The sequence below is a fragment of the Lacerta agilis genome, chromosome 6, assembly GCF_009819535.1.
Source record: "Lacerta agilis isolate rLacAgi1 chromosome 6, rLacAgi1.pri, whole genome shotgun sequence".
Classification (NCBI taxonomy): domain Eukaryota; kingdom Metazoa; phylum Chordata; class Lepidosauria; order Squamata; family Lacertidae; genus Lacerta; species Lacerta agilis.
In genome coordinates, this window is record NC_046317.1 from 14,671,662 (window position 1) to 14,724,259 (window position 52,598).

General features: G+C 44.1%; 2 protein-coding genes across 2 annotated transcripts; both read left to right on the top strand.

Annotated features, from left to right (window-relative positions):
- Positions 1-8,234: 8,234 nt before the first annotated feature.
- LOC117047860 (complement factor H-related protein 2-like) lies at positions 8,235-15,769 on the top strand. Its single transcript, XM_033151087.1, has 4 exons — positions 8,235-8,331; positions 9,217-9,399; positions 11,191-11,390; positions 15,632-15,769. Exons 1-4 carry the CDS (start codon positions 8,268-8,270, stop codon positions 15,767-15,769), a joined length of 585 nt encoding a protein of 194 aa, XP_033006978.1. The 5' UTR covers positions 8,235-8,267.
- An 8,329-nt stretch (positions 15,770-24,098) lies between these two features.
- LOC117047861 (complement factor H-like) lies at positions 24,099-37,755 on the top strand. The gene is given in 9 exon segments (XM_033151088.1): positions 24,099-24,194; positions 26,469-26,660; positions 28,562-28,667; positions 29,471-29,492; positions 29,494-29,548; positions 31,048-31,242; positions 32,770-32,943; positions 34,681-34,854; positions 37,646-37,755. Coding segments are annotated over 9 exon segments (1,092 nt in total). The 5' UTR covers positions 24,099-24,130.
- The last annotated feature ends 14,843 nt before the right edge of the window (positions 37,756-52,598 follow it).

Consider the following 52,598-nt stretch of genomic DNA (forward strand, 5'->3'; position numbering starts at 1 on the left):
TTTTTTCAAAAAAGGTTTTTCCCGCAGGCCAACCTGGGAAGGCCTGATTTCCTTTCCTTTGATGAAAATCCCTTAAGTTTTCACCACCAAATCTTCCGGGGGAGTCTTGGCAATATTTTGGCACCATTTTTGAGGAAATTGGAGAACGTCAGATTTTTGGTGAAATTCTGACCGCGCGGGTTAGGGATTTTTTCAAAAAAAGTTTTTTTCCGCAGGTCAACTTGTCGAGGCCTGATTTCCTTTCCTTTGATGAAAAACCCTTCTGTTTTCAATGCCAAATCTTCCGGGGGGTCTTGGCAAAATTTTGGCACCATTTTTGAGGAAATTGGAGAACGTCAGATTTTTTGTGAAATTTGACCGCACGGGTTAGGGATTTTTTGAAAAAAGTTTTTCCCGCAGGTCAACTTGGGTAGGCCTGATTTCCTTTCCTTTGGTGAAAACCCCTTCTGTTTTCACCGCCAAATCTTCCGGGGGAGTCTTGGCAAAATTTTGGCACCATTTTTGAGGAAATTGGAGAACGTCAGATTTTTGGTGAAATTCTGACCGCGCGGGTTAGGGATTTTTTCAAAAAAACGTTTTTCCCGCAGGTCAACTTGGGGAGGCCTGATTTCCTTTCCTTTGATGAAAAACCCTTCTGTTTTCACCACCAAATATTCCGGAGTAGTCTTGGCGAAATTTTGGCACCATTTTTGAGGAAATTGGAGAACGTGAGATTTTTGGTGAAATTCTGACCGCGCGGGTTAGGGATTTTTTCAAAAAAAGTTTTTCCCGCAGGTCAACTTGGGAAGGCCTGATTTCCTTTCCTTTGATGAAAAACCCTTCTGTTTTCACCACCAAATCTTCCGGGGAAGTCTTGGCAAAATTTTGGCACCATTTTTGAGGAAATTGGAGAACGTCAGATTTTTGGTGAAATTCTGACCGCGCGGGTTAGGGATTTTTTCAAAAAACGTTTTTCCCGCAGGTCAACTTGGGGAGGCCTGATTTCCTTTCCTTTGATGAAAAACCCTTCTGTTTTCCATGCCAAATCTTCCGGGGGGTCTTGGCAAAATTTTGGCACCATTTTTGAGGAAATTGGAGAACGTCAGATTTTTTGTGAAATTTGACCGCACGGGTTAGGGATTTTTTCAAAAAAAGTTTTTCCCGCAGGTCAACTTGGGTAGGCCTGATTTCCTTTCCTTTGATGAAAAACCCTTCTGTTTTCAATGCCAAATCTTCCGGGGGGTCTTGGCAAAATTTTGGCACCATTTTTGAGGAAATTGGAGAACGTCAGATTTTTGGTGAAATTCTGACCGCGCGGGTTAGGGATTTTTTCAAAAAAAGGTTTCCCCGCAGGTCAACTTGGGGAGGCCTGATTTCCTTTCCTTTGATGAAAAACCCTTCTGTTTTCACCTCCAAATCTTCCGGGGGAGTCTTGGCAAAATTTGGGCACCATTTTTGAGGAAATTGGAGAACGTCAGAGTTTTGGTGAAATTCTGACCACGCGGGTTAGGGATTTTTTCAAAAAAACTTTTTCCCGCAGGCCAACCTGGGAAGGCCTGATTTCCTTTCCTTTGATGAAAATCCCTTACGTTTTCACCACCAAATCTTCCGGGGAAGTCTTGGCAATATTTTGGCACCATTTTTGAGGAAATTGGAGAACGTCAGATTTTTGGTGAAATTCTGACCGCGCGGGTTAGGGATTTTTTCAAAAAAAGTTTTTTCCGCAGGTCAACTTGGGTAGGCCTGATTTCCTTTCCTTTGATGAAAAACCCTTCTGTTTTCCATGCCAAATCTTCCGGGGGGTCTTGGCAAAATTTTGGCACCATTTTTGAGGAAATTGGAGAACGTCAGATTTTTTGTGAAATTTGACCGCACGGGTTAGGGATTTTTTCAAAAAAAGTTTTTCCCGCAGGTCAACTTGGGTAGGCCTGATTTCCTTTCCTTTGATGAAAAACCCTTCTGTTTTCACCGCGAAATCTTCCATGGGAGTCTTGGCAAAATTTTGGCACCATTTTTGAGGAAATTGGAGAACGTCAGATTTTTGGTGAAATTCTGACCGCGCGGGTTAGGGATTTTTTCAAAAAAAGGTTTCCCCGCAGGTCAACTTGGGGAGGCCTGATTTCCTTTCCTTTGATGAAAAACCCTTCTGTTTTCACCGCCAAATCTTCCGGAGTAGTCTTGGCGAAATTTTGGCACCATTTTTGAGGAAATGGGAGAACGTCAGATTTTTTGTGAAATTCTGACCGCGCGGGTTAGGGATTTTTTCAAAAAAAGTTTTTCCCGCAGGTCAACTTGGGAAGGCCTGATTTCCTTTCCTTTGATGAAAAACCATTCTGTTTTCACCACCAAATCTTCCGGGGGAGTCTTGGCAAAATTTTGGCACCATTTTTGAGGAAATTGGAGAACGTCAGATTTTTGGTGAAATTCTGACCGCGCGGGTTAGGGATTTTTTCAAAAAAAGTTTTTCCTTGAGGTCAACTTGGGGAGGCCAGATTTCCTTTCCTTTGATGAAAAACCCTTCTGTTTTCACCGCCAAATCTTCCGGGGGAGTCTTGGCAAAATTTGGGCACCATTTTTGAGGAAATTGGAGAACGTCAGAGTTTTGGTGAAATTCTGACCACGCGGGTTAGGGATTTTTTCAAAAAAACTTTTTCCCGCAGGCCAACCTGGGAAGGCCTGATTTCCTTTCCTTTGATGAAAATCCCTTACGTTTTCACCACCAAATCTTCCGGGGGAGTCTTGGCAATATTTTGGCACCATTTTTGAGGAAATTGGAGAACGTCAGATTTTTGGTGAAATTCTGACCGCGCGGGTTAGGGATTTTTTCAAAAAAAGTTTTTCCCGCAGGTCAACTTGGGTAGGCCTGATTTCCTTTCCTTTGGTGAAAACCCCTTCTCTTTTCACCGCCAAATCTTCCGGGGGAGTCTTGGCAAAATTTTGGCACCATTTTTGAGGAAATTGGAGAACGTCAGATTTTTGGTGAAATTCTGACCGCGCGGGTTAGGGATTTTTTCAAAAAACGTTTTTCCCGCAGGTCAACTTGGGGAGGCCTGATTTCCTTTCCTTTGATGAAAAACCCTTCTGTTTTCACCACCAAATATTCCGGAGTAGTCTTGGCGAAATTTTGGCACCATTTTTGAGGAAATTGGAGAACGTCAGATTTTTGGTGAAATTCTGACCGCGCGGGTTAGGGATTTTTTCAAAAAAAGTTTTTTCCGCAGGTCAACTTGTCGAGGCCTGATTTCCTTTCCTTTGATGAAAAACCCTTCTGTTTTCAATGCCAAATCTTCCGGGGGGTCTTGGCAAAATTTTGGCACCATTTTTGAGGAAATTGGAGAACGTCAGATTTTTGGTGAAATTTGACCGCACGGGTTAGGGATTTTTTCAAAAAAAGTTTTTCCCGCAGGTCAACTTGGGTAGGCCTGATTTCCTTTCCTTTGGTGAAAACCCCTTCTGTTTTCACCGCCAAATCTTCCGGGGGAGTCTTGGCAAAATTTTGGCACCATTTTTGAGGAAATTGGAGAACGTCAGATTTTTGGTGAAATTCTGACCGCGCGGGTTAGGGATTTTTTCAAAAAACGTTTTTCCCGCAGGTCAACTTGGGGAGGCCTGATTTCCTTTCCTTTGATGAAAAACCCTTCTGTTTTCACCACCAAATATTCCGGAGTAGTCTTGGCGAAATTTTGGCACCATTTTTGAGGAAATTGGAGAACGTCAGATTTTTGGTGAAATTCTGACCGCGCGGGTTAGGGATTTTTTCAAAAAAAGTTTTTTCCGCAGGTCAACTTGTCGAGGCCTGATTTCCTTTCCTTTGATGAAAAACCCTTCTGTTTTCAATGCCAAATCTTCCGGGGGGTCTTGGCAAAATTTTGGCACCATTTTTGAGGAAATTGGAGAACGTCAGATTCTTTGTGAAATTTGACCGCACGGGTTAGGGATTTTTTCAAAAAAAGTTTTTCCCGCAGGTCAACTTGGGTAGGCCTGATTTCCTTTCCTTTGGTGAAAACCCCTTCTCTTTTCACCGCCAAATCTTCCGGGGGAGTCTTGGCAAAATTTTGGCACCATTTTTGAGGAAATTGGAGAACGTCAGATTTTTGGTGAAATTTTGACCGCGCGGGTTAGGGATTTTTTCAAAAAAAGTTTTTCCCGCAGGCCAACTTGGGAAGGCCTGATTTCCTTTCCTTTGATGAAAAACCCTTCTGTTTTCACCACCAAATATTCCGGAGTAGTCTTGGCGAAATTTTGGCACCATTTTTGAGGAAATTGGAGAACGTGAGATTTTTGGTGAAATTCTGACCGCGCGGGTTAGGGATTTTTTCAAAAAAAAGTTTTTTCCGCAGGTCAACTTGTCGAGGCCTGATTTCCTTTCCTTTGATTTAAAACCCTTCTGTTTTCACCGCGAAATCTTCCGGGGAAGTCTTGGCAAAATTTTGGCACCATTTTTGAGGAACTTGGAGAACGTCAGATTTTTTGTGAAATTCTGACTGCGCGGGTTAGGGATTTTTTCAAAAAAAGTTTTTCCGCAGGTCATCTTGGGGAGGCCTGATTTCCTTTCCTTTGATGAAAAACCCTTCTGTTTTCACCGCCAAATCTTCCGGGGGAGTCTTGGCAAAATTTTGGCACCATTTTTGAGGAAATTGGAGAACGTCAGATTTTTGGTGAAATTCTGACCGCGCGGGTTAGAGATTTTTTCAAAAAAAGTTTGTTCCGCAGGTCAACTTGGGGAGGCCTGATTTCCTTTCCTTTGATGAAAAACCCTTCTGTTTTCACCGCCAAATCTTCCGGGGGAGTCTTGGCAAAATTTTGGCACCATTTTTGAGGAAATTGGAGAACGTCAGATTTTTGGTGAAATTCTGACCGCGCGGGTTAGGGATTTTTTCAAAAAAAGTTTTTTCCGCAGGTCAACTTGTCGAGGCCTGATTTCCTTTCCTTTGATTTAAAACCCTTCTGTTTTCACCGCGAAATCTTCCGGGGGAGTGTTGGCAAAATTTTGGCACCATTCTTGAGGAAATTGGAGAACGTCAGATTTTTGGTGAAATTCTGACCGCGCGGGTTAGGGATTTTTTCAAAAAAAGTTTTTCCCGCAGGTCAACTTGGGAAGGCCTGATTTCCTTTCCTTTGATGAAAAACCCTTCTGTTTTCACCAACAAATCTTCCGGGGGAGTCTTGGCAAAATTTTGGCACCATTTTTGAGGAAATTGCAGAACATCAGATTTTTGGTGAAATTCTGACCGCGCGGGTTAGGGATTTTTTCAAAAAAAGTTTTTTCCGCAGGTCAACTTGGGTAGGCCTGATTTCCTTTCCTTTGATGAAAAACCCTTCTGTTTTCCATGCCATATCTTCCGGGGGAGTCTTGGCAAAATTTTGGCACCATTTTTGAGGAAATTGGAGAACGTCAGATTTTTTGTGAAATTTGACCGCACGGGTTAGGGATTTTTTCAAAAAAAGTTTTTCCCGCAGGTCAACTTGGGTAGGCCTGATTTCCTTTCCTTTGGTGAAAACCCCTTCTGTTTTCACCGCCAAATCTTCCGGGGGAGTCTTGGCAAAATTTTGGCACCATTTTTGAGGAAATTGGAGAACGTCAGATTTCCGGTGAAATTCTGACCGCGCGGGTTAGGGATTTTTTCAAAAAAGGTTTTTTCCGCAGGTCATCTTGGGAAGGCCTGATTTCCTTTCCTTTGATGAAAAACCCTTCTGTTTTCACCGCGAAATCTTCCGGGGGAGTCTTGGCAAAATTTTGGCACCATTTTTGAGGAAATTGGAGAACATCAGATTTTTGGTGAAATTCTGACTGCGCGGGTTAGGGATTTTTTCAAAAAAAGGTTTCCCCGCAGGTCAACTTGGGGAGGCCTGATTTCCTTTCCTTTGATGAAAAACCCTTCTGTTTTCACCGCCAAATCTTCCGGGGGAGTCTTGGCAAAATTATGGCACCATTTTTGAGGAAATTGGAGAACGTCAGATTTTTGGTGAAATTCTGACCGCGCGGGTTAGGGATTTTTTCAAAAAACATTTTTCCCGCAGGTCAACTTGGGGAGGCCTGATTTCCTTTCCTTTGATGAAAAACCCTTCTGTTTTCACCACCAAATATTCCGGAGTAGTCTTGGCGAAATTTTGGCACCATTTTTGAGGAAATGGGAGAACGTCAGATTTTTTGTGAAATTCTGACTGCGCGGGTTAGGGATTTTTTCAAAAAAAGTTTTTCCCGCAGGTCAACTTGGGAAGGCCTGATTTCCTTTCCTTTGATGAAAAACCCTTCTGTTTTCACCACCAAATCTTCCGGGCGAGTCTTGGCAAATTTTGGCACCATTTTTGAGGAAGTTGGAGAACGTCAGATTTTTGGTGAAATTCTGACCGCGCGGGTTAGGGATTTTTTCAAAAAAAGTTTTTCCTTCAGGTCAACTTGGGGAGGCCTGATTTCCTTTCCTTTGATGAAAAACCCTTCTGTTTTCACCGCCAAATCTTCCGGGGGAGTCTTGGCAAAATTTTGGCAGCATTTTTGAGGAAATTGGAGAACGTCAAATTTTTGGTGAAATTCTGACCGCGCGGGTTAGGGATTTTTTCAAAAAAAGGTTTCCCCGCAGGTCAACTTGGGGAGGCCTGATTTCCTTTCCTTTGATGAAAAACCCTTCTGTTTTCACCGCCAAATCTTCCGGGGGAGTCTTGGCAAAATTTTGGCAGCATTTTTGAGGAAATTGGAGAACGTCAAATTTTTGGTGAAATTCTGACCGCGCGGGTTAGGGATTTTTTCAAAAAAAGGTTTCCCCGCAGGTCAACTTGGGGAGGCCTGATTTCCTTTCCTTTGATGAAAAACCCTTCTGTTTTCACCGCCAAATCTTCTGGGGGAGTCTTGGCAAAATCTTGGCACCATTTTTGAGGAAATTGGAGAACGTCAGATTTTTGGTGAAATTCTGACCGCGCGGGTTAGGGATTTTTTCAAAAAATGTTTTTCCCGCAGGTCAACTTGGGGAGGCCTGATTTCCTTTCCTTTGATGAAAAACCCTTCTGTTTTCACCACCAAATATTCCGGGGGAGTCTTGGCGAAATTTTGGCACCATTTTTGAGGAAATTGGAGAACGTCAGATTTTTTGCGAAATTCTGACCGCGCGGGTTAGGGATTTTTTCAAAAAAAGTTTTTCCCGCAGGTCAACTTGGGAAGGCCTGATTTCCTTTCCTTTGATGAAAAACCCTTCTGTTTTCACCACCAAATCTTCCGGGGGAGTCTTGGCAAAATTATGGCACCATTTTTGAGGAAATTGGAGAACGTCAGATTTTTGGTGAAATTCTGACCACGCGGGTTAGGGATTTTTTCAAAAAAAGTTTTTCCCGCAGGTCAACTTGGGGAGGCCTGATTTCCCTTCCTTTCATGAAAAACCCTTCTGTTTTCACCGCCAAATCTTCCGGGGGAGTCTTGGCAAAATTTTGGCACCATTTTTGAGGAAATTGGGGAACGTCAGATTTTTGGTGGAATTCTGACCGCGCGGGTTAGGGATTTTTTCAAAAAAAGTTTTTCCCGCAGGCCAACTTGGGAAGGCCTGATTTCCTTTCCTTTGATGAAAATCCCTTAAGTTTTCACCACCAAACCTTCCGGGGGAGTCTTGGCAATATTTTGGCACCATTTTTGAGGAAATTGGAGAACGTCAGATTTTTGGTGAAAATGTGACCGCGCGGGTTAGGGATTTTTTCAAAAAAGGTTTTTTCCGCAGGTCAACCTGTCAAGGCCTGATTTCCTTTCCTTTGATGAAAAACCCTTCTGTTTTCACCGCCAAATCTTCCGGGGGAGTCTTGGCAAAATTTTGGCACCATTTTTGAGGAAATTGGAGAACGTCAGATTTTTGGTGAAATTCTGACCGCGCGGGTTAGGGATTTTTTCAAAAAATGTTTTTCCCGCAGGTCAACTTGGGAAGGCCTGATTTCCTTTCCTTTGATGAAAGTCCCATTGCAGAAGTGGAAGTTGCTCTGCTCATGAACTTATTCCGCCAAATACTGCCTGTAATCCTGATCTGAAAGGTTGTCCAGAACAGGCCAGGAAGTCTTGTTGACTTTTTCCAGACCAATTGGCAGCAAGATTCTGCTGCCAAAATAGCTCCTCCCTCAGGTTCTCGCAATTGCTGTTCACAGAACGTTTGCAATCCCTTCTCATTGGATGTGATTCTGGTCATTCCTCCTTTACCACATAAAAATAAAAGGAACTATACCATAGGGGCCATTGCTTAAACTACAAAAGCAGAAAGATCCTTGCAGTGTGACGTACTTCTGTGGTACCAGCAGCTATACTTCCCCAAAGTGCCATGAGAATCTGGCTCATCTGTTTTGCTCCATTCCTCCTTTTGACCTTCTGTACTTCCCAAAATGGTAAGTTATTTGTCAAGAGACAAGGGGGGGGGAAGTACTAGGGGAAATGGATATTGAGTTATTTGTTGTGGAAGGAATTCAACATAATGCTTTTCCAAATTTTCTATCAGTGCAAGCATGTCTGCTCAACTAATGAAATAATCTCGCCTCTCATCTTCCCCATGTGCTGTTCTGAGGGATTTCCCTGACTCCCTCCAGAGCCAATGGCACTGGGGTAGGAGATGGGTGAAAGTCCTGCTGCACTGGCAGAAGTCATTGTATGGGCTTCCAGAAGCAGGACCCAGAACCAGTGTTGGATTACCAAATAGGCAGAGTAGGCATCATGCCTTTTAAGGGCCCCACAACAATGGATCATAATTGGTTTATTAAAATTGTTGATTGGTAAAATAAAAAAAAACGTATTAAGAGATAATTTGTGAGCCCCCCCCCCGATTTCGATTGCCTAGGGGCCTCTGCAGGGTTTTATCCAGCACTGCCCCAAACAGCTGCTTTTGTATGGTAGCCAATGCCATTTGCAGTTCTTTCTAAGTGCTCAATCCTTTGGATTCCTGTGGAGGGAAGGGTATGTCCTCACAAATCCTTCACTCAGGCAGTGTGTTGGTAGGCATATGGATCTGCCACTAGGCACTAGTGTGCTGGGATTTAAGTGCACACAGCAATTTTTCCAGTTACAGGTGGGTAGCCGTGTTGGTCTGCCATAGTCAAAACAAAATAAAATAAAAAATTCTTTCCAGTAGCACCTCAGAGACCAACTAAGTTTGTTCTTGGTATGAGCTTTCGTGTGCATGCTGAAGAATCTGAAGAAGTGTGCATGCACACGAAAGCTCATACCAAGAACAGCAATTTTTGTAATCAATGTATGCATAATCTAACGCATCATTGCAGGTCCTGGAGAAGGCTGTAGTCGGCTTCCCCCTATTGAAAATGGAGATATTATCAACATGCCCCTGAAACAATATGCATCGGGTGCAACAGTGGAATACAGATGCCAAAGCCTTTATGTAATGAAAGGCTCTTCAGTGGTGAATTGCAACAACGGCGATTGGACAGAAGCACCAGTATGCCTAGGTATGAGGAAAGGCCATAACCTTTTATATTCATGTTCTGTTGAACAATACGCCTAGAAAAGTGTAAATGTTAAGTTTGTAACAGCATCCTGATGTTGGGTTGATCCTAAAGCAGGCTCCCTCCACCTGGTGCATTCTAGATTTTGTTTGACTTCCACTCTAATTATCCCCAGCCAGCATGGCCAGTGGTCAAGGGATGATGGTAGTTGTCACCCAACAAAATCTGGAGGGCACCAGGATGTTTTAGAGTGCACTTTATTGCTACAAACTGGTATCACAGCCACCTCATTGGTGGTTCTCCTATTTGGCAGGGTGAACTTTCTGCTCCTGCTTCAGCAGCTCAACCAATTATAAATATTTCAAGAATGTCCCACATACAGTACCTTTCAGCAAAGCAGCTATAATGTTTTTGAACATTCTAGACCATCAGCTATTTAACCAATGGCATTGTGGAAGAGGGAGACTCATCAAGCCTTCTGATTCATATATATGTGGTTACACTTTCTAATAAATGTGGAAAATCAGTATTTTAGGAACAATCCTATTAACTATCACCAGTGTTGGAGGCCATGTTGAACTTAGTGCTTAGAGCATAGATACAAAGTCACCTTCCTTCTATAGGCAAGAAAATCCACATGTTGGTCTAGACTGGGGCCATAATTCTTGCTTTCAGTGTAAGAAATCCCCAGCTCAAGTCCCATGGAAGTATATGATCGATCTGATAAATGAGGACTATAACTCTGGGAAAGGACTAGAGTTTTCATGCAGAAGGACCAAAATCCAGCCCCTAGCATCTCCAAGTAAAAAGATTCCAGGTAGCAGATTTGGGAAACCTCTCTGCCTCAGACTTCATAGAGACACTACCAGTTGCCATAGGCAGTATCAGGCAGCTTCATTTCTTTCTTTGCATGTTGAGGTCCCCAAGTCACACACCCCCCAAAAAAAAATTCACACTGGAGACATAATTTTTGTTTGGGTTTTTGGCAATAATTTAGGCCACAACTTTATTAAAATACAAATTATGTGAGTGGTTGCGTAGGCATTGGTTTGGACTAGCTGTCCACCGGGACAGAGCTGACTTTCGGTCAGCGTCGGAAGAATGCCACCTGGCCGGGAGCAGAGCCCCTTCTCCCCAGAGGTCCCAGGGGCTCTTGCGTGGCCCTGTCCCCTTACTGGGGGTTCAGACAAAAGCATGTCGAGCCCCTGGATTCCTTTAATGGAATTCCCTGCACACCATCATCATTCTGGTGGTGGGCACCACCCTTCCAGTAACCAACACAATAACCAATGCCTAACTGCCAACCTTACAAGTTGTGACTAGTTGCTACTGCAGTAGGCAAAAACCAAATGGCAACAGCTAATCAGCCAAATGGACAAAATTCCTACTGGGCCCCTGCCCCAAAAGCAGACGACCCCATGACAGGCAGTTGCAAGGTCAAATGCAGAGGCCGAAAATAAAGGGAGGGTGGGTGGGTGATCTGAAGCACCCTGCGTGCAGAGCAATATAAAGGATGCTGGGCTGTCCATCACAACATTGATACATTCAATTCTCCTCAGCAACTCACAGGGACCTATAAGAGCTGTGGCCAGCTAACTAAACCCGCCCAGCTACCAGGGAGGTGTCTTGCTAGCCCCCACCGCAACACGTGCTCCCCCAAGTGAGAACCTGGTTTCTTTTGTATTAGATATTTATTTCAAATTGGTTTCATAGAAAGCTTGCAGTTTAAGAATGGCCGTTGTATCACTCTCAAGTTAATCTTTAAAAGGTGAAATGACCTGTGCCTTTCTGCAGAACCATGTATAATAACTACAGAAGATATGGATCGTTATAATATCCAGCTAAAGTGGATAAGAAATCAAAAAATATATTCAGCATCTGGTGACAGAACGGAATTTTCCTGTAGATCGGGTTATATACCACAGCCGTCCTCCCCGCCCTTCCGAGCGCTTTGCACAGAAGGCAAATTGGAGTATCCTCTCTGTGTGATAAATGTACATATATTGAAACTCAATCACAAGAGTAGAGAATTTGCCATACAAATGGTTGTCGTCGTCCCGTTTCCCCCCCCCCTAATTGTGGTTTTTACTACCCTTAGGAAAGGAAGCATATTCAAAATAGATGATTTTGCAATTACCAGTCACCTTCAACCTTGTCAGATTTAGCACCTGCTTTCAAATACGACCAAATTTTAATTTGGTCATTGCCAGGAATCAGAAAAGAGCATCCAATTTCTCCATTTACCAAAAGCATTCAGTTGGTGTTCAGGTGTCCCTGTGAGGTTTGTGCTGGACATATAGCAACTTACTTTCAATGTTGATGTTCTTTCTTACCTTTGTCGCAACGCAGAGATACTTATGAAAAGTAAATATAAAAAATACAAGTAAAAATCAGAACTTGGTGATTAGACAATCAACTAGAGATGCTCAGATGTAGAAAGTACGTATCCTTTTATAAGTCTATTGATAATAATTTTTATTAGTTTTCAATTACAATAATCCAAGAATAGCCTCATTATATCAATGCCAAATTATAATACAATTCCTAATACCAATCATCCAAATACCAAATTATATAATTTAGGTGGCCCCCTGCATGAAAGAATGATGGTTTGATTATTTACTTTATTTCTGCGTTCCAAAATCTTATTGATTTCAGTTACATTCCAGTCATAATAGTAATCCCTTATACAACAGCTGTAATGTTTATAACTTCTATTCGTGTTGACACATTAAATGATTTGTGTCTACAGGTGAAGATCTCATACTGTATCCTTGTTCTTCCTGTGTGTGACAATTATTCTGTTCACTTTGTTTCTTCCTGTCCTTGTAAAATATCATGTCCAACTTTTACCAGTTCCGTCATGCCTTTCGCAGAGCTGATGTGATGCCCAAAAAATTCTCCCTCCCTCAGCCATGTGCTTCTTTTTTTTGCAACTTTTAACAATAGCTGCAAAAGTCACATTGTGTTGCCTTTTTATAAGGCTTGTTCACGTGTGCTAAATATGGGCACGTGCTGTCTCTACACATGTGCCAGGCGTTTGTGTGAAAGGGTATGTGCTTGTGGATTTGTACAGCTCAGCTATTGCGTATATAGGTGCACAGACTGGACCACCATTTAATGTAATGTGTGAACAGGCTCATACTAGTTCAGGGTTTAGGACTCTGTGGCCCTCCAGAGCATTGGTTATGCTGTCTGAGGCTGATGGAGTGTAGCAATTTCTGGAGAGCCACAGATTATCCATGTTTCTGTTGGTGTTTGCATATGGAACCAACCTAATACTTACTTACTTATCAAACCTTTATTAGGCATTTACAAGTAAAATCGCAAGAGAAAGAATCACATACAGGAACTTTAAAATATATATACACAAAGAAACAACAATTAAACTCATAGGCTGATTGTATGTGTGTATAGGTTGGTGAATACCAACCAACCTAATACCATAAATGTTTAGCAAAACTGTATTTTGTTGCAGACCATGAGGTATCTGCAGATAACATGCGTACAACTTTCTCTTCTCACTGTTTACTTTGTATTTAACAGGGGTGTTAAGAAGAAGCACTTTGTAGCTACGAATTTGATCAAGAAGTCATGGATCTATTTCTAACCTGATAGTATCAATACGCTTTAGCAAATATGCGTATCTTATTATTATGTTCATCAACCTCTGCTAGGCCCAAGAAACCAATGAATGCAGAAAGTCTCAAATCAGACACGGTAAACCAAAAATGGATGATGTCAACAGAAAAGTCCTTCTTTGTGCAACGGGAACGTAACAATGGAGGAAACATTGATAAGAGACTGGGGGTGGGGCTTATGCAGGCAGCACAGCAGATGGTGAAACTAGAATATGCTGATGTAGAATAGGCCCTCATAGCTTGAGTCTCTTGTGTGACAGTGGAAGCAAAACCAACTGTTGGGAACATCAGTTACATCTCCTCCCGGAAAGGTTCTGGTGCTGACCTGTGGGCCCAGTTCCAACATGTCATAAAGGTCTCATCTCATGTCTTGAGTGCTGTAAGCAGAAGTTCACTCAGTATAGTTGGGCTTCGACACTGTTGTAAGCCAATTTTGGACAAAAAAGGCAAAAAGGGGCCCGGTTTTCCCAAGGAGGAGTTCCGGAAATTTAGCCCTGAGAAGCCCACACCTTTTCTGAGCTCCCCACTTACGCTGGAAAAACAGAGGCGACACCGGAGCTGGTAGAAGGGAAAGCAAGGCACAGCCCTCCCGTTTATTTGGATCTGTTGCAACAGAGGTTCCCCTACGTCGTGTAGAATCACGAAGAGAGAGAACCATGAGTATAGTCACAGGGAGGGTTTTATACATTTTTGTTCCCATACAGGTGAATGGAAGGAAAAGAGCAGGAAGGAGGGATTTACATAAGGTAAGTACAAGGAGATGGCTTATACAATAGTGACGAAGTGGTCTTCCTGCCGGTTCTTTGGACTTGCTAATACTCCTGTTGTCTTCTGTCCTGCAGGGTGGAGTTGGTGATCGGAACTTCCTGGAGGGTGAACGTCCGTGTTGTTTTGTATATGAATAAAGGTGATTCTCTTTGAATGGCAGATGTTTCCATTGTCTTTTATCCTGCTGCTTTGGTGGTAGACCCAGTAGATGGCGCTGTGGTATAGGGGAAGCAATTTGACAGTTCATAGAATGTTGAGGACGGGAATCTGACAGCTCCCGGATGAGTGGCAGTTGGTCTTTATGAAGGGCGGCAGCTAGAGGAAGCCCTTTGCAACGTAATTTTGATACAGTCAGAGTGCAGATAACCTTATAACCTTATAGTTGTTACAGAGAAAAATACATGGAGTGCAGGGATACATTTAAGGTACATAGCTGGAGAATCAAGAGTTACATTTTGGATACAATGTCAGAGACCCACACACAACGTAACGATACATGACATTTTGGAGGTGAAAAGGGCACATTAAAATCAGCGATTACAGAGGGGAGACATCTGCTTAGCAATTAGGGAAAAAGGCACGCCTTTACGGTGTTTTTGCAGGTTCGGGTGGGGTGCGCTGAGGAAGGGCAGCCCCAGCGATAAGGATGTTTATTTCGGTCAGGACCTGAGGCAATGTTTGTCTATTGTTTTCACTCACTGGGTTTTGGCTGATGCATTTAGATATGCAAACGGTGGAGGGGCTGGGTGGGGAAGCTAATCTGGCTGCAGGTGATGGGTGGGTGCGGAGATGTGGGTGATTGGATGATAATGAGCGGTCAGATTTGCATCTGAACATCCGAATTGTTATCGCCCGCCTCCCCCTCCCCTCTCTGGCCAACTTGTCCTTCTGCTTCTGGAAAGAAGTGGATCTAAAATGGCGTTGCAGTGGATTTCAGGTCCCCTCTCTGTGCGTAGGGGTGGTGGTGGGGCGAAGATGTAGGTGACATGGGTATACTCCTATTACATTTCCCCTCTCTGCGGCTTAATTTTGGCACAAAATTATGGCCGCACATCCTTAGTGGAGTAGACGCCGCCCCCTAAGTGGTACATAGGAATTGGTACCGGGTTTCCATGGAGCTGCACCAAGGGGGCTTGGACAGGAAGGGGGGGAGGGTCAAGCTGAACGCAGTGCAATGGGGAAACATTGGAAACAGCAGCAGAAGAAGGCAGCTATTGCAATCACAGAGGCAGTTATAAAAAGTATTCCTTTCACTGTTTCACGTATCCACGATGTATTAGGGAGCCATGACCATGGGTCCCAGTCGGATATACCCTCATGTTGGATGCCTTTAAGGTTACCGGTGAGGGAGGCAATGGCGTTTAGGTGGGCTGAGATGTTGAAGGTTTGGTCCGTGACATAAGAACAGCACTCTGCCCCGATGAGCTTACACGCCCTGCCCTTGGATGGAAGAGGCGGAGGCGGAGTCACTGCAGTAAAACCCATAGGTCCAATGTTCGGTGTAAAAAGAATCTGTGTGGCCCTCCCAAAGTCCATGTCCTTGGTCCTGGGGGAAGTATGGGTGCGTGAATTCCCCCCCAACGACCTTGCAAGGTAGTCCCATTGTGGCAAGTCAAACGGTTCCACTGCTGGTCGAGGGTGAAGAAAGCTCTACCAAAGATTTCAAAGGAGCTTGACCTGACGAGAAGTTCCCAGACCTGTAAGCCTTGGAGACAGGGTCGGAACGCGTGATGGAGCCATGTCCTGGTTCCCGGCAGGCAGAATGGGAAGTCACCGAAGGAGTTGTAGTTGGGCTGGCCTGGGGTTCCAAGGGCGGTCTGGTCTAGGAAGAAGTGTTCCGACGGGTTTCTTCCACAGTTGTAGGGCTGGGTGGTGCTCTCGAGGGTATAGCCTGGCAGGACGGCGGCTACGATGATCCTGGTGAGCTTCCGGCTTCTTACATCCATGGCGAGGTCTACCTGTGAGGAAAGAGAGCAGATTGACAGACAAGGGGGAATGAGACAGAAGGGAAGGAGGGGGGTGGTGTTTTAAAGGGAAGAGGGGAGGGTAAGGCTCGTCACGGGCGAGCCTCTTTCCGAAACTGCATTCTGATGGGAGGATGGTCTGGATCTTCTGGGCTAGGATCGATAAGTATCCTCGAGAGCCACTTTTCTTCAGGGTTCTTCCAGGACCCCTCTCCAGCTGCTAGGGGACTACGATTACCCCCGCTGTCATCTGGGAACGTTGGTGGGAGGTGTGGTGAAGGATCCGGGGATGACTCTACGGTGTCTGGCACAGGCGTGGCGGTGTGATGCAAAGGAGCTGGAGCCGCGGAGGTGTCATCTGGGTCGGTGGCTGGTTGTTCCTGGTTGTCTCTTGTTGCCACGTCGTCGTCGGGAGGCGAGGCGTGTTTGCACCGGGTATAATGTATCCAAGCTGAACGTTCAGCCACCTTGAGGGCGGTTGGAGTTGTAAGGAGAACCTGGAAGGGACCCTCCCACTGTGGTTCGAAGGTGGATTTCTTGTGGGTCTTCACCCTGACCCAGTCCCCTGATTTGAACTGGTGAGCGTCAATGTCAAGGGGGATATTTTGACAATTTGCGGCATAGTGATGCAGTTTCTTAAGGTGCCGCTGCAATTCTGACACATAAGTGGCTAGTTCAGCTTCCCCAGCCTTGAGCTCAAAGACGGGGAGTTGGGAAGTGTGGGTAGGGGAAGGTCTCCCAAATAAAAGTTCATACGGGGAGAGCTTTGTGGGTCCCCTAGGTTGACTTCTGATGTTATGTAGAACTATGGGTAAAGCGTTAATCCATTTGAGGTTGGTGGCCTTACACAGTTTCCCCAACTGAGTTTTTATGAGTCCATTCATGCGCTCAGTCTGGCCGGAAGACTGAGGATGATACGGGTTATGTAATTCCCATTTTATCCCAAAAGCTTTGGTAACTGCTTGGACGACTTCTGCAGAGAAGTGGGTTCCGCGGTCGCTGTCAAGTCGTCGTGGAACCCCATATCTAGGAATGATCTCTTGCATAAGGATTCTGGCCCCAGTTTGCGCATTAGCTTGTCTTACAGGAAAAGCTTCAGGCCAGCCTGATAACTTATCCGTGATAATGAGAATGTACCGATAGTTTTGACATTTGGGGAGCTCGGCAAAATCTAATTGAAGACTCTTGAAGGGGATATATGCCCAAGGTCGGGAACCGGGGGGACCTCGGGGTTCTCTCTTGGGATTGAAGTCTGCGCATATGGGGCAGTTCTTTGACACGGATTTGGCAAATTGATGTGCACCAGGGGCATACCAATTCCTAAGAAGGCTGTCTGCTAGGCGATTGGCTCCCCAATGGGTGAAATTATGTAACACGCGCAAATGTCTAGGGACCCAGGCTCGGGGCATAATCATGCGACCATCAATCTTAAGTGTACAGATGGGATCTTGCGAGGACAACAGGAAAGTCGGGCAAACTAGGGCTGGCTCTTCGGGATTCCCTGCTAATTGTCAATAATTATAGGGTTGTGGCGGCTGTGAGGCTTGGGTGCGTTGTTGCGTAAACTGGTTATGAAAGGGATTTCCTCCAGTTGGGCCAGCGTTCGGTGTGGGGTTCTGGGGTGGTGGTAGGGTCTGGGTTACCATCCCTTGCGGATTCGCCGACACCATATCTTTATAGAAAATCAGACAATTTCGGCGGAAATGGCCCTCCTGATTGCAGTAATAGCATAGGTAGGGGCCGGGCTGGCGGCTGAACCCTGGTTTCCCGTAGGGGGCTGGGCCTCGGTTAAAGCCGTTTCCCCTGCCTTGGGGTTGCCCTCGTAGGTTTCCAGCGGACGGTTGGAAGCTGGGGTTCCCGGGCGGACCTCTGTGGAAGGGAACATTATTCCCTGTCGGGGCAATCTGTGGAACGCCTAGGGCTAGGGCCAACACACGGGCATCTTCCTCCTTTTCCTTCCTAGCCTCCTTTTTCCTTCGTTCATCTCTTCCGTCAAACACAGTCTTTGCTATGGCCAGGATTTCACTGATAGGTTTCCCCTCATAGCCAAGCTGTAGGGAGAGGACCTTCCTAATATCTGCATTACATTGGTCCTTGAAAAAGCTTTTCACAATTATTTGGTTCTCCGCTAGATCGGGGTCGATGCCTCCCCACGTCCTGAATGCATTTATGAGACGTGTGTAAAAGGAGGATGGGGTCTCATCAGCTCCCTGTGTTATGGCTTGTATTTTTGTCCAATTTATCCCTTTCTTCTTGGCTGCTCTTATTCCTTCAATAACCGCTTTCCTGAAAACCCTGAGGTGCCACTGGTCTTTTGCTGAGTTATAATCCCAGTCAGGTTCATTCCTGAGTTGGTGCGCGGTAACTAAAGCGGCATCGGCAGGTTTATTTTGTCCATCCTGAAATTGTGGCAAGATGAGCGCTTCTCCTGCCTTAGATAATATTTCCTCCCTGTCGGGGTCATCAAAGAGGGCTTCTAGCAGCATGTGGACATCTGCCCAAGATGGATTATGCGTCTTGAAGATAGAGTTAATAAATCGGACGCATTGTCCGGGCTCATCTTTAAGGGTGGCCATCTTATCAGCCCAATTCATTAGATCCGATGATGTAAAAGGGACGTGAGAGTACACGAAGGTGGCAGCTCCCTGATCTGAGGCGGGCGCTATGGGTACATGCCTGAGGGGATACTGTCCCTCAGGGGTGTCCATTTCCGCTGTCTTAGTCGGAGTGGAGTTGGTACCCTCCCCGTCGCTGCGGCTCTGGTCCGCTGTCACTTCCTTCAGTGCCACTATGAGCTGCCTTATGAGGGAGTTACTGCGGGTCCTGCTGGAAACGGGGCTCAGGGTTGGAGGGGTAGTACGTTCGCTCCGGGGTCTATTAGGAGATGGTGACACAGGGCTGAGGACGGGCGGTGCGGTCTCAGGTTCATCATCTGGGTTGTTGGGGACGGATGGGGCTCCTCTTACTTCCCCGAGTCTACAGGTTCGGAGGGGATAGCTGTCCTGGATCTCATCTTCTGTAACTTCCCGGTAGGGAGGCGGTTTAACTTCCTTCTTCCCTAGCACTGACATCTGGTGGAAAGCTTTAGGGGATTTGTTGCTCTGTAAGACGTCTCTTGCTGTTACAAAGAGGTCGAGGTATTGGACCTGTAGCGGGTATTGATCTTCCAGGACGGTCCGTAGCAAGGCGAGACGTTTGATATTAAAGGAACCGCCGGATAGCCAGATTTGATCTACGGGGTGGTGGGCAGTAGCCCTCACCCAACAGGTCCTGCATAATTTCTTTAGCTTCCTTTTGTCAAGATCATGTGTCCCTGGCAGCTTTGCCCAGTTCAGAAGGACGAACTGGAGTGGGCTGTCAGACTCAGAGTCCCGTCCCGGGCCAAGTCGCAGTTGCGCTTTGCCCTGCTCGGGAGTCTGGTATTGGAATTCCTTGGACTGAGGTGCACCCATCTTAACTATAGGGTCGGCCTTTTATACTGCAGTTCGGGCTGGGGAAACCCTGAATTATCGGACACTCACTAACACTAACCCTGGGACTGCACAGTCCCTTCTTCCTGCCTACCGTTCGTCTGCGCTAACTACTAGGCGGCCAGCCGTTGGCTCCTTCGCTACTAGGCTGTGGTGCGATCAAGTACCTTCGAGACCCCCCTTACTAGTGTCAATTCAATTGCTGAGGGTCCGACAGCAACGTTCCTGCCTCTTACACGCTAAGGAAGGGGCTACCTGCCTTCGAACGCTTGCGTGTGCAATGCCGAAGCGGTAAGCCCAGGATAGATTTTTGAAAGGAAAAGGTAACCTTGCGTTCTGACAGCAGTCCGTCACGTCTTTTCAGATCAGAACTGCGCAGGGGCGGCTTTACCTTCAAAGATTAAAAGAGGAAAGGAGTAAGATTTCGACAAGAGAGTCAGGGTAGATTTTGGGTCAGCTGTCGCGTTTAGGACGGAAGCGCTGTACCCAGGACTTTGGTTCTGCTTTATCACTTTGCCCTGCAGCTGTGCTGCTAACCAAAGTCCGAGCCAAGAGAAAGAAAAGGGATAGAACAGAGTTTTTCGTTGCTGCGGTCACTTATCCACCCGTTATCCCGTGTCCCCTATACTCACTTAGCGCTCTTTCGATGGCTTTCCCGGGTTCCTTTAGCCTTCAACCAATGAACGAAATGACAAAAAAAACAAATTTCCTTCCCGGTTGCGTTGCTTTCCTCCGGTGCGTCCCGCTGGAACTCCAAATTACTGCCGGAGATCCTGGTCCCCGGGGCGGGGGAATGCTCTCCCTGCAAAAGGCTGGGTGCGCGCTGAGCTCCCTCGTCCCCAGACCCCTCAGATCACCGGGAAACTTGGGTCCCTGGAGTGGTTGCCAAATGTTGTAAGCCAATTTTGGACAAAAAAGGCAAAAAGGGGCCCGGTTTTCCCAAGGAGGAGTTCCGGAAATTTAGCCCTGAGAAGCCCACACCTTTTCTGAGCTCCCCACTTACGCTGGAAAAACAGAGGCGACACCGGAGCTGGTAGAAGGGAAAGCAAGGCACAGCCCTCCCGTTTATTTGGATCTGTTGCAACAGAGGTTCCCCTACGTCGTGTAGAATCACGAAGAGAGAGAACCATGAGTATAGTCACAGGGAGGGTTTTATACATTTTTGTTCCCATACAGGTGAATGGAAGGAAAAGAGCAGGAAGGAGGGATTTACATAAGGTAAGTACAAGGAGATGGCTTATACAATAGTGACGAAGTGGTCTTCCTGCCGGTTCTTTGGACTTGCTAATACTCCTGTTGTCTTCTGTCCTGCAGGGTGGAGTTGGTGATCGGAACTTCCTGGAGGGTGAACGTCCGTGTTGTTTTGTATATGAATAAAGGTGATTCTCTTTGAATGGCAGATGTTTCCATTGTCTTTTATCCTGCTGCTTTGGTGGTAGACCCAGTAGATGGCGCTGTGGTATAGGGGAAGCAATTTGACAGTTCATAGAATGTTGAGGACGGGAATCTGACAGCTCCCGGATGAGTGGCAGTTGGTCTTTATGAAGGGCGGCAGCTAGAGGAAGCCCTTTGCAACGTAATTTTGATACAGTCAGAGTGCAGATAACCTTATAACCTTATAGTTGTTACAGAGAAAAATACATGGAGTGCAGGGATACATTTAAGGTACATAGCTGGAGAATCAAGAGTTACATTTTGGATACAATGTCAGAGACCCACACACAACGTAACGATACATGACATTTTGGAGGTGAAAAGGGCACATTAAAATCAGCGATTACAGAGGGGAGACATCTGCTTAGCAATTAGGGAAAAAGGCACGCCTTTACGGTGTTTTTGCAGGTTCGGGTGGGGTGCGCTGAGGAAGGGCAGCCCCAGCGATAAGGATGTTTATTTCGGTCAGGACCTGAGGCAATGTTTGTCTATTGTTTTCACTCACTGGGTTTTGGCTGATGCATTTAGATATGCAAACGGTGGAGGGGCTGGGTGGGGAAGCTAATCTGGCTGCAGGTGATGGGTGGGTGCGGAGATGTGGGTGATTGGATGATAATGAGTGGTCAGATTTGCATCTGAACATCCGAATTGTTATCGCCCGCCTCCCCCTCCCCTCTCTGGCCAACTTGTCCTTCTGCTTCTGGAAAGAAGTGGATCTAAAATGGCGTTGCAGTGGATTTCAGGTCCCCTCTCTGTGCGTAGGGGTGGTGGTGGGGCGAAGATGTAGGTGACATGGGTATACTCCTATTACAGACACCATAATCTCCACACACACACACACACACACACACACAGGTTTTGCTGAGGCTTAGCCTTGATTGATTTTTTCCTTTTTTTCTTCCCCCCCCCTTTCCTTTCTCTTCCCGTCTTCTGTTTCTGCAATGTTGGAGATGGGAGGATTCCACTATACCAGACTGATAACAATTGCATCGTGCTGAATGTAATGCTAAGATACTATGCAGTCTGAATAGCTAGGAAGCAGAGGGTGCTTTCAAACGAGTTAAGATGGGGGAGTATTAGAAGGATGAAGTATAGAGCTTGCATATATATGCTTATATATCTACATACCTAAATGGATATATAGATATACAGAGAGAAAGCAAAGTGGGGTGTGTGCATACTCTCCGATTGTGATTTTGTCAATTTTTGGTTGCACTCAGAGTAGACACATTAAAATTAATGGACCTATGTTAGCCATATCCATTGATTTCAGTGGATCTACTTGGAACAGAATTAATTGGCTATATCTCATATTATTCACATTGCATTGCCTTCTTTTTTTTACACCGTACAGAGAGATTCACATTTATGTTCCCATTTATGTAGCCATTGCTCACATTATCATTTCTGTATTCTCTGGTGTGTATCAATAAACCATTTATTTCATTTCAGTTACAATCTTCCATCTCTGGTGACGCTTCACACACTTGGGCGGAAATGTGAACCCAGATTAATAGTAATTATTCATAAAATACCACACTGAGCCTAAACTGGGGACTTGTTTCATAGCTATTGACGTATGGTATATACTTGATTTGAATGGATTATTATTATTACCCTATTTACACAAATCTAATATTCCGTTGAATCTAAAGCACACCTCAATTTTCAAAACTTTGAAACCAAAGAAGTATTTGCTGGCGAATGTAAATGCGCCATCAGATCTAATGCACAGCCTAACTTTCGCAATGCAATTTGGCAAAAAAAAGGTGCACATTGCATTCGAGTAAATATGGTATTATTAGCTGGCAGTGATTGTGTGTCATTTGCAGAAAAGCAAAAAGCAAGAACAAAAGCCCCTCATGCGATGAGTATTGTTCATTGTTGGTTTATACTAAAAACAGCCTGCAATATGTTTTAAAGTTTACAAAATTGTCCTACCAGAAAGATTTTCCTGTTATGTTCATATTACGCTTTGAGCTCTTTGCCATTTACCACATACTTTTGAACACAGGGATGATTATTACCTCTGTCTGTCTGTCAGTGGCCATCAAAGTTTGAGAGGGAACATCAGTGCCATATGTTATTTAATGTGTGTCATGGTTATTTTTAAAAAAAATTAGTATCTTGTGAATAATAACAATAGCAATAACAATAACATTTTTTATTATTACCCTGCCCATCTGGCTGTGTTTCCCCAGCTACTTTGGCCAGCTCACAACAGAATGTAAAAAACACCAAACACTAAAAACTTCCCTAAACAGAGCTGCCTTCAGGTGTCTTCTAAAAATCAAATAGTTGTTTATTTCTTTGACATCTGGGGGGGGGGGGGTTTCCACAGGGCAGGGACCACTACTGAGAAGGCCCTCTGTCTGGTTCCCTGTAGCTTTGCTTCTCACATTGAGGGAACTGCCAGAAGGCCCTCGGAGGCCAAGGCCATTTAGGGCTTTAAAGGTCAGCACCAACACTTTGAATTGTGCTCAGAAATGTACTGGAAGCCAATGCTGATCTTTCAGGACCAGTGTTATATGGTCTGGGTGGCCACTCCCAGTCACCAGTATAGCTGCCGCAGAACATGACTTCAGGCTTGTGCCAGACTGAAAGGAGACAGATACCCTCCCAAACCAACTCCAGCTCATGCAAACACAATTCCACACCCTCCCTTTTTGAGATGAAAGTGGACATCCTTTGAGAAATCATATGAAACTCTGCAAGCAGCCACAATCCAATGCAGACAAGGTGCACTGAAGATGGCCAGAAGTGAAGAGATAAAGCATACCTTGTTCAGTCTGGGTGAGTCATGAACCTAAGAGAGTCTAAAGGATTTTGCTTTCTACCCAGCTTTTCAACCAACCACTGTAATTGTTTCTTAATAGGGGAATGCATCATAGACATTAGCTGGTAAGCATAGTTATTTCCACCCAGTGAAACACGGTTATTTCCATACAGGGATATCCTAGCTCCTCTGATCATCTGTTATTTCAGTCCTCTCTCTCTCTCTCTCTCTCTCTCTCACACACACACACACACACACACACAGAGAGAGAGAGAGAGAGAGAGAGAGAGAACTGTTTAAGGCACAAGGACAGAACAGAGCTGGCAAAGTTGTGCCAGTCAGTTGCCAATCCCGCAAGGAAAGTTTGCTTTTATCATTACTGCCAGAATTGCAACACAAAGTGCACAAATTTTGTGCAAACAGTCTATTTTAAAAGTTCATGTCCCATTTTCCACTAATCCTTCCTCTTTCTATCTTGTAATAATAAACAGCAGCAGCAGCAAAAAGACAAGTCATCGTCTCTTACAAAACAAAAAACAAAAAAACCAAGAAACCCTTTACGGAGAACAACTAGCGTCAACAATTGGTGAAACCAAACAAGGAGAAAGATCTCAGTAGTGTCAATCCTTGGAGTTATTAGTAGCTGAATGTGAAGAATCTGTGTAGATTGACCAAAGAGCTATGAAGAGCTGGCTGGTCGACATTGTACAAATTCTTCTGCAGATCTGCTACACTTCCCAAAGTGGTAAGCTATGGCATCAAAAGGCAATTTTTATTTACCAGGGAAATAGTTGCTGTAGTATTCATAATAAAGATCATTTCTATGAAAAAAAAGACAGGATTTGGTTTAACATTGCATTGTATCGTAGCTTTCCACCTAATGCAGTGGCAAATTCTTTAATGATGGCCACACAGCAGAGATCAAATGCTAAATTGTTTGATAGGCAATTGTTAATATTTAAACTGCTAATGACAGAACATATTTTAAAACTGCATGCACAGATACATCTCAGTATCTCCCTCCCTTGTGTTTATTTGAAGAATCAGCTGTAGTACCACATCAATAGGGTTTCTTATGACAATCATATTGCCATACATGACTTTGCTATTTAAAAAGAAAAATTCTGAAACTTGCCCAGGTTTTCACAAAATGTAAGTATTTTAAATTCTTTTTTCATACTTCCCTCTGACAATCTATTTTCCCTCAAAACTGAATTTTTAAAATTTCTCACTTAAAAAGTGTCGGGCAGAATTCAAGGTGGCGCTATTATGATAGTTCTGTCAGTACAAGTATTTCTGCTTGTCTGATGAAATGGTCTCCCCTCCCCTCCCCTCCCTCCCTTGTGCTGTTCTTGTTAGGAAAATATTCTTTAAGAAACAGATAAAAGTTCCTGGAAGCTTTAAAGAGGGTTCCAGAATTTTCTTTAGTGTGTAGGAGTGGCACTCTAGGCTTGATTGGTGTCAGGTGGAGGTGCAAAGAAAGGGAGGAAGTTGCAGGCTGCAATTTCCGCACGACAAAGGCACGCATACACGCTGTCAGCACGCAGGCTGACAACAAGGTTGGAAGTAAGGCAATGTGTGCTGCAGAATGTGGCGGAATAATGCCTGCTGATGATTCAGGTTCATTATGGGTTAACCTATCACTCCCATGTTAGGTAGGTGTTCCCTGGGAGGCGGAGCTAGTTGGCATTCAAAAAGGAGGGGGAACAACCTTGAAAGGCAGTTGGGGGTTTGGCAGTTGGGGTTGGAGGATTAGAGAGAGAAAATGAGAGGTTAGGCTTTGGGGAATGGGAGGAAAGGTCATTACCATTGCTAAAGGGATGCAGGAAATATTATAACAAAGCTGAATTACATGAGTAGAAGATTTGTACCAGTAATAACCCGAGACATCCATGTTTTCAAGTTACCTAATAAAGTTAAATGTGCTTAAACGTTCGCTGACTGTGGCAGTGTATCAGTACCTTAAGAGGTGTGACTAAGAGGAGAGAACAAAGCTTTCCTGTGGAAGAGGAAACGGTTTGCTTATTCTCCTGTCATACAGAGGGCTGGACAGTGAAGCCAAGTGTGCCACTTATTTGCCTAAAGGGAAGGCAAACTGCAGTAGTTGGGAACCCTGGTAGGGAGATTCCATATGTGGCAAGAGGTTTTCAACCGTAGAGCCCTGAGGTACCCCAGAGACAACTCCCATATGAAGCATTCATCCTAGTTGTCAGTGAAACCTAGGGAGAGTCACTGCTGGGGAAGTATTGAAGGGGAGGGAATAGGATCCCTCACACAGATACTGTGAGTTTTGCTGTGTCAGGATTGTTAATTACTGTACTGAGATTATACCATGCTGGAAAGATAAAGAAGGAATGTAAATATCTTGCATATAATAGTAACAGAAATGCTTGTGCTACCAGTCAAGCAATAAAGAAGCTCTTGACTGCGAATTTGAGTATGACTCCTGTTCTTGTACTCTGCCTCCGGGGGGAAATCTGCTACAATCAGTAAGAAGTGGTTTTACCGAGGTGCCACTGCACAAGCAGGAAGCGCAGCGGAAGTGTGAAGGCAGTAACCTCTAATAGTTCTGAGGGTGCTCCCCCAGTTGATTTGGGGGTGTTTGGGGGAGAGGAGAGTCGTGCTGGTTCCCCCCCTAGTGCAACTATTTAGTTGAATCAGGACCATTCTTTTAAAATGAAACATCCATTTAACATGCACTGAATTAAGTTAGGTATTTCACACACATAAACTGATCGTATGCTCGTGTGAAAGATACAGTATATTAGTATAAGGTTACCAGATTCCCCCCCCCAACTTCCTACTAAATAGATGGATTTTGTCAGGGGACTGATTTGTAACTCCGGGGACGTCTGGTAACCTTAAGTTAGTATCACTATTTACCATACATGTCGTAACCTTTTGTAATTTCCAATAGGTATTTCAGGTGGGCAGTGGGCGGGGCTGCAGGTGACAGTGGACCAAGTCCCTTGTTTGGGGTGGGGGACTTTTTAATCCTGTTATTCTCACTTTTCTCCAGTTAGGAATGGCTGCGGACAACCACCGAGAAGAAACAATGAAGAACTGGCATTCCCATCCAGGAAACATTCCTACTCGCATGGGGATGAAGTCGTTTACAACTGCCAACCCGGATATATAAAACTTGGGCAAATTCGATTTCAGTGTAACCAGGGAGAATGGGAACAAACCATGCCACATGTGGAGTGCAGAAGTAAGTAAAACATGTGGCAATTATGCTGTAGCACGGACGTTGCCCCAGGTTGTTTGACCCCTTTTAAGTAGTTCTCTTTTTCTCTCCTAGAAAAGACTGCACAATATTCGTCGTTTGAGGTTTGAAAATAGCACATTACTCTCTATTTGGCATGCTGAAGAATATTTACATGAATTTCTAGATGAGACTGAGTAATATTTACAGACTTATTCAGAGGCACATAGCAACAGAAAACTGCCCCACTCACAGTTAAAAACTCACTCCCTACAGTTGATAACAGACCTAACTGGGGGGAAACTGCCTACTGTGGGGGCATCATAGGATGATATGCTACAGCATTAACCCTTTTGCATAGTATTTTGGATGCACCATTCCCACAAAACACCGCCCCCCCAAAATCAGAAGACATAGTTATTGAAGAATTCGTTTTATTAAGGCATTTCCACCCTTCTTTTCTAAAGAGTCATGGAACTTAGCCAAGCCAATATAAATTCAATGGCAATACAAAAAAGAAAATAGTTCAAAAAGTCACATTTAAGGACGTTAACATAAAGTACACAGCATGAAGGATACGAGAGCCAGTGTGGTGTAGTGGTTAAGAGCGGTAGACTCGTAATCTGGGGAACCGGGTTCGTGTCTCCACTCCTCCACATGCAGCTGCTGGGTGACCTTGGGCTCGTCACACTTCTCTGAAGTCTCTCAGCCCCACTCACCTCACAGAGTGTTTGTTGTGGGGGAGGAAGGGAAAGGAGAATGTTAGCCGCTTTGAGACTCCTTCGGGTAGTGAAAAGCGGGGTATCAAATCCAAACTCTTCTTCCTAAACCAACAAGTTTTAGTAGTTGTAGTAATTAGTAACTACAAAACACAACAAAAACAATTTTAAAACTCCAGACTAGCATCAGTAATTGAAATGAGAGTGAAATAAAAAGATATTAAAATCCATGTATAAGTCACTCATTTGTTTATTTTTCTTCATGTGATCACCATTAGGAAGTTTAAACTTCATAGTTTAAACTGTTTTTGAAAAACACAAACACAACAACACTATATTAGGTTTTCACTCTTACTAGTTCACTTGGTACCCTTTAAACAGGCAACCCTGTTCATTTCTACTCACTTCTATGCTCAATGGAAATGCCTCCTAAGTGTGTAGAGAATTAAAGCCTCATTCATTCTTTTCTACTCAACAGTTGGATTTCATAAATCAGGGGTTCTTAACCTGGGGTTCATGGATGTGCCTCATGGGGGTGGGGGTGGAGTTCCATGAAGCAAGTGCAAAAAGAAAAGGAAATATTCCCTCCCCAATGCAGTAGAATAATTTGCATACAAAATTTTGTGTGCATGTGTTTATGTGCATTTTTCAAGGGAGGGGGTCTGTAGCTTTCATCACATTCTCAATGGGTGACCCCATTCAGAACCACTGCCCTAAATTGATTCCACTCAAAGAAGTGGGGACAGATTATAGCCTTTATTAATGGAAAAGCTCAATTCTGCCATTAGCTGTATGTGCAGTATGTATATACTGTATGTACATTAAATGTATCTACAATAGTCCTTGCTGAGGCCCAGCAATGCCTTATGATGAATGTATGGCTGCATCTCTCTAGCAACATATTCTAAAGTATGATGACTGACATAGCAATATCACGTTCAGATATTTCCAACCTACCTCTTCATAGACATCAACCGATGATGAGCTGTAGTGGTGGGAAATGTCCGAGCACAATAATGTCACACATCTCCTTTAAGTCATGTTACTGAAGAGATAGGAACAGGATTTCTTTCTTTCTTTCGCAAACCCATACATTCCACATGTCATCTAGTTTGCACCTATCCAATCACATTTCACTAGACGTAATTGTTGCATTGTTACATTACATTTTACTTTTTAAATTTCCAGATAAGCCTTGTGGACAGCCAGGAGATACCCCGTTTGGCTCTTTTGAGCTTTTCAGTGGAGATGAATTTGTCTTTGGGGCCCGTGTTGTCTATCGGTGTGATGAAGGGTAAATCTTTCCTTTCCCCAGATTGTTCATCCTGGTAGCATGTTTCAGACAACTGGGATAGAGATACAACATCTTGCTTTGGAAGCTCCTTTGGGGAAAAATATTATCATAATTAATTTTACACACCCTTTCATTAATAAGATTTGTCTTTTGGGGAGTTGCACCAGAGTTCTGTCTGCTCCTGGCCCCATTCCACTTTGCTCTCCTGTTTCCTGGGTGTAACTTATTGGAAAACTGCAGTATGACTCCCCTCACCCCCACCCCCACCCCTGTATTGACAGCTGGGGGTATGGTGGTTAACACAAGTCATCTCCTACTCTTCTTTTGTGGTTTCCCCAAATTTGACACAGGCTATCAAAGAGCATTTGCAGCCATTCTTGGTGACATCACCTCTCTCCTGTCAAAATTCCAAGCTTATGTGGAGCTTTGATCCAATGTGCATGTGATCATAGGAGTCCCGTGTTTAGCCTCGAGTTCCTGTGTCCCTGCACTTTCCATCAAGATGTTCTGCAAACTTGGAGAGACTTGGACTGCAGAAGTCAGAAAAGGAAACACTTTGATACATACACAGAAGTGATCAGCTTAAGGAAGTCTAACTTTCAAGTCATGCAACGATGAAGAAATAGTTTAGAGAAATTGAGGAAACAACTGGCTACAGGGGGAAATGTTGCTTTCTTTTCCAGAAATGTTATTTTGAATTACGACGTATTTCAAAATATTACATAATACGTTCTCACATTTAATTCTACTGTTGTTTGTTTGTGTGTGTGTGTTGCTGTTTTATTTTTTGTAAAAACTTCCAGATATGAGATGATTGGAAAAACCAAATTACCGTGAATGTCAGGTAGATGGATGGAGCAATGATGTCCCTCGGTGTGAAAGTAAGTGGGCTTTCAAACGTAGCGGGCCTTTCCTGGATGTAGCATGCTTCCTCTTTTCCTCCCCTCCCCTGGTGAATCTGCACTGCAGAAATTGGAAACTAACCAGAGTTCCCTATTGCGCTCAAACTTAGTGAAACTCTAGTTAGTTGAAACTCACGTTTGTTCAAACGTGTCAGAATCAAACACTGATTTATTATCTTGGAATATTCATTAATGATTGTTTAAATTAACCAATGTTCCTTTCATCTTGTCATAATGTAATGCTAAACCATCTTTCCAAAATGTGCCATTGACTTTGATGCAAAGTGGCACAAAATTCCTGATGCCTGTGGATTTTTCTGAAATATCCATGTTAGCTATTTGTTTTGTTACTGACTGTCAGGGTAATCCCCACCCTCACCCCCAAGGTATATTGATGTATTCTGAATACTAATTTACTTCTAATCCCCTCTTTTAAAAACAGGGGGGGGGGGAGTTAATTACTTCTTAAGGTAACTAGTTGTTGTTGTTTAGTCATTTAGTCATGTCCGACTCTTCGTGACCCCAAGGACAAGAGCTTGCAGGTACTCCTGTCTTCCACTGCCTCCCACAGTTCGGTCAGACTCATGTTAGTAGCTTCGAGAACACTGTCCAACCATCTCTTCCTCTGTTGTCCCCTTCTCCTTGTGCCCTCCATCTTTCCCAACATCAGGGTCTTTTCCAGGGAGTCCTTCTCTTCTCATGGAGTGGCCAAAGTATTGGAGCCTCAGCTTCAGGAATCTGTCCTTCCAGTGAGCACTCGGAGCTGATTTCCTTCAGAATGGATAGGTTTGATCTTCTTGCGTCCATGGGACTCTCAAGAGTCTCCTCCAGCACCATAATTCAAAAGCATCAATTCTTTGGCGATCAGCCTTCTTTATGGTCCCAGGTCTCACTTCCATACATCAATACTGGGAGAACCAGTAGCTTTAACTATACTACAGTGACCTTATCTGGCCCGAGTAACATTAGCAACATTTCATGCTGAATTTATTTCCTATTTGTTGTAGATGTACTGTAAAGACTGAAGATTATCTCATTTTAAATAAATGAGTAGTTAACCGTTTGTGCTGTACCAGAGGCACCCAGCTTGCAAGGCTGATAAGGGGGCCACATTGTGTGCATGACGTCATGACATCCCAATGTCACAACGTGTGATGTCAGGATGTTGGGAGGTAGCTGCATCTGACCCTCCTTCCCCACCGTGGCAGGAGGAGGAGGAGGAGGAGGAGGAGAAGGAGACAACCCCTGTAGCCACACCGTGGTTGGCTCCATGCTTTCACCTCTGTGCTTTCTGGAACATTGGGGGCGCTGGCAACCAACCCCTAAAATATATGCTGGGGGGGAAACTGACATAATTGAATTTACTTCCTTCTGTTGTAGAAATGTCAATTATATGACTCATTTCTCTATATATTCCTTGCTGGCCTTTACAAAATATCTTGTGAAATCTTACACCACATTGTTAACTTGTATTCCAGTAAGGAGATGTCCCCCAGTAAAAGCACCAGAACATGGAAGGCTCATTATGGCTGGAAAACAAAAGGAAGACCCTGAGTTTGTATATGGTCAGGTGGTGCTATTTGAATGCCTTGGGAGCTTCAAAATCCTGGGATCTGAACATATCACTTGCACAGCCGAAGGAGAATGGAGTGCATCTGTACCAACATGCTCAGGTGTGCACTGTTAGGTAAAGGTAAAGGACCCCATGAGAGTTAAGACCAGTCAAAGGCGACTGGGGTTGCGGCACTTATCTTGTTTTCAGGCTGAGGGAGCCAGCGTTTGTTCACAGACAGCTTTCTATGGCCAGCATGGCTAAACTGCTTCTGGCGCAATGGAACACAGTGATGGAAACCAAATTGCACAGAAATGCTGTTTATCTTCCCGCCGCAGCGGTACCTATTTATCTACTTGCACTGGTGTGCTTTCAAACTGCTAGGTTGGCAGGAGCTAGGACACAGCAATGAGAGTTCACCTCATCACAGGGATGCAAACCTCCAACCTTCTGATCAGCAAGCTTAGACCACAGTGCCACCAGGATATATCCATAAGAATGGGAGAATAAGTCAATTTTGTTTTCTCCCAGCGTTTCATTTCCCCCCAAACTAAGTTCAGTTCTCCTCATTTCCATGTCAGCTTGTGAATGCATATTTAAGTCCTCATGAAAATCCATCAGCATGTTAGTGCAAACTCCTCCCACTATGCATATTTTTCCATAGTATGCAAATATCTCCATATATAGTTCATTTTGTATGTTATTTTCATACAATATGCATTTTTATGCATACTCAGTGCAGAGGTGGGGAACCTTTTTATTTATTTTTTTAACTCCTCTCACCCCACAGGTCAACTTTGATAGGTGAGCTGCTTTGCCCAGCTATCAATCATTTGATGTAATGAAATCAGGTGGTTGTCAGAGGGGTCTCAACCGCCTGTCAAAGTTCACCCATTGGGATGGAGGAGACAGTGATGATTTAACTCCTGACACTTCAACTTCTGCAGGTTTCAGGCACACACCAGCAAATTCTCGGCAGAGAAAGAGCTTATGCATCTGAACCAAGAGTGATTGAACTCCCCATGCATCAACCAATGGCCTCAAGGGCCAAATTAGAAGGTCTGGCAGGCCAAATTTGGCCTGCAGACCAGAGGTCCACCACCCCTGCCTAGAATATGCATTTTTGCACAAATGGTTTGCCTGGCAAACGACATTGCAAAAGTAAAAGAAGTGCAAATTTTGAAAGTTGGCTTGCATAATGGTTTGCACATTATTGTGAAAAGTGAGAATTAGGTAAAATCATATTTACATGCAAACTGAATTGTTTCTCCTCCATCCTTTCTCTCTGACACCCCATTGAATATGTTTGAATATGCTTGATTGCCTGGAGGAGATGAAATAATGGGAGGTATGAATCTTTCTCATCAACCTTACTCATCATCATCAAACTTTCCCCGATAAGGGTCTTTAGGGATGAATTAGTGAGAGAGCTGATCACTGGCAGAATAATATACTCTGCAGTGCCTCCGGATGGATCCCAACAACCAATGAATAGGTGAAGATGCAACAAAAACGCTAATGACTAAAATATATAACTTTCCATATATTTAGAGGATCTCATAATATATTGCAAACTGGGATCCTCACATAATAAACTTTTTCATTAAATAATTTATATTAATCTTTTTTTCTCCATTATTCCTTTAAGCAATGTATTGTGAAGCTCCCATTCTGGAGAACGGGCATCTTCAACCAAGAAAGGACCAATATCTGAATGCAGAAAGAGTGGATTTTTTATGTCGCCCTGGTTTTGGAATAGTTGGGCCTCCTTTTGCCCTATGCTTCCATGCTGCATGGTCTTCCCCACCTCCGATGTGTAAAGGTATGCATGTCTTCATGGGCTCTGAAGTTGTTTCCGATGCCCTTTTCTTAAAACTACCTGCTTGCTTTTTCATTTGTCATCTAGGTCGGCCATGTGACACCACCTGTTTGGCATATTCCATAACTTTAACTTGCTATTCTTCTTCATTGGTATCTTGTCAATCTTTCCATTTTTGGGCTAGTAAACCCTAGCCGCTGTTGTAGCATCATGAATACTTCTTAAGCCTTTTTATTCCTGCCCTATAATGCCTAACAAGAAAGCTTCTGTTTTTTTAACAAAAGTTATCTTGAACACCTTTCTTCAATTAATTATAGATCATTTCCCATAATTTTTGATTACGTTACAACTCCACCACATATGATAAAGTACATTCTAGCTCTTTACACTTCCAGCACTTATTAGAATTTGTTCTGTACATTTTCTTTAGTAATAGAATGTAGCATGCCCATTCTGGAACATGGGACTGTTTGGCCAAGAAAAAACGATATCTGCACAAAGAGAAGGTGCGATATTCATGTAGCAGAGGATACACAAAAGTTGGACCTAACTTTTCTAAGTGTCAGGACCTGGGATGGTCTCCGATGCCCCCAACATGTAGATGTATGTATGAAGGAAAGCTATTAAGGAAAATTGTTTTCAGTGTACTTTGTCAGTCAACTTTGTTTGTTGTTTTTTACCATTCTCTCCAAAGGAATATGAATATTTCTATTCTAAAGCAGTGATGAGCATCAACAACGTCATCAATTCTCCTCCAACAATTTCAGAAGAATTTTATCCTCACGCCAAACTTTGCTCATGTTGGAGTGTCTGGTTGAATGATATTTCATTTCTGATCCTAGACTGTGGCCAAAACGTAGCTTCAGTTGGCTCCTTTAATTTCACATAATGATGGAGCGTACGTCACTTTTGTACGGAGGTTAGGGTGCAAAGAAGTCAAAGATCGTAAACCCCGGACCCTAATGCTCCCATCTTGCCAAACCAAAACCCAATGCACCTCATAAGGACAGCAGGCAAACATGTTTCAGGTAGACAGAGATGCAGGGCTATGAAAGGGACATTATGGTGAGGTTCAAGACTCATGTAGTATGTATAAAGTAATGGGAAAAAACCACATAGGACCCCAAATGTGAAGAAATCTGAGTAGGTCTCCAAAGTTCATCATTCCCCCACTCTGTTTGTGGGGCCTAATTTGCTCCCCCACCAATATGGTGATCAGCAAATATTATTTTGGAGGGCATTCAAAGAGGAATTTCAAGGAAGGCTGATGCCAAACCAACATCTTCTCCTTCTTAACTTCCCTGCTGTTACTAAGTGGATATCAGGTAGATGGGGGAAGTCAAACTTATTTTGGGTTGCAGGGGAATTAAAACTGATTAAGTCTACCCAATGATCTCTCTTAAAGGTAGTTTTGTTTTTATCTGTTTTCCTGGTTGCATAGAGCTTTTTTTTTAAAAAAAAAAAACATGTTTTATTGTAAGTCTGAGTATTTAAATTGGTGCCTTTCCAATGTCACTGGACTACAACTCTCATGATCCCTATCTGCTAGGACTGGTGGGGTTAGAGCCCAACAACATCTATAGGGGGCCCATTACAAGAAAGAAAGAAAGAAAGAAAGAAAGAAAGAAAGAAAATTACCAACTGATATATATTGCAAACTTTGGAGTCCTGGGATCCTCACATAATAAACTTTTTCATTAAATAAATTTATATTAATCTTTTTTCTTCATTATTCTTTAGCAATGCATTGTGGAGCTCCCATTTTGGAGAATGGACATATTCGACCAAGAAAGGACAAATATCGGAATGCAGAAAGTGTGCATTTTGTATGTCACCCTGGTTTCATAAAAGTTGGGCCTCATTTTGCCCGGTGCTACAACTCTGCATGGTCTTCACCACCTCCAATCTGTAAAGGTATGCATGTCTTCATGATGTTTAAAATGCCCTTTTCATACAATTATCTGCTTACTTTTGATTTGTCATCTAAGTCAGCCATGTGACACCACCTGTTTGGAATCCATATGTCTTGGGAGACAATGGAAGTGTGCTCCTTCAGGTAGGGAAGTAGCATGGGCTCTTGGCGCCTGGGGTGCCAACGTGCTAGGGGGCAGGGCACGGAATGTGTCCATGCTGGCCCAAGCCCTCATCATCCACAATTTGCAGCAGCGAGGGGTTGGGACGGGTCACAATGGTGTCCCTTCACGCGACCATGAGGCACCACTACTGCCCAGCCCTGAAGACCTGGCCAGGGCCCAGGTTGGTGAGTGAGGCTGTCATGGGGGCACCTGGTATGTAGCTTGGAGACTAACTTTAATTCTAAACTGTTGTTTGTTGTTAGAAGCAGCCTTAAAGGCAAGGAGTACTTCTGCCCAGCTCCAGCTAGTTTGTAAACTATGGACATTCCGGCGCCAAGAGCATTTCAGTGATCCTAGCTGCCATTACTACTACTACTACTACTACTACTACTACTACTATTTGGTCACTCCCCCCCCCACACACACACTTAAACTTTTCTTTAGCAACACATTGTGAAAGTCCATTTCTGGACCACGGAGACATACAGCCAAGGAAGAACCATTATATGCAAGGGGATGTGGTGCAGTTTTCATGTCACAGTGAATTCACAAGAGTTGGGCCTGCATCTTCCCAATGTTCCCATATTGGATGGACTCCTTCACCTCCCACCTGCAAAGGTACATCATTCGTCAAGAGTCCTTAAAGTATGCTTTCAATGGTCTGTCTCTGTTTCTTTTTCACAGCGCATGCAAAATGCATGGACTTGTTTTGCATGTATGCAAGGGGCATGTCTATCTCTATGCTGAGACACACAAACACATATATGCCTGGTGTACACCAGCCTAACCCATGGCTCAGAAGGAGCACAGCACAGCAAAAGGGCAGTGGTGGGGATGGGGGGAACCAGGCAGAGCAGATCCACCTTCCCAATGTTTTGTCCAAGCTGGCACCACTGCCAATCCCTCAAGCAATCCTGCAACTACTGGAATTTTTCTGCTACTATGTAGACCCTAACACCTTTCACTGACTTTGTCACAGTGTTATTACCTTGAGGTAAAGGTAATGCAGGTGGTGCTGTGGTCTAAACCACTGAGCCTGTTGGGCTTCCCAATCAGAAGGTTGGCGGTTCGAATCCCCATGATGGAGTGAGCTCCCGTTGCTCTGCCCCAGCTCCTCCAACCTAGCAGTTCAAAAGCACCTCAGTGCGTAGATAAATAGGTACCACTGCAGCAGGAAGGTAAATAGTGTTTCCATGCACTCTGGTTTCCGTCACGGTGTTCCATTATGCCAGAAGCGGTTTAGTCATGCTGGTCACATGACCTGGAAAGCTGTCTGTGGACAAATGTGGCTCCCTTGGCCTGAAAGCGAGATGAGAGCCGCAACCCCATAGTCGCATTTGATTGGACTTAACCGTCCAGGGATCATTTACCTTTTTTACCTAATACCTTGAACAAATATGGATGGGGTTTCAACAAAGAAATCTTCACTACCGGTATTATAGCAAAATTTAAATATTAGAAGTTCTTACATGGTTTATTTTAAATAAAAGTGTTTGAATATTTTGCATTTCGTGAGATGTGTTTATAACTCTATTTCTTATCCTTACCCTATCCTGGCTACTAACCCTTACTCCTCAGAAACCACACCAGTCACTTTTCCCTTTCTCCTGCCAAACACCTCCCACTATGAATTTTTCCATAGTATGCAAATATCTCCATATATAGTGCATTTTGTATGTTATTTTCATATAATATGCATTTTTATGCTACCTCAGTGCAGAGGTGGGGAACCTTTTTATTTATTTTTTTAACTCCTCTCACCCCACAGGTCAACTTTGATAGGTGAGCTGCTTTGCCCAGCTATCAATCATTTGATGTAATATGAAATCAGGTGGTTGTCAGAGGGCGGTCTCAACCGCCTGTCAAAGTTCACCCATTGGGATGGAGGAGGAGACAGTGATGATTTAACTCCTGACACTTCAACTTCTGCAGGTTTCAGGCACACACCAGCAAATTCTTGGCAGAGAAAGAGCTTATGCATCTGAACCAAGAGTGATTGAACTCCCCATGCATCAACCAATGGCCTCAAGGGCCAAATTAGAAGGTCTGGCAGGCGAAATTTGGCCTGCAGACCAGAGGTCCACCACCCCTGCCTAGAATATGCATTTTTGCACAAATGGTTTGCCTGGCAAACGACATTTCCAAAGTAAAAGAAGTGCAAATTTTGAAAGTTGGCTTGCATAATGGTTTGCACATTGTTGTGAAAAGTGAGAATTAGGTAAAATCATCTTTACATGCAAACTGAATTACGTTTCTCTCCTCCATCCTTATCCCTCTGACACCCCTTGAATATGTTTGAATAGCTTGATTGCCTGGGAGATAATGGGAGGTATGAATCTTTCTCATCAACCTTACTCATCATCATCAAACTTTCCCCGATAAGGGTCTTTAGGGATGAATTAGTGAGAGAGCTGATCACTGGCAGAATAATATACTCTGCAGTGCCTCCGGATGGATCCCAACAACCAATGAATAGGTGAAGATGCACAATAAACGCTAATGACTAAAATATATAACTTTCTATATATTTAGAGGGATCTCATAATATATTGCAAACTGGGATCCTCACATAATAAACTTTTTCATTAAATAAATTTATATTAATCTTTTTTCTCCATTATTCCTTTAAGCAATGTATTGTGAAGCTCCCATTCTGGAGAACGGGCATCTTCAACCAAGAAAGGACCAATATCAGAATGCAGAAAGAGTGAATTTTTATGTCGCCCTGGTTTCGGAATAGTTGGGCCTCCTTTTGCCCTATGCTTCCATGCTGCATGGTCTTCCCCACCTCCGATGTGTAAAGGTATGCATGTCTTCATGGGCTGTGAAGTTGTTTCCGATGCCCTTTTCTTAAAACTACCTGCTTGCTTTTTCATTTGTCATCTAGGTCGGCCATGTGACACCACCTGTTTGGCATATTCCATAACTTTAACTTGCTATTCTTCTTTCATTGGTATCTTGTCATCTTTCCATTTTTGGGCTAGTAAAACCCTAGCCACTGTTGTAGCATACATGAATAACGTCTTCCGCTCTTTTGGTAATTCCTGGTTTTTTAACAAAAGTTATCTTGAACATCTGCTTACTTTTGAGTTGTCATCTAAGTCAGCCATGTGACACCACCTGTTTGGCATCCATATGTCTTGGGAGACAATGGAAGTGTGCTCCTTCAGGTAGGGAGTAGCATGGGCTCTTGGCGCCTGGGGTGCCCAACGTGCTGGGGGGCAGGGCACGGAATGTGTCCATGCTGGCCCAAGCCCTCATCATCCACCAATTTGCAGCAGCGAGGGGTTGGGACGGGGTCACAATGGTGTCCCTTCACCCGACCATGAGGCACCACTACTGCCCAGCCCTGAAGACCTGGCCAGGGCCCAGGTTGGTGAGTGAGTGAGTGAGGCTGTCATGGGGGCACCTGGTATGTAGCTTGGAGACTACACTTTAATTCTAAACTGTTGTTTGTTGTTAGAAGCAGCCTTAAAGGCAAGGAGTACTTCTGCCCAGCTCCAGCTAGTTTGTAAACTATGGACATTCCGGCGCCAAGAGCATTTGATTTCAGTGATCCTAGCTGCCATTACTACTACTATTACTACTACTACTACTACTACTATTTGGTCACCCCCCCCACACACACACACACTGAAACTTTTCTTTAGCAACACATTGTGAAAGTCCATTTCTGGACCACGGAGACATACAGCCAAGGAAGAACCATTATATGCAAGGGGATGTGGTGCAGTTTTCATGTCACAGTGAATTCACAAGAGTTGGGCCTGCATCTTCCCAATGTTCCCATATTGGATGGTCTCCTTCACCTCCCACCTGCAAAGGTACATCATTCGTCAAGAGTCCTTAAAGTATGCTTTCAATGGTCTGTCTCTGTTTCTTTGTCACAGCGCATGCAAATGCATGGACTTGTTTTGCATGTATGCAAGGGGCATGTCTATCTCTATGCTGAGACACACAAACACATATATGCCTGGTGTACACCAGCCTAACCCATGGCTCAGAAGGAGCACAGCACAGCAAAAGGGCAGTGGTGGGGATGGGGGAAACCAGGCAGGGCAGATCCACCTTCCCAATGTTTTGTCCAAGCTGGCCCACTGCCAATCCCTCAAGCAATCCTGCACTACTGGAATTTTTCTGCTACTATGTAGACCCTAACACCTTTCACTGACTTTGTCACAGTGTTATTACCTTGAGGTAAAGGTAATGCAGGTGGTGCTGTGGTCTAAACCACTGAGCCTGTTGGGCTTCCCAATCAGAAGGTTGGCGGTTCGAATCCCCATGATGGAGTGAGCTCCCATTGCTCTGCCCCAGCTCCTACCAACCTAGCAGTTCAAAAGCACCTCAGTGCTAGTAGATAAATAGGTACCACTAGCAGGAAGGTAAATAGTGTTTCCATGCACTCTGGTTTCTGTCACGGTGTTCCATTGCCAGAAGCGGTTTAGTCATGCTGGTCACATGACCTGGAAAGCTGTCTGTGGACAAATGCTGGCTCCCTTGGCCTGAAAGCGAGATGAGAGCCGCAACCCCATAGTCGCATTTGATTGGACTTGAACCGTCCAGGGATCATTTACCTTTTTTACCTAATACCTTGAACAAATATGAGATGGGGTTTCAACAAAGAAATCTTCACTACCTGTTATAGCAAAATTTAAATAGAAGTTCTTACATGGTTTATTTTAAATAAAAGTGTTTGAATATTTGCATTTCGTGAGATGTGTTTATAACTCTATTTCTTATCCTTACCCTATCCTGGCTACTATAACCCTTACTCCTCAGAAACCACACCAGTCACTTTTCCCTTTCTCCCGCCAAACTCTCCCACTATGCATATTTTTCCATAGTATGCAAATATCTCCATATAGTGCATTTTGTATGTTATTTCATACAATATGCATTTTTCTGCATACCTCAGTGCAGAGGTGGGGAACCTTTTTATTTATTTTTTTAACTCCTCTTACCCCACAGGTCAACTTTGATAGGTGAGCTGCTTTGCCCAGCTATCAATCATTTGATGTCATAATGAAATCAGGTGGTTGTCAGAGGGCGGTCTCAACTGCCTGTCAAAGTTCACCCATTGGGATGGAGGAGGAGACAGTGATGATTTAACTCCTGACACTTCAACTTCTGCAGGTTTCAGGCACACACCAGCAAATTCTTGGCAGAGAAAGAGCTTATGCATCTGAACCAAGAGTGATTGAACTCCCCATGCATCAACCAATGGCCTCAAGGGCCAAATTAGAAGGTCTGGCAGGCCAAATTTGGCCTGCAGACCAGAGGTCCACCACCCCTGCCTAGAATATGCATTTTTGCACAAATGGTTTGCCTGGCAAACGACATTGCAAAGTAAAAGAAGTGCAAATTTTGAAAGTTGGCTTGCATAATGGTTTGCACATTGTTGTGAAAAGTGAGAATTAGGTAAAATCATCTTTACATGCAAACTGAATTACGTTTCTCCTCCATCCTTTCCCTCTGACACCCCTTGAATATGTTTGAATATGCTGATTGCCTGGAGGAGATGAAATAATGGGAGGTATGAATCTTTCTCATCAACCTTACTCATCATCATCAAACTTCCCCGATAAGGGTCTTTAGGGATGAATTAGTGAGAGAGCTGATCACTGGCAGAATAATATACTCTGCAGTGCCTCCGGATGGATCCCAACAACCAATGAATAGGTGAAGATGCAACAAAAAACGCTAATGACTAAAATATAAACTTTCTATATATTTAGAGGGATCTCATAATATTTGCAAACTGGGATCCTCACATAATAAACTTTTTCATTAAATAAATTTATATTAATCTTTTTTTCTCCATTATTCCTTTAAGCAATGTATTGTGAAGCTCCCATTCTGGAGAACGGGCATCTTCAACCAAGAAAGGACCAATATCAGAATGCAGAAAGAGTGAATTTTTTATGTCGCCCTGGTTTCGGAATAGTTGGGCCTCCTTTTGCCCTATGCTTCCATGCTGCATGGTCTTCCCCACCTCCGATGTGTAAAGGTATGCATGTCTTCATGGGCTGTGAAGTTGTTTCCGATGCCCTTTTCTTAAAACTACCTGCTTGCTTTTTCATTTGTCATCTAGGTCGGCCATGTGACACCACCTGTTTGGCATATTCCATAACTTTAACTTGCTATTCTTCTTTCATTGGTATCTTGTCATATTTCCATTTTTGGGCTAGTAAAACCCTAGCCACTGTTGTAGCATACATGAATAACGTCTTCCGCTCTTTTGGTAATTCCTGGTTTTTTAACAAAAAAGTTATGGTTGAACAATCTGACATCTGCTTACTTTTGAGTTGTCATCTAAGTCAGCCATGTGACACCACCTGTTTGGCATCCATATGTCTTGGGAGACAATGGAAGTGTGCTCCTTCAGGTAGGGAAGTAGCATGGGCTCTTGGCGCCTGGGGTGCCAACGTGCTGGGGGGCAGGGCACGGAATGTGTCCATGCTGGCCCAAGCCCTCATCCATCCCAATTTGCAGCAGCGAGGGGTTGGGACGGGTCACAATGGTGTCCCTTCACCGACCATGAGGCACCACTACTGCCCAGCCCTGAAGACCTGGCCAGGGCCCAGGTTGGTGAGTGAGTGAGTGAGTGAGGCTGTCGTGGGGGCACCTGGTATGTAGCTTGGACTACACTTTAATTCTAACTGTTGTTTGTTGTTAGAAGCAGCCTTAAAGGCAAGGAGTACTTCTGCCCAGCTCCAGCTAGTTTGTAAACTATGGACATTCCGGCGCCAAGAGCATTTGATTTCAGTGATCCTAGCTGCCATTACTACTACTACTACTACTACTACTACTACTACTACTACTATTTGGTCACTCCCCCCCCCCCACACACTTAAACTTTTCTTTAGCAACACATTGTGAAAGTCCATTTCTGGACCACGGAGACATACAGCCAAGGAGAACCATTATTTGCAAGGGGATGTGGTGCAGTTTTCATGTCACAGTGAATTCACAATAGTTGGGCCTGCATCTTCCCAATGTTCCCATATTGGATGGACTCCTTCACCTCCCACCTGCAAAGGTACATCATTCGTCAAGATTCCTTAAAGTATGCTTTCAATGGTCTGTCTCTGTTTCTTTGTCACAGCGCATGCAAAATGCATGGACTTGTTTTGCATGTATGCAAGGGGCATGTCTATCTCTATGCTGAGACACACAAACACATATATGCCTGGTGTACACCAGCCTAACCCATGGTCAGAAGGAGCACAGCACAGCAAAAGGGCAGTGGTGGGGATGGGGGGAACCAGGCAGGGCAGATCCCTTCCCAATGTTTTGTCCAAGCTGGCCCACTGCCAATCCCTCAAGCAATCCTGCAACTACTGGAATTTTTCTGCTACTATGTAGACCCTAACACTTTCACTGACTTTGTCACAGTGTTATTACCTTGAGGTAAAGGTAATGCAGGTGGTGCTGTGGTCTAAACCACTGAGCCTGTTGGGCTTCCCATCAGAAGGTTGGCGGTTCGAATCCCCATGATGAGTGAGCTCCCGTTGCTCTGCCCCAGCTCCTCCAACCTAGCAGTTCAAAAGCACCTCAGTGCTAGTAGATAAATAGTACCACTGCAGCAGGAAGGTAAATAGTGTTTCCATGCACTCTGGTTTCCGTCACGGTGTTCCATTATGCCAGAAGCGGTTTAGTCATGCTGGTCACATGACCTGGAAAGCTGTCTGTGGACAAATGTTGGCTCCCTTGGCCTGAAAGCGAGATGAGAGCCGCAACCCCATAGTCGCATTTGATTGGACTTAACCGTCCAGGGATCATTTACCTTTTTTACCTAATACCTTGAACAAATATGAGATGGGGTTTCAACAAAGATCTTCACTACCGGTATTATAGCAAAATTTAAATATTAGAAGTTCTTACATGGTTTATTTTAAATAAAAGTGTTTGAATATTTTGCATTTCGTGAGATGTGTTTATAACTCTATTTCTTATCCTTACCCTATCCTGGCTACTATAACCCTTACTCCTCAGAAACCACACCAGTCACTTTTCCCTTTCTCCTGCCAAACACCCCACTATGAATTTTTTCCATAGTATGCAAATATCTCCATATATAGTGCATTTTGTATGTTATTTTCATATAATGCATTTTTATGCATACCTCAGTGCAGAGGTGGGGAACCTTTTTATTTATTTTTTTAACTCCTCTCACCCCACAGGTCACTTTGATAGGTGAGCTGCTTTGCCCAGCTATCAATCATTTGATGTATGAAATCAGGTGGTTGTCAGAGGGCGGTCTCAACCGCCTGTCAAAGATCACCCATTGGGATGGAGGAGGACAGTGATGATTTAACTCCTGACACTTCAACTTCTGCAGGTTTCAGGCACACACCAGCAAATTCTTGGCAGAGAAAGAGCTTATGCATCTGAACCAAGAGTGATTGAACTCCCCATGCATCAACCAATGGCCTCAAGGGCCAAATTAGAAGGTCTGGCAGGCGAAATTTGGCCTGCAGACCAGAGGTCCACCACCCCTGCCTAGAATATGCATTTTTGCACAAATGGTTTGCCTGGCAAACGACATTTCCAAAGTAAAAGAAGTGCAAATTTTGAAAGTTGGCTTGCATAATGGTTTGCACATTGTTGTGAAAAGTGAGAATTAGGTAAAATCATTTACATGCAAACTGAATTACGTTTCTCCTCCATCCTTATCCCTCTGACACCCCCTTGAATATTTTGAATATGCTTGATTGCCTGGAGGAGATGAAATAATGGGAGGTATGAATCTTTCTCATCAACCTTACTCATCATCATCAAACTTTCCCCGATAAGGGTCTTTAGGGATGAATTAGTGAGAGAGCTGATCACTGGCAGAATAATATACTCTGCAGTGCCTCCGGATGGATCCCAACAACCAATGATAGGTGAAGATGCAACAAAAAACGCTAATGACTAAAATATATAACTTTCTATATATTTAGAGGGATCTCATAATATATTGCAAACTGGGATCCTCACATAATAAACTTTTTCATTAAATATTATATTAATCTTTTTTTCTCCATTATTCCTTTAAGCAATGTATTGTGAAGCTCCCATTCTGGAGAACGGGCATCTTCAACCAAGAAAGGACCAATATCAAATGCAGAAAGAGTGATTTTTTATGTCGCCCTGGTTTCGGAATAGTTGGGCCTCCTTTTGCCCTATGCTTCCATGCTGCATGGTCTTCCCCACCTCCGATGTGTAAAGGTATGCATGTCTTCATGGGCTGTGAAGTTGTTTCCGATGCCCTTTTCTTAAAACTACCTGCTTGCTTTTTCATTTGTCATCTAGGTCGGCCATGTGACACCACCTGTTTGGCATATTCCATAACTTTAACTTGCTATTCTTCTTTCATTGGTATCTTGTCATCTTTCCATTTTTGGGCTAGTAAAACCCTAGCCACTGTTGTAGCATACATGAATAACGTCTTCCGCTCTTTTGGTAATTCCTGGTTTTTTAACAAAAGTTATCTTGAACATCTGCTTACTTTTGAGTTGTCATCTAAGTCGCCATGTGACACCACCTGTTTGGCATCCATATGTCTTGGGAGACAATGGAAGTGTGCTCCTTCAGGTAGGGAAGTAGCATGGGCTCTTGGCGCCTGGGGTGCCAACGTGCTGGGGGGCAGGGCACGGAATGTGTCCATGCTGGCCCAAGCCCTCACCATCCACCAATTTGCAGCAGCGAGGGGTTGGGACGGGGTCACAATGGTGTCCCTTCACCCGACCATGAGGCACCACTACTGCCAGCCCTGAAGACCTGGCCAGGGCCCAGGTTGGTGAGTGAGTGAGTGTGAGGCTGTCGTGGGGGCACCTGGTAGTAGCTTGGAGACTACACTTTAATTCTAAACTGTTGTTTGTTGTTAGAAGCAGCCTTAAAGGCAAGGAATACTTCTGCCCAGCTCCAGCTAGTTTGTAAACTATGGACATTCCGGCGCCAAGAGCATTTGATTTCAGTGATCCTAGCTGCCATTACTCCTACTACTACTACTACTAGTACTACTACTACTATTTGGTCACTCCCCCCACACACACTGAAACTTTTCTTTAGCAACACATTGTGAAAGTCCATTTTGTACCACGAGACATACAGCCAAGGAAGAACCATTATTTGCAAGGGTGGTGCAGTTTTCATGTCACAGTGAATTCACAAGAGTTGGGCCTACATCTTCCCAATGCTCCCATATTGGATGGTCTCCTTCACCTCCCACCTGCAAAGGTACATCATTCGTCAAGAGTCCTGAAAGTATGCTTTCAATGGTCTGTCCCTGTTTCTTTGTCACAGCGCATGCAAAATGCATGGACTTGTTTTGCATGTATGCAAGGGGCATGTCTATCTCTATGCTGAGACACACAAACACATATATGCCTGGTGTACACCAGCCTAACCCATGGCTCATAAGGAGCACAGCACAGCAAAAGGGCAGTGGTGGGGATGGGGGAACCAGGCAGGGCAGATCCACCTTCCCAATGTTTTGTCCAAGCTGGCACCACTGCCAATCCCTCAAGCAATCCTACAACTACTGGAATTTTTCTGCTACTATGTAGACCTAACACCTTTCACGACTTTGTCACAGTGTTATACCTTGAGGTAAAGGTAATGCAGGTGGTGCTGTGGTCTAAACCACTGAGCCTGTTGGGCTTCCCAATCAGAAGGTTGGCGGTTCGAATCCCCATGATGGAGTGAGCTCCCGTTGCTCTGCCCCAGCTCCTGCCAACCTAGCAGTTCAAAAGCACCTCAGTGCTAGTAGATAAATAGGTACCACTGCAGCAGGAAGGTAAATAGTGTTTCCATGCGCTCTGGTTTCTGTGACTATGTTCCATTGTGCCTGAAGCGGTTTAGTCATGCTGGTCACATGACCTGGAAAGCTGTCTGTGGACAAATGCTGGCTCCCTTGGCCTGAAAGCAAGATGAGAGCCGCAACCCCATAGTCGCATTTGATTGGACTTAACCGTCCAGGGTCATTACCTTTTTTACCTAATACCTTGAACAAATATAGATGGGGTTTCAACAAACAAATCTTCACTACCGGTATTATAGCAAAATTTAAATATTAGAAGTTCTTACATGGTTTATTTTAAATAAAAGTGTTTGAATATTTTGCATTTCGTGAGACGTGTTTATAACTCTATTTCTTATCCTTACCCTATCCTGGCTACTATAACCCTTACTCCTCAGAAACCACACCAGTCACTTTTCCCTTTCTCCCGCCAAACACCTCCCACTATGCATATTTTTCCATAGTATGCAAATATCTCCATATATAGTGCATTTGTATGTTATTTTCATACAATATGCATTTTATGCATACCTCAGTGCAAAGGTGGGGAACCTTTTTATTTATTTTTTTCTCCTCTTACCCCACAGGTCAACTTTGATAGGTGAGCTGCTTTGCCCAGCTATCAATCATTTGATGTCATAATGAAATCAGGTGGTTGTCAGAGGGCGGTCTCAACTGCCTTTCAAAGTTCACCCATTGGGATGAAGGAGGAGACAGTGATTATTTAACTCCTGACACTTCAACTTCTGCAGGTTTCAGGCACACCAGCAAATTCTCAGCAGAGAAAGAGCGTATGCATCTGAACCAAGAGATTGAACTCCCCATGCATCAACCAATGGCCTCAAGGGCCAAATTAGAAGGTCCGGCAGGCCAAATTTGGCCTGCAGACCAGAGGTCCACCACCCCTGCCTAGAATATGCATTTTTCCAAATGGTTTGCCTGGCAAACGACATTGCAAAAGTAAAGAAGTGCAAATTTTGAAAGTTGGCTTGCATAATGGTTTGCACATTGTTGTGAAAAGTGAGAATTAGGTAAAATCATCTTTACATGCAAACTGAATTACGTTTCTCCTCCATCCTTTCCCTCTGACACCCCCTTGAATATGTTTGAATATGCTTAATTGCCTGGAGGAGATGAAATAATGGGAGGTATGAATCTTTCTCATCAACCTTACTCATCATCATCAAACTTTCCCCGATAAGGGTCTTTAGGGATGAATTAGTGAGAGAGCTGATCACTGGCAGAATAATATACTCTGCAGTGCCTCCGGATGGATCCCAACAACCAATGAGTAGGTGAAGATGCAACAAAAAACGCTAATGACTAAAATATATAACTTTCTATATATTTAGAGGGATCTCATAATATGTTGCAAACTGGGATCCTCACATAATAAACTTTTTCATTAAATAAATTTATATTAATCTTTTTTTCTCCATTATTCCTTTAAGCAATGTATTGTGAAGCTCCCATTCTGGAGAACGGGCATCTTCAACCAAGAAAGGACCAATATCAGAATGCAGAAAGAGTGAATTTTTTATGTCGCCCTGGTTTCGGAATAGTTGGGCCTCCTTTTGCCCTATGCTTCCATGCTGCATGGTCTTCCCCACCTCCGATGTGTAAAGGTATGCATGTCTTCATGGGCTGTGAAGTTGTTTCCGATGCCCTTTTCTTAAAACTACCTGCTTGCTTTTTCATTTGTCATCTAGGTCGGCCATGTGACACCACCTGTTTGGCATATTCCATAACTTTAACTTGCTATTCTTCTTTCATTGGTATCTTGTCATCTTTCCATTTTTGGGCTAGTAAAACCCTAGCCACTGTTGTAGCATACATGAATAACGTCTTCCGCTCTTTTGGTAATTCCTGGTTTTTTAACAAAAGTTATCTTGAACATCTGCTTACTTTTGAGTTGTCATCTAAGTCAGCCATGTGACCACCTGTTTGGCATCCATGTGTCTTGGGAGACAATGGAAGTGTGCTCCTTCAGGTAGGGAAGTAGCATGGGCTCTTGGCGCCTGGGGTGCCAACGTGCTGGGGGGCAGGGCACGGAATGTGTCCATGCTGGCCCAAGCCCGCATCATCCACCAATTTGCAGCAGTGAGGGGTGGGATCACAATGGTGTCCCTTCACCCGACCATGAAGCACCACTGCTGCCCAGCCTTGAAGACCTGGCCAGGGCGCAGGTTGGTGAGTGAGTGAGTGAGTGAGTGAGGCTGTCGTGGGGGCATCTGGTATGTAGCTTGGAGACTACACTTTAATTCTAAACTGTTGTTTGTTGTTAGAAGCAGCCTTAAAGGCAAGGAATACTTCTGCCCAGCTCCAGCTAGTTTGTAAACCATGGACATTCCGGCGCCAAGAGCATTTGATTTCAGTGATCCTAGCTGCCATTACTACTACTACTACTACTACTACTACTACTATTTGGTCACTCCCCCCACACTTAAACTTTTCTTTAGCAACACATTGTGAAAGTCTGTTTCTGGACCACGGAGACATACAGCCAAGGAAGAACCATTATTTGCAAGGGGATGTGGTGCAGTTTTCATGTCACAGTGAATTCACAAGAGTTGGGCCTGCATCTTCCCAATGTTCCCATATTGGATGGTCTCCTTCACCTCCCACCTGCAAAGGTACATCATTCATCAAGAGTCTTAATGTATGCTTTCAATGGTCTGTCTCTGTTTCTTTTTCACAGCGCATGCAAAATGCATGGACTTGTTTTGCCTGTATGCCAGGGGCATGTCTATCTCTATGCTGAGACACACAAACACATATATGCCTGGTGTATACCAGCCTAACCCATGGCTCAGAAGGAGCACAGCACAGCAAAAGGGCAGTGGTGGGGATGGGGGGAACCAGGCAGGGCAGACCCCTTCCCAATGTTTTGTCCAAGCTGGCACCACTGCCAATCCCTCAAGCAATCCTACAACTACTGGAATTTTTCTGCTACTTGTTGTTGTTCAGTCATTCAGTCGTGTCCGACTCTTCGTGACCCCATGGACCAGCACGCCAGGCACGCCTTCCTTCACTGCCTTATCCTTACCCTATCCTGGCTACTATAACCCTTTCTCCTCAGAAACCATACCTGTCACTTTTCCCTTTCTCACGCCAAACTTTGCTCATGTTGGAGTGTCTGGTTGAATGATATTTCATTTCTGATCCTAGACTGTGGCCATAACCTAGTATCAGTTGGCCTTTAATTTCACATAATGATGGAGCGTATGTCACTTTTATACGGAGGTTAGGGTGCAGAGAAGTCAAAGATCGTAAACACCAGACCCTAATGCTCCCATCTTGCCAAACCAAAACCCAATGCAGCTCATAAGGACAGCAGGCAAACAATGTTTCAGGTAGACAGAGATGCAGGGTTCTATAGTGAGGTTCAAGACCCATGTAGATAAAGAAAGAAAAAACCACATAGGACCCCAATGTGAAGAAATCTGAGTAGGTCTCCAAAGTTCATCATTCCCCCACTCTGTTGTGGAGTATAATTTGTCCCCCACCAATAGAGCGATCAGCAAAATTTTATTTTGGAGGGCATTCAAAGAGAAATTTCAAAGAAGGCTGACGCCAACCAACATCTTCTCCTTCTTAACTTCCTGCTGTTACTAAGTGGATATCAGGTGGAGGGGGAAGTCAAAACTTATTTTGGGTTGCGGGGGCATTAAAACTGATTAAGTCTACCCATTGACCTCTGTTAAATGTAGTTTTGTTTTTATCTGTTTTCCTGGTTGCATAGAGCTTTCTTTTTTAAAACTGTTTTAATGTAAGTCTGAGTAATTAAATTGGTGCCTTCCAAATGTCGCTGGACTACAATTCTCATGATGCCTATCTGCTAGGACTGGTGGGGGTTAGAGCCCAATAACATCTATAGGGGCCCTATTACAAGAAAGAAAAAGAAAGAAAGAAAGAAAGAAAGAAAGAAAGAAAGAAAGAAAGAAAGAGAACTTGACAACCGAAATATATTGCAAACTGGATCCTCACATAATAAACTTTTTCACTGAATAATTTATATTAATCTTTTTTTCTCCATTATTCCTTTAAGCAATGCATTGTGAAGCTCCCATTTTGGAGAATGGACACGTTCAACCAAGAAAGGACCAGTATCTGAATGAAGAAAGTGTGCATTTTTTATGTCTCCCTGGTTTTGGAATAGTTGGGTCTGGTTTTGCCCAATGCTACAATGCTGCATGGTCTTCACCACCTCCATCTGTAAAGGTATGCATGTCTTCATCGGCTCTGAAGTTGTTCCCAATGCCCTTTTCTTACAATTATCTGCTTACTTTTGATTTGTCATCTAAGTCAGCCATGTGACACCACCTGTTTGGCATCCATATGTCTTGGAGACAATGGAAAAGTGTTCCTTTGATTTGATTTCAGTGATCCTAGCTGCCATTATTATATTATTATATTATTATTATTATATTATATTATTATATTATACTACTACTACTATTTGGTCACTCCCCCCCCACAAACTTAAACTTTTCTTTAGCAACACATTGTGAAAGTCCATTTCTGTACCACGGAGACAACAGCCAAGGAAGAACCATTATTTGCAAGGGGATGTGGTGCAGTTTTCATGTCACAGTGAATTCACAAGAGTTGGGCCTGCATCTTCCCAATGTTCCCATATTGGATGGTCTCCTTCACCTCCCACCTGCAAAGGTACATCATTCGTCAAGAGTCCTTAAAGTATGCTTTCAATGTTCTGTCTCTGTTTCTTTTTCACAGCGCATGCAAAATGCATGGACTTATTTTGCATGTAAGCAGGGGCATGTCTATCTCTATGCTGAGACACACAAACACATATATGCCTGGTGTACACCAGCCTAATTCATATCTCAGAAGCACAGCACAGCAAAAGGGCAGTGGTGGGGATGGGGGGAACTAGGCAGGGCAGATCCACCTACCCAATGTTTTCCAAGCTAGCACCACTGCCAATCCCTCAAGCAATCCTACAACTACTGGAATTTTTCTGCTACTTGTTGTTGTTCAGTTGTTCAGTCGTGTCCGACTCTTCGACCCCATGGACCAGAACACACCTATCCTTCACTGCCTCTTGCAGTTTAGCCAAACTCATGTTAGTAGCTTCGAGAACGCTGTCCAACCATCTCATCCTCTGTCGTCCCCTTCTCCTTGTGCCCTCCATCTTTCCCAACATCATGGTCTTTTCTGGGGAGTCTTCTCTTCTCATGAGGTGGCCAAAGTACTGGAGCCTCAACTTCAGGATCTGTCCTTCTAGTGAGCACTCAGGGCCGATTTCTTTAAGAATGGATAGGTTTGATCTTCTTGCAGTCCATGGGACTCTCAAGAGTCTCATCCAGCACCATAATTCAAAAGCATCAATTCTTCAACGATCAACCTTCTTTATGGTCCAGCTCTCACTTCCGTACATTACTACTGGGAAAAGCATAGCTTTAACTATACGGACCTTTGTCGGCAAGGTGATGTCTTTGCTTTTTTTTAAGATGCTATCTAGGTTTGTCATTGCTTTTCTCCCAAGAAGCAGGCGTCTTCTAATTTCATGACTGCTGTCACCATCTGCAGTGATCATGGAACCCAAGAAAGTGAAATCTCTCACTGCCTCCATTTCTTCCCCTTCACTGCTTATACTTACCCTATCCTGGCTACTATAACCCTTACTCCTCAGAAACCACACCGGTCACTTTTCCCTTTCTCCCGCCAAACCAAACTGCCTTCTCTCCCCCCCCCCCCCCGCCCCTGTTCTAATTGTCACACTTTACCTTCAGCTGATCAGAGCATGATACACCCCATCATCCCATCCCTCACTCACCCCCCCCACTGCACTCAACTTTCCTTATAACTTACAACTCTGTAACATTTTGCCACATTTTAATAATACACACCTCTACAAGTCAGTTACAATGACAAGTCCCCACAGCTCTATGTGCCCAGACCATGCCCTAGGTTCTGAAACCTGTTCAGTACTGTGCAGACGTTGTTGTTGTTGTTGTTGTTGTTGTTGTTGTTGTTACGTGACCAGGCGGCGACAGCTCCAGCCCCCAGGGATCATAAGGAAAGAATAAAGACTCTGACAGCGTTATATGGAATTAAAATTAGGCCACAACTTTATTAAACTTCCAAATGTAGGAAGACCTTGGCTTAGGCCTTGGGCATGTGTCCCTCCCAGAACTGGGGCTCATCAGCGTAAATGGGATATGGGGTTGCTCTGTGAGATGTAAGTGTAACAGGCAGCCAAGCCCATATCCCCGCATGCAGGGTAGTTCACTGACGACCTTTCGGTGTATGGCCAGTGACACCCATTTATAAACCCCTTTAAGAGGGGGACCCTGGAATTGCCGCCGCAGGGGGGTGAGTCACCACTTCACGCCCCACCCATAGGGAAGAAAAGACTAAAGGATTCCACTCAAGGCCATAACTGCCAAAGTTGTGACGAATTGCTACTGGGAAGACAAAACCTGCCAATGCGGGAAAATTTCTTCCCGGTCCTTCAACAGCAACCAGTCAAAGACCGTAGCAGCGCCTGCTAAACAGGAAGAAAAAGTTAACCTGCAAACAATAAACATTAAAAACAAAGGGAGGGTAGGGAGGGTGAATCTCCAGAGCTGACTGCCTGGCTATTGTTGGCTCCATCCCCTATTTATATATGGAGCTGGCCCCATCTCCCAGCAAGAAACTTGATTACTGAGGCTGGGCGTGAACCTCCAAAAATGAACACTGAGAGGCAAGCCAGCCCCTGTTTGCCAGTAAGCTCCCTGGGAACTGTAGCACCACGTGCGATCCCACAAAGGGCACCCACAATGTAAAGT

Excerpts from the sequence above, each read along its gene's own strand:
- LOC117047860 (XM_033151087.1), top strand. The coding sequence starts at position 8,268 with ATGAGAATCTGGCTCATCTGTTTTGCTCCATTCCTCCTTTTGACCTTC. Across the intron at positions 8,332-9,216 it reads CTTCTGTACTTCCCAAAATG|GTCCTGGAGAAGGCTGTAGT; the intron begins GTAAGTTATTTG and ends GCATCATTGCAG. Across the intron at positions 9,400-11,190 it reads AGAAGCACCAGTATGCCTAG|AACCATGTATAATAACTACA; the intron begins GTATGAGGAAAG and ends GCCTTTCTGCAG.